We start from the raw sequence: 71,397 nt of genomic DNA on the forward strand, positions 1-71,397 counted from the left end.
AAAGAGAAAGGGTTTAAATATTGATGTTAACGATTAAAAAAACATATATTTTGTTTGCTTACTTTTCTGTACAATGTGATGCATTTTAATATTTACTGAAATATTATTTATGCCCTTTTTCCATGTGGAAACAAAGCTGACTTGATTTATCTTTCCGTATCGACATGGATGTACACGCAGCTGTGTGAGTGTCTGTATACATTCCCTCCTAATAATGTTTGAACTCATTGCCTAAATTCAACTGAATTTGACAGAGGTCTCAAAGATAACTAAATTGCTATGGTATTATTTTGTGTGTGTGTGAAAACGGACAGCCAAGTAGAGAAGAGAAAAAAAAAAAAAATCTTTAAATTCTGCAACTAAAGGAAAGGTTTTAACATGAACTCAACCGCTGTCAGGTACAAGAGCAACCACAACAGAGAGGCAACTGTAAGAGTCGAGTCCTGCTTCCATAATCCAACAGAAGTGCACAGATGATCAGACAGTACTGCTTATGCACCCATGTGTTTTAAGATAAGAATTGTTTAAAAATAGTTTAGTCCTGTCTGATTTTTAATACTATTATTTTTTTATTTTATTTTATATATATTTTTTAAGGAAAACTAGTTCCATCCTACATCTTCACACCCATTTTTCAGTTCAGCGAGAAACTAGAAAAATCATTTATTCACACAGCTGCACCCAGAGCTTGGACTCCTGGGCTGGGTGCTCATGTTGTACTGCCCACCAGCACTTTCCACAGTCTACACAGTCTTTAAGAACAAGCATTTTTTCCATCCCTTGCAGAAAATACATTTTATTTTATTTTATTTTTTCAATCCCTTGCAGAAATTTAGGCTTATTTTAGGCTACATTTTAGGCTTATCTGCTCCTCTCACTGTGATAGAAATCTGTCAGTCTAAAACACTGTCATGGTGAGAAAGCCACTCTGCATCCCCTTGTGCTTCACCTTGCTGTCCAGGGAAGGTCAGCAAGGCCACGGTGATGGTTGTGCCCCAAGCTGCAAGGTCCACAGAGAACATATGCTAGAGAGCCGACTCCTCGTGGTGCCTCCTAGGAAGCAGGTCCAAATTCCAAGTACACCTCAGAAGCTAAAAGACATAGAAAATCTGTGTGGTTTCTTCAAGAGAAAAGTTAGTTTTAATCCTGGATTAAAATTTGTATTGGTAATTCCACACCTGCCTGGAAAAATATGCTTCCCTGTAAATGAATCTTTTTTTTTTTCTTTCTTTTTTTTTTTTTTTTTTTTTTTCCCCAAAAGGCAATCTTTCCTGAAACACTATCGTCATTGTTATTCATTACTACATGTATTAAAAATATGCAAAAGACATTAGTTAATTGCAGGTAGTAAGCAGGGTACAGAACAAAACTTACATTTTTCTGGTGTACAAGAGGAAGGTATAATGTGATAAAAAGGAAGGGTATTTCTAATTTCTGTCTGGATATCTGAATGTAGATCATCATGCACAGCCTCCCAAAAGGGACACGTTTTCAAAAGGCATTTCAGAGAAACTGAAATTTGTGCCAGCAAAGAGCAGAACATTCTGTAATTTCTAAATTTCTACATACATACACTCACAGAAAGGTCCACATCCAGTATTTCTCCAAACAACCAGTAATCCAATGTCCCTGTCCACTGCTAGCATGGGTGGCACTGACTATTCTTGTCACTCTGCTGCCCAGTCAAGACCCTCGACAAACATGACTCGATGCTCACTATTTGGCGATGGAATGCTTTGCACTGTACAGCCCAGCCTGCCTTACGGATGGTAAGTGGCACGACCAGTGATACTGGCTTTTATGTACCTCCTGCTGCAAAGTTACTGCTGTGCTATGGCTTAGTGACTTCCTGTAACCATAAGATGTCATAGGTCTGACTCAAAAGTATGCTTCAGAATTGACGGAGGAAAAAAAATTACATTAGTGAGGACTGCTATCAGCAGATGTACTGGGTCTTGCTGGGATGAAGTTAACCTTCGACCACATCAAGGTTCCAGGACAGAAGTTCCCCTGTGGCCTGTGGAGGAGCCCCCGGTGGAGCAGGTGGATGTGGCCTGGAGGAGGCTGCGGCCCATGGAGAGCCCCCGCAGGAGCAGGCCCCGGGCCGGAGCTGCAGCCTGTGGAGAGGAGCCCACACAGGAGCAGGGGTCTGGGGGGAGCTGCCACCCGTGGGGGACCTGTGCTGGAGCAGTTTGCTCCTGGGGGATGGACCCCGTGGTACGGAGCTGTGTGGGAGCAGTGCTTGAAGAGCTGCTGCCTGTGGGCAGCCCCCGTAGGCTCAGTTCAGGAAGGACGGCATCCATGGGAGGGACCCCATGGGGAGCAGGGGCACAGAGTGACCATGAAGGAGTGGTGGAGAAGAGCCTCAGGGATTGACCGCAGCCCCCATTGCCTGTTCCCCTGTGTCGCTCAGGGGGAGAACATAAAAGAGGGTGGTCGGGGCGTGGGGGTGGGTGGTGGTGGAGAGGTGTTTTTAGTTTGCTTTTAATTTCTCACTGCTCTAGTCTGTTAGTAATAGCCAATAAATTATATTAATCTCCCTATGCCGAGTCTGTTTTGTCCATGTCTCCCTGTCCTTATCTCAACCTGTAAGCCCTTTTCCATCGTATTTTCTCTCCCTCTTCCATAGTGGAGGGGGACTAAGAGACCAATTTGTGGTGGAGTTTAGCTGCCTAGCAGGTGAAACCACCACAGCAGACTCCCAAACCAGGAAAGTTCTGCAAGGAACTGCTTTTTCTTCAGTTCACTTTGGACACTGGTGTATCTGATCTTGATATATAAAAACGACTTTGAGTAGGCCTAGGCATGCAGTCATCGCATTTCCCAGCCGTGGCGTGGACATACCCTAGGGTCACAAGAGTCCTGAAATGACGCATTTTCTTGCTTCAGGGTTTTGCCCTTAAACTAAAACTTGTAAACAGACAAAATGCGTTTCCAAGCCTATGCGCATGTGTGTACAAAGCTGCACAGTCCTCACACAGGGAGTGGAGAGATCCAAACCTCCTTGCAAGGAAAACAAATATCGTAACAAAAGCAGGCGAATAAAAAACAATGCAAACCATTCCTTCCCTTTACAGCCTAAGAGGCCATTTTCCTTAAGCAATGAGAAAAAAAAACAACCATTATTTACATCCCCAGCTGCTATGTAAACAGAAAGACCATATCTGACTGTAAATATGGATTATCTGCACACTCAAGTTTTCTCTCAGTTGTTTACACACTGTTTGAGAAACAGGGATCAGGAACACGAGGGAAAGAAAGGGAAGGGCATGGATTGCTGCAGGAGAAACCTCTAATAGCTGTGCGGCCAGTAGATGCGGGGGAAAGGCACAGAATAACCCCTCTTCCTCTGACTGCTGCTCAGTCCTTGGAAGAGGAAGGGCCTGGGAGGGGAGGAACTATCAGCAGCTCCATCACGGCCGGGTGGGGCCGGACCACCGGGGAGATGGAAACAGGGAGTCTGAGAACTGCAGCTGCCTGCCCTGGGAGGAACATCTGCGAAATCCCGCGCTGCAGCAGGCGGGGAGGAGGAGTGGGCACAGGCAATGAGTGTTCCCAGGGATGCATGCACAGATAGCTGTCCCACTGGATGGCTTCCCGGACTGCTGCAGCGGCACAGCCCTCCCCCAGCAGAGATGAGGCAAAGACCATCGTGTGTGACAAGCAACCCAAGTGACAGAGTGGCCTCTTGCTTCAACATCCTGTTTCGTGTGATGCCTTTTGATGGCCAAGCTGACCAGAAAGGGAATAGTTTTTCCTCACTGATAAGATGTCCTTTTCTTCTTACATACGGACTTTTGTACCTCTGGCACATCAGAGTCAATGCAGAAATTAAACAGAAAACGACAGCTACCTCTGAGCATTTGCCACCACCTCATGACGATGTTTGTTTTTTTTTTGGTTGGTTTTTTTTTTTTTTTGGTTGTTTGGTTGTTTAGTTGGTTGTTTTTTGATGTTGTTGTTTTGTTTTGTTTTGTTTTCTGTAGCAGGTCACCATTGTTTTACAGATGGGGGGAAAACGAGGCATGGAGGAGATGAGGCTGGATGAAGGTGACACGTAAGCTTGGTATAGGCTTAGGACCACCTCTTTGGGTGTACAAACTTAAAAGCTATTCTCTTAGGAACTCTGAAGTCACCAGATATCTTTGTTCTTTGAAATCAACATAAAGATAGGATTGGAAAAGGCTTATGGAAGGAGACTTTCTCTTAGGTTATACTATCCATACATACTGGGGATCTATACTAGCAAGTAAAACAGGCTACAAGCCATTCTCCAACACTGAAAACCAGTGGTGTAGCAGCGGTGACATCCACATATACCAATGTTTTGTTCCACTCTCAGCAAAAGGTGAGAACAGTCCCTGTTGGACTAGCACATGCTATTCCCAAACAGTACTTGGACACTTTCTGGGAGTAAGTTAGAAGGCCAAAAGCATGCCGAGGACCATGTCAACAATGAAGCACCTAAAAAAAAAAAAAAAAGCCACATGCCCTGACCCTTATTTATCTATCTCATTGTACCCTTAAAATCTAGAGCAATAAAGGTCCCTGATGCCTTTGTCTCACCCTAGCCCCATACTCTTCTCACTTGTTTTCTAGGTCAACCTTCTATCTTCTTGTATGGGCCAGAAATTCTTAGTGAGGACCCTCCTTGCTATTTATGTCTGGTACCTGATATATTAAGACTAGAGGTTACCAGAAGAAAGAGGCCAAGTTTAAGAAAGGATGAAATGTGAGCTGTAAGCAAAATTATATCCAAAATTATAACATTGAAACCTCTTGTTCATTTGTTGCTCAACTTTACTAAGCTCTCCAGTACCCTTTCCACCTGAGTCGTATGTTCCCTGGCACCAAAATATGATATATGCCCTCAGAGCACCTCTTCTTGCCATTGCCAAACAGCTCCATTTTTACCTCATGTCAGTACCTAGAGCTGAGATATTCCCCTATTTTCAAGACAAAATGCTTAAAACAGTCAGAAGGTGTGCTCTGAGCATGCTTAACATCCTTCTACCGGGGTAGGAAGCAAGTTGGCAGGGCCTGTGGAGACCAGTGCTCCCAGATTGCTTGACTCTAGCTACACATGTTGGGACAGTGAGGCTGCTGAGGAGACAACCTTCCCATCTTCCTTTAAACTTTGCTCCATGCTCTCCCTCACACCCACCAAGAGCTGTAGTGCCTTGTTCATCCCTGAGTTCTGCCTCCGGAGCTTAAGAACGTTTTGGTAAACAACACAGAGAAGGATGCTTTAAGCACTGTCAATACAAAATAATGCTCCAGGTTGAGTCAAAAATGTGTGACAGTCCTTTGCATTTGATCTCCCAGCATTGCCAGCCCTCACAGAGGAGAAATCACATTCTGGGTGAAATATTTGTGTTTTCTGTGAGCCTGACTCCTGGGGGCTGCATGTTGCCATCTGCTTGCAAAGAAAATTAATCGTCATTCCTGATAATCCCAATTAACCAACAGTAGAAACAGATGCTGAGGAATACAAAAAGAAACTTTGTATAACAGCTCAGAGGAGGGTTCACAATCATACAACAGCAGGAAGGAGCACATGCTCTTCCTCCTAAGAGGCGCTCACAGTCTCACAGGACCTAAATATGGGCAACACTGTGCTGTTCTTCTAATTCTACTACTTTCACCATGTCTCTCTATTATTGCTAACAGGGGCTGGTAAGCATACACTGTAAATACCTTTCATCTATGACAGAGATGTATTTTATTGTTGTGAAGTTTACTAAAGAAAAGCTTAATTGTGATCACTTCGCTTTTGTTTTTGACTACTTCACTGCCATTTTCTTCATATTCTGTATTATATAGTATAACTATGTTACACTATATATACAAACATTATATATTTTTCATATAAAATAAATACAATCATGAAAATATTTTATGTGTTTATACATATATATGTAAGCATATGTATTATAAAATTAAAGAGAACATTTGAATATTGTGAAGTTGGTTTCAGTGCCACTTATACCAGGGAAGTACAGTTTAACAGAGTACGCTACTAGCGTGAGCTATCTTATTGTGCATGGGCCACATCACCAGAGAAGTGTGAGAAAGCACACTTGAGTTTATAATTTCATCTGATAAACTAAGCCCTGGAGCAAAGGATTCCCTCTCTGACTGATCTCTTGCCACAGGTTTAAGCCCGTTTCCTGCTGGCCGCCAACTTGGCAGATTTCTCATAATTAACCAGTAATATCACATGCATGTAGATGACAGTCTTTCCATTAAATGTCACTCCTGTGTATGCAAGATACCTGTTGCTCCTAGATTTCTCCTCTTCAAACACAAACACTTGAATACAGTCTTCTGCACAGAGCTCACAGTCCTGAAGGTTCAGCTGTATAGCACTCTCAGTTCACTGTGGGATGCCTCCAGGGGCCATCCAGCTTTCTTCTTCCACCCTACACTTTCCCACAGTCTGCCTTGCACTCTACCTTACCTGACTGAAAACAGATCCTGCAAAATACAAAAATCCAGATAACCAAGTATTTGCTTCATTTTATTTTTTTTTTTTCTGACAGAAACCTGCAGTTAGATCTAACAACAATATGAAATTGCATCTTTGTTCACCCCCAGTGCTGTAATTACAGAACAAAAATATGTGCAGTATTCTAAAGTTTGGTTATCTTTACTTTAACCATATCAGTATCGATACTCCAAACAGCTCACAATTCCACACCACAGAATGTTCAAGCAGAATAAACGGCATCCTTACACCTCCATTTCCTCTCTGCTTTCCAAATAATAGACTGAGAGACCAAGGACATAGAAAAATGAAAAATCGCATAGTAAGGAAGAGGCAGAAATGGCCTCTGTGCTATTCCTTGTGCAATGTCAGTGAGTATGCAGTAGCAAGAGAAAGATAAGGACACAGTTTCTGCTGGTGGGAAGTTCCTAGCATCTCATTCACACTCGTGGAGGATGCTACAAGACAAGAGAGCTACATAGAGCGACGGAGACCAGGAGGGGGAGAACTTCACATGCACAAGGTAACGGTGAAATGGACTGAGATCACACTTACCGAGCGTGGGACAGCTAAAGACAACCAGCTTCACAACTGCATAGGTGTGGAATAAAATTGCAACACAACTGATGAACTTACATGCAAAATTGGGTGGGTGGCCAACCACCTTATTTGCATTCCACGTTGATACGGTCACAACTATTTGCATAAGTTTGCATATTTTCCAAATAAATATTTGGAGATGCAATCTTAGGCATGTCCTTGTCCAAACTGGGAAAGCTCAAGCTGAAAAAGCAACTGAAAGTGTGACATGGTAAGGGTTCGTTACTTCATCAGTAAAAAAAAAAATAATTCCTAATGTCCAGTGGTGACTGCGTTATTTCTGCAGAACACGTGCTAGAAATGTTACATCCTGAAAAGGGCAGCTTGGCAGAGGTATGTAATGGATGTGTGTTTGCTAGGAGACGTTTTGCGTTGAATTTATGCGGACACTTATGCTAAAAAAACAGCAGTTCAGTGAGAATTCGGGAAAAATGCGGTCAGGGGCTCCGAAGCCAGAACCCCTCGTTTTCCCTGCAGCCGGCTGAAACCGTGACCAGCCACGGGGGGGCAGCGCTGCCGCACGGCCCAGCCTGCCAGCTGGGAAGCGAAACCCGCCTGTAGGGAATGTCCTCCCCGCCGGTTCGGGGGGAAAATGAGGAAAATTGGTGACGGGGAACAACTCAGGCGTTGCGAGGCTCAGATTAGGGTGGCAGGGGGAGCACGCGCGTTCCACAAGGGCTGCAAAACTCAGGCTTGGTGCTGTCCCCTCTGTGCTAATTAAGGTTCGCTCCTGTATCCTAATTAACGTCGTTCTGTTACACGGGAAGCCGGCACGGACGGGCGCCGTGTCGCGACAGCGCCGACCCTCAGAGCCCCACGCCCAACCTCCCTCACACAGACACCGACGCCTGCATAGCACCACACAACTTTATTTCGTTATTCACCCCTCGCTGCACCACGGGACCTGGTAGCGGCCCACTCACCCACCCACCCAGCAGGGCTGCTATCGCGACAGCGCCGACAGGCGCCAAAGCGACGCCCCCTCTTCCCCCCCCCCCCCCCCCCCATCAGAGCGTAAAGCGGAAGTGCGGCGCAGCGCGGCCCCCTTCCTCCCCTCCCCTCCCCTCCCGTCCCGCCACTTCCGGCGGCCGCTGTAGCCGGCGGCGCGTCTATGCCCGCGGCGCCGGGGGATGGTGCTGGCGGCGGGGGCTGGGCCCAGCAGCCGGACCGGGAGCGCCGCCGGGCGCCAGCGCCGGCTCTCCCAGCAACCGCGCCTCCGCCACGCCGCCCGCCCGCCGCGCGCACGGTAACGGCCGCGCCGATACAGCCCCCCCCCGCCCCGCCCCGCCGCTGGGGGGGGGGGGGGGGGGCTGCGGCCTTCCTCCTCCTCCTCCTCTTCCTCCTTTTGGGGAGTGAGGGGCCCGAGCGCCCCCCCCCCAAGAGGCCCGGGGTCCCCTCCTGCCGCTGCCGGGCCTGTGCGGGGCCGGGCGGCGGCGGGGCCTTGTGGCCGCGCTTTGTCTGCGCCGGGCCGGGGTCGGGCTGTGAGGCACCGGGCTGTGAGGCACCGGGGGGGGGGGGTCATGGATGGAGGCGGGCGTGGGGCACACCTGCTGCGGAGCAACGCGGCCGGGTTTTAGTGGTTGTTGTCGCTTTTTTTTTTAACGGGTTGGCCGCCCGGCCTCTGTTTTTGGGCTTCCAGCCGAGCTAACGGCGATTTTCTGCCCGTCGTGGGTGGCGAGGGGATTGCTTGCAGCGCGTGGCTTCGGGTTATGGCTCGGGGTCGCCAGGGAGGGGTGGTGGTAAGCTGGGTGCTGCTGGTTCGCGCTTCGGTTGCAAATAGATTGTTTTTGATGAGATCGGTCTGGGGGAAACAGCCTGGTTTTGAATTGCCATCTGAAAACGGGCTTCCTGCTCATGTTCTGAAAGCTCTTTGGCTTTATTCCTGCAGCCGGGTTTGTGCTGGAGGAGTCCAAGTCTACAGGGACTCTCCAGTCTTATCCAAGAGGCTGGACAGCGGGGTTGGGCATTTGTGCCCTACTTACTGCAGGAGGAGCGGATAGATTCGTTATTTTCATTGTTCTGCTTGGGTAACTGTTCTCTGTAACCATTTTTACACATATTTGGAAATTTTCTCCAAACTGTACTTGTTACGGTTCTGTTGGTTGCGGTCATATGACCTCAAGAGGTGAGCATATTGATTTCCAACTAGCCTCTTGCTTTTGGGACTATTGAAGTTGCCAGTGGAGACAATAAAATGAAAGCGTACACCTCTAGTCCAGTGTCCAAAACTTAGAAAGCTTTGTGAGTTGGAGGATTTCCTAGACAAACAACAGTGGTAACATTACCATCGCTTCTTAGGAGTCATCAGCCTACCACTGTGACTGTGTCCTGTCCAGGAATTCAAGTAGAACTCACCTCCAGGGACCTGTTTCCAATGACTTGAATGCTTTTTTTCTTTTTTTTTTTTTTTTTTTTAATGCATTCAGTAGGAGGATGGAATTTACCCTCTCCTGATTCCCAGTGGGTTTTATCTTTTTTGTATTCTCTGTTCTCACCTGCAGGTTTCTGTTAACCTCGTCAGAAATGCTTTGTGGGCGCTTAGTTTGGTGAATGCCGACTGTTGCAGTAGTACAGTCCTCCTGACAGTTGGGCTGTTGGAACAGTTTGTGGCGTCAGTTGGCAACCTGCTTGGGAGCAGGGTTAAAAATAACCAGTACAAGTTGCTTATACTTGTGCTGATGGTGAAAAAGGTGTTTATTAAGCTGTTCCGACATTAACATGACTATTATTAGATACCTGCCATCTACCTTCAGAGCTCTGGGTTTCTCAGCTCAAAAGTAGCCAAAAGCTTAAAATAATTCTTTGTTTCTATACCCCATCCTAGGTGCCTTTTCTCGCTCTTTGATGATGTTGGTGTGGTTGGGTTGGTTTGCAATTTTTTGAGGACAGAGCAAGCTGGCTTTTTTTTAGACTGTAAGATTTCAGTGCAGGGTGTGTTTCTTTGTGCCTGTTTATGTAGTTTTGAAAATAGTATGGCCTTGGTCCTAACTGGGGATGTATGGGTAATGCTTTGTTTAAGAACAGTGCTTGCTCCTTCCATGGGTGTACTTCTTACTCTGAAGTGGGAAGCCTCTCTTGTTTCAGTGGAGAATGTGCTACTTTTCAAAGTCAAATGTCCTTGAGGTTGGCTTTTGGTTTTGTTATTTTTACGTTCGTTACCAGGCTTTACTTCTTTTTTTTTTTTCCTTAGTGTCAATACGTCAGGAGTATCCCTGGCATCTACATATAAAAGAGAGAACAAGCCTTTATAATTTCCTTAGTGAAACAGAATATTAAAAACTTTTACAAAGATGCCTTTTGCCTTTTCCTCTGTTGGGGTTGATTGTGTTCTATTGGTGCAAGAGAACTTGAAATTGAAATTAACAAGTTTCTTGCTCTGGGGAAAGCTGAACAAAATGCACAATGCAAAAGAAGAACTGCGTGTATAGAAAAGTAAATGATTTTAATATTTGTTTTAGTCTGTTAGTGAATCAGCAATAACTGGCAAAACATACTTTCAGAAATGAGATTTAGGCTGCCAAAATTCTAAGGTTCAAATGAGAGAACTTTGGGCAAAATTAATCAACACAAGTTGAGCTCAGTAAAATCAGCTTAGGAATTTGCAAATCCGGAACGGGAAAGAACCAGATGTTTGGTTTCTACTCAGTCCCTCGGTTCTGCAAGTGTAACTGCATAAATATGGAACAGTAACAGGCACGTATGTCATGCTGTTGCTTGGTATCAAAGCGTCTGTGTAAAAGCACAGGAACGTTATTTTCCCCGTTTTGCAGATAGGAAGCAGAGAGTAATTTAGCTTTTCGGAAATAACAGAATGGGTCAGGGCTCCCCATGAGGGAAGCCTTCCAGTAGGGAAGGCTGGGAAGGAGGAGCGTCAAGGTGTCGCATAGGGCTGCTATGTTCCGCCAGGGCATGCTACCGGAGGGAAATAAAGAAAGAATGAAGCTGTTATTTGCAATGAACATTGCTACATTTTTTGTATAAACATGTTCTTTAGATGTTTTTCTTTGTTACAAGTATTACCATTTTTTAATCGATTTTGTGTTGAAGTGGCTTCTATGAATTTCGATTTCTTTGAGACTTCCTGAAGAGAAGTAGCAGCACATCTTTTCAGTAGAAGTTCTTCTTTGTTGTCAGTGCAGCATGAGACATCAAAATGAACACCAAAGGCACAGCTCATAGCAGGTTATGCTCGATGTCGGGCAGAAGCATCCAAGTCTAGAACCATTTTGTTTTGCACAACAGTTCCAAACCATGCCTTGAAATAAGGTAGCATTGTATTTTTGTGCTAAAAGAGAATGGGTACATTGCATCTGAAACTTTAGGTGCTTGGGTTCTCAAAGAATGTGGGTCGTATTTAGCAGCAGTAAATAAGGAGTCTTCTCAATACAAATGAGAAAAACTTAAGAATGGATACTTGAAACGTTCAGTATTTGATTGAAAGGTTTAACAGAGAAGTGTGATCTAATTAGATCAAATGACGTTATAGTAGAATAAAGACAGAATTCTTAATTTTTGCACTGTACTCGGGTACTGCTTCTATGACAAATTATGTCACTTTTTAGCTAAATGTTGTGAACCACAGTCTAGAATATTAGCTATGGCTCGAGTATAAGTATAAGGAGGAGCTCTTTATATTTATCTGTTGTCTTGAACTTTTAGAACATAGATGATAAAAATGGGGATTCATTATTGTAGCGTTGTGTAACTTTTCTCCCATTAAAATCTACACGTGTAAATTGTACTGCTAACCGAGATGCACCATAATTGCTGAAAACATCCAGACAACTCCGCAGCATTTTAACATTCTGGCGTTTTCGTCTATAAATTCCCCTTTGATGATAGATCTTTTCCTTTTAAATTGTAATTTTCATCTCAATGGCTTTTTCTCTTGTCCTGAATGAGCAAGTGACTTTTCTCCCGGGATCTGTTTAAGACGAGCTGTTGATGCTTTGTGGGGATATTCTCAGACAATATTATAGTTTCCTTAGCAGCCAGGAACTTTTCAAGGCTCTTGTACATGACAGCATTACTCTTTCACAATGTCGAGACTGAGTATGCCAGCAGAAACTTGGTGCAGTGAGGGAGAGGCAGCCCGCTGGAGGTGTCCTGTTCTCTTGCATGGCGTTAGTTCCCGGGTTCCAGTAAGTGAACTCGGCGAGAGCCAGGGTGGAAAACAAATGCCTCGCTCCGGATGCCGCGGGTTCCAGCTCTGTGATCCGCGCCGGCCCTGCCTGCGTGCCATTCAGAATCTGCAAATGTGCTATCTTTGGAGCCGGTGCCGTAAATTGCTAACCCAATCTGTAGTAGTCCATCAAAACCAGATGGAACGAGTCATTTGTAGCTTCATAGGATTCATATAATTTTGAATTAAAAAAAGAGAGACATCTGGGAATACTAATTAGTTACTGTTTGTTCTCTTCTCTGCTTGCTCTCCCCCTACACCTCCCCATGTTGCCTTTGGCTTTCCAGTTTTCTCTTGACGTTTCTTCGTCTCTTTTCTCTGTTGTCACCTGCTTTTCCTTTTCTTATATTGGACAAGCCAGCAATTACAGAATAATTCTTTTAGCCGGGAGCCAGCTGCGCGGTAGAATAGGCAGCCGTCACAGCAGTTGATCAAGTACATTATGTACATCTGCACTGTAGTTTATTACTTCCCCTAGTGATAGTCAGTTGTAGTCAAAGACGCACCTTGAGTGCGTTCTTGATGAGAAACTATGGCGTGATGTTTAGGAAGTCGTAGTCAGATGTAAATATTGATAATAACATTGTTAATTTTGTCTTGCAGTTTTCTGATATGTGAGACCAAAATATTTATAACACTGTAAATACGTCATGTGTTCTTGATGCGTAGTCTCCTGCTTCTGCCATGGCATTGACCACGTAGAGCATTTCATATATCTGACTATTTTTCTTCAGTTTTGGTCTTTGCTTTCTGTTGGGATTCATTTGGGATGAAATACTGCTAAAATTTTAGATGAATGGATCAAAAGCAGTCTGAGATATTATTGCCTCTGTCTCTTAGGCTATTCTCTGCTTAAATTAGTTCTCCTGGAAGACAGCTATGATTTTTATGTTCTTCTAGAAAGAAAAACTCCTTAATAAATTGCAGTATTTTGATACAAGTTGTTTTCCCTCTATACCAATGTTTTTGTCCTTTTTTTTTTTTTTTTTTTTTTTTTTCCCTCCTTCCTTTCCACAAATACCTCATTTGGGATTCATTTGCAGTGTCAGGTGTCTTGGCTTTGGTGTGCGTGCAGAATGGCTACCAGCCAGTCACGGGGTGGGTTGCGGGCAGTAGCCCAGCTCCCTGGCTCACTGCCCTGCTCCCCCTGGCGCAGTGTTGGTGGGGACATCACCCGTAGCATGCACAGGCAGGCTTAGTGGTTCCTTAGCTTTGCTGGGTGCGCATGGAGTGGCCATTCTGTGCCTTCGTAGGAAGTCACGCTGTTCCTCAGAAACGTGTGATTTTTGTCTAGTTCATGCTGTGGTGTTCTGGTCGGAGAGTTCAGCCACAAACGCTGGGTGAAGATGGGGTACTCTGTGGTGGCAGGCTGTCTACAGCCTGCAGTTTGCGTAGCCTCCTAGTAGGCTTTTGACTTATTCGGCAGACTCATCCATTTCAACACAAATTATTATATTTTAGAATTGCCTATTTAAAAAGTGAGAGAAATGTGTTTTCCTGAGGTGTCTGATGACATCCTCAAATGAGCTGAGGAACTATGAGCCTTTGGAGCTATGGAAAAAGTCTTAGTAAATTTCACAGCATCCTGATATAGTTGGTAAGAGCTGTAACATATTTAGCCAGCAGGCTTAAAAATAATATGTATATACACATATATATACACTTGATGTCTGTTAAGTCTGGCAACATGGCTTCAAACAAGTAGCCTCCTATTTTATAGCATACAGGATGTAGACACTGCCCCCCCTCCCCACACGCAGTTAACTTAAATGAGTCAGAGTGTAGTCACTTCTGCTTCTTGTCTCATTTAAGGGACGGATGTATACAAGAGCAGTGTTAATAAGCAGCTTTCTACTGGAATGTTTAACTTTATCATTTTTGTTCTCAGGATGTGATCTTCATGGTGAGCTGGTGGGAGAACTGAGTTGTAAATCACCCCAATGGATGCGGACAGTGATGTTGCATTGGACATTTTAATCACAAATGTAGTGTGTGTTTTTAGAACAAGATGTCATTTAAACTTGAGGAAGATTGCATTAGAGGGAGCAAATGTCATATACAAGCGTGATGTTGGGGTAAGAGATTTAACATACCTCAATTATCTGTTTTTACATCTTGATATCCATGTGTGGTGGATAGCAAAGTTTTATTTCTATATTTCTGTCCTGATAGGCATTGAGTCTGTCATACACTAAGCCTACAGTAAGGGGAGGAGGGCTAAATACTGTCTCAAAAGACTTCAGGGATCTAACAGACTAGGGTCTGTTCAACTAGTGAGGTGAATAGTAAGTGTAAGGTATGCAGTGAGACCTCTTACACCTCAGGGTCTGTTCTGCCCCACTAAAACTTCATGTTTTTTTCAGAAAAATATATCAATGAGGAGTCAACAGGGGAGAGAGAATAAAAAATCAGCATGATGCTGTGGCTCTCACCTTTTTATTCAAGGGAAAATACCTTCATTTAATTTGTTATGTGAACACTGAATCACTGGTTAAGATAGTTCACTTCTTAGTTCACTCCTCTTCTCAGGAGCTGATTTTGTAGTTGCTGAAAGAGATGAAGGAACTTTTCAAGACTTACCAAAAGTAAAGAAATAATTGCATAATACTTGATTTTTTTTTCAATTTTGAAATTGGACTAACACCAACTCCCAATTCTTCCACTTTCATTTTCCTTTTTAGAAAGTATTAATGAAGCTTAGGAAACCTAGGATTACGGCCACAATTTGGTCCTCAGGAAAAGTTATTTGCACAGGAGCCACAAGGTAAGTCCATAGAGATCTTTTCTCTGGTTGAAATGCATGTATATTTTAAAACATAATGTTATAAATGAGGAAGGTAGCAAGAGGCAGTGCTTGCTGCTCTTAAGATTCCTCCATGTTATATCACGCTTAGATCCTTGCCAAGCTAAGTATTTGAGTGGAAATTTTCTCTGCAAATTGTCTGCCTTTGACTGAATTGAAATCTTGAGCAACATCATTTCAGCATTCTGGGAGAACAGCAGAAAAAACTAATTTATGAAGAAAATTCAAAGATTTCTTTTCTGAAATAACGAGTACAGAATGGGGGCTGACCTGCTGGAGAGCAGCTCTGAGAAGGAGGACCTGGGAGTCCTGGTGGACAACAGGTTAACCATGGGCCAGCAATGTGCCCTTGTGGCCAAGAAGACCAACGGTATCCTGGGGTGTGGTAGAAATATTGTTGTCAGAATTTTGAGGGAGGTGATCCTACCCCTCTATTCAACCCTGGTGAGGCCTCACCTGGAGTACTGTGTCCAGTTCTGGGCTCCCCAGTACAAGAGGGACATGGAGCTATTGGTGCGAGTCCAGAGGAGGGCTACTGAGGTGATGAGGGGACTGGAGCATCTGTCATATGAGGACAGGCTGAGAGAGTTGGGCTGGAGAAGAAAAGGCTGAGAGGGGAATCTCATCAATGTCTATAAATATCTGAAGGGAGGGCGTCAAAAGGATGGGCCCAGATTTTTCAGTGATGCCTAGTGACAGGACAAGAGGCAATGGGCACAAACTGAGACACAGGTCTCAGCTCAGTTCAGCTGAGTATGAGGAAACACTTCTTTACCGGGAGGGTGACAGAGCACTGTCACAGGTTGCACAGAGAGGCTGTGGAGCTTCCTTCTCTGGAGATATTCAAAACCCACTTGGATGTCATCCTGTGCAATGTGGGCTAGGTGACCCTGCTTGGCAGGGGGGTTGGACTAGATGGTCTCCAGAGGTCCCTTCCAACCACAACCATTCTGTGATTTGAAAACTCTCTGAGAATTAGATTTATTTTTTTTTTTAAGCCAGAATTACAACTTGGGCAGGGATGACCTTTTTTGAGGGATGTCTCTCTTATTACTACATGAAAACTCACCTAAATTTAATCAAGTTAAACACTGTTGAGGGAATAGAAAGAGCAAATTCTTAGTTCATATACACATGAATTTGCGAAATTGCTAATGGCTGAATTCCTGTAAGTTATGTCCACATTGTGGGGTAAGGGTAAGGTACAGTGGTAAATTTGCATACTTTCTGTATATGATACCTGTCTCAAAATAGAAGGTGATTTGTCGGTGCTGGCATTTAAACGATAGATTTATTTTTTCTTCTGTGGCCCTGCACTGTACAGTGAGCTTTTTCCCTAAACTTTTATTTGGTGCTTTATACTGGTATTAATATTCATAAACATCACTTTCTTCTCTAAACCTCCAGGGAAGCTAACAAGCTCGCTGTAAAGGAGAACAGAATGAAAAGTAACCACCAGTTCAGGATGGCCAACTTCAAACTACCATATTTGTCTCTTAAGAGTATTTAATATCATATACAATCAAAATATGGTTCCCACTGCAGCTCTTACTGTCTTAAGCTAGAGCTGAGTGCCAAAATATTCTTCAAATAGGGTATAAAAGACTCTATTTGAATATCTAGACAGTGAAGATAGAATATAATAGGTACAGCTGCGTAAAATTAAGGCTGTCCATGTGGTCACAGTTCATGCGTTACATAGTACTCAGACTACAGAATGAACCATTTACTATAGTATGTGTGCACATGAGCATATGCTATACTTTTGTTAATGCTAGATTCTTGTCTTTGCAGTGAAGAAGAAGCTAAATTTGGTGCCAGACGATTAGCTCGTAGTCTACAGAAACTAGGTTTTCAGGTAATTCTAATGAAAAAGGACTTATGTTGCTTAAGCAATGATGGTACTCATTTTTTTCAAAGTATTACAAAAGTGAGGAAGCATAACCATTTAGCAATCAGCATGTTTTCATTCAGATGCCCCTTTTGTATCAGCATAAGTTTTCCAGATGCTAGTCAAAGAAATGTCTTATTTTGTGGATTTGGGTTTCATTTGGTGGCTCAGAATTGTGCTTTTTCCCTTCCTAATGAACAACAAAACTTTCTAAACAAGCCACCCACAAATATTTCATGGGTAGAAAAATACGTTGAAAGATTTATTTGGAAGAAGTGCTGAAGGGTGTAAACCAAACTGTCATTTAAACACAATTTTCGCTCATTTATGGTGGAATAACAAACACATGTCTCTCTTGTTTAGGGCAAGTTTGAACCTTGTTAATTGAGGGGGGGGAAGTGGTGCTGTGCTGTGAGGTTGCACAGTTGGAAATAGTTTAAAAAAAAAAAATAGGGTATGAAACCCCTCTTTTGTGGGTTTGGGTCAACATTACCAGTCAAAAACACCACTTGATCTTTTTAGTAACAGTTTTGAATGTGAGTACTAAAATGTGTAATTTTTAAACTTTCTGACAGTCAGTTGTGCTGTTTACCCACAATTTAAATTTACCAACAGACAATTACCAACAGGCACAGTTGCTGTCCTTTGGCAGGAAGAATCTAAATTTGATTATACTGCATAAAGGCAGCTGTGACAGGCTATCCCATTAATGTTGCATTAGACCCAAGCAAAAGTTAGGGAATTTTATTGCTAAGAAAGTATACATTAGACCCAGGCTCTTAAAGTTGGAATGAAGCATTGAATCACTGAGAGATGAACAGCGCCTCCAGGGTAGATGCACTATTTTATTATGAAGTGAGCAGTTTAGGTGGAATATGCTTTGAGGATTAAAATAATAATTGACCTTTTATAAGGATTTGTTGCTTCCACTTGCATACTTTTTTTTTTTTAAATGTTTTGGCTGAGAAATTTTCAGTTTTGGCTTCCAGAAAATGAACAAAATTTTCTTCGGTGAGTTTGCTAACACTGACTTCTTAACAGTGCATTTGTTTGTTTTGGAGTTGTCTGTTGACTATTTTACTGTCATGTGGTCTGTGGTCTGTGGTCTGAGAATAACTAAAAGCCAGTATTTTGAGGTAGGATTCAGAAAGCAAAAGACTGGAAAAATAGCTTGCCATACTGGACACTTGAAACAACAGTTTTTATCTTCTATCTTATTCTTAGCTTTGATAAAAATGGTGTATAGCACCAAGGCATTAAAGACACTTTTCCAAATTGCATAGGATTCATGTAAGAATTAAAGTTTTTCTTTGTTAATTTTGATGGCCCATGAACTACTTAATTTAGTTTGTTTTCAATTTGGTTGTGTTTTAGTATAACAATGGGTTATTCCTGTGTCTCAATTTTTAAAGTAAATTGTACGATAAGCACATAGTACAAATGTGAAATAATCTAGTTCAATGGGTACTGTACTGTGGAAGGATAAAATTAGTGACTTGAGTCTATTAAATACCTTTAGACTATTAGAAATGCATCAATCACAAGGTTTTAGTTGTGAAATAACATTAAAATACTCAACTAGTATTCTTCTGAGTTGTTTTTTTTTTCAACCCATATCTCTCTGCTTCTCTGAGCTGAGTTTCTAATGACATTCTTTTCTTCTCTTTTGAAAAGGTAATTTTCACAGATTTTAAAGTTGTGAATGTTTTAGCAGTGTGCAACATGCCCTTTGAGATAAGATTGCCAGAATTTACGAAGAATAACAGACCTCATGCGAGGTATGGTAGATTTTTTTTTTTTTTTAAATGTAGTCTTTGTATATTTCTTAAGCTTTTCTGTTTCAGTTCCAGACCTCTTACCTGTTCTTTTGTCTTCTAGTTACGAACCAGAACTTCATCCTGCCGTGTGCTACAGAATAAAAACTCTCAGAGCTACCTTACAGATTTTTTCAACAGGCAGTATCACAGTTACAGGTATTTTGATGTCATAAATAAATATTTAACTTGTTGGGAATATTTAACTTTAGGGCTAGTCAGTTTAGGAAAAGAAGATATTCAAAACAGTCAAAAGATATGCCAAAGGGATCTTGTTTCCCAGTGCTTGTACTTAGTTTCATTTTGAGTGAAATGGCCAGACAAGTTAGAGAAAGAGTTATTACTGGTAGACTTAAAAATTACATGGACATGGTCCGTTTTTTCCTTTTTTAAAAAAGAAATAAAAAAAAGAGAATTTGAGAATGCAGATATTGTTTATTTAAATGTTTTACTTTTTACCTTTTTTTTGAATCTCTGTAATGATGTAGACTGCACTGCATGTAGCATCAACAGCACTTTCATAAATGCATATTTCCAAGCTTGAGATCTGTGGAAACATGTGAGAAGGCATAGTATTTTGTCGTAACTGAAGTTGACCAATATTTGCAATTCTTCAGACCTGTGCTCGCTTCTGTTAAAGCTCATCTGGGGGAGAACCACTACTTGGGTTATAGGATTTAGTGACTTTTCTCAAGTAATCAGAAACATGATAGTTTTGGGTCTTAGAGATGCTACTGCCATTTTTTTCTTCCTTCTTTCTCTAATTTTCATTTTCCATTCTTTGCTATATTTACTTGTGCAGTGTCTACCACAGATGTGAAAAGTCAGATGTGAGGAATACCTGTTATAATAGTACAGAACCAGGAAATATCATTTGTTATCACTTCAGCTGGTCTTATCATTGGTAGAGTTCAACTACTGGTATTATATATTCATACACTGGTCACATGTAGGGGTATTTATTTTTACTTTTTTTTATTTTTTTTTAAACAAATACCTATCATAATATATCAGGATATTTTTTATTTTTTTTTTTTTAAGAAGACAAACTCTCTTAGACTTAGTAATCTGAAAATTTAGGGCTAGACATCAAGGTGCTGGAGCGTCTCCAGGGAAGGGCAGCAAAGCTGTTGCAGGGTCTAGAAAACAAGTTTTATGAGGAGCGGCTGAAGAACTTGTGTTGTTTCCCCTAAAGAAAAGGAGGTTCAGGGGAGACCTTATCACACTCTATGAAGTGAAGCTATAGCGAGATGGGGATTGGGCTCTTCTCCCAAGCACCAAGTGATAAGACGAGGGGAAATAGCCTCAAATTGTGCCGGGGGAAGTTTTGGTTGCATATTAGAAGAAATTTCTTTACTGCAAGAGTTGTGAGGAATTAGAATAGGCTGCCCAGGGAAGTGGTTGAGCCACCATCCGTGGAGGGCTTAAAGAAATGTGTAGATGTAGAACTTGCTAGCGTGGTTTAGTGGTGGATTTTAGTACTAGGTTAAAGGTTGGACTAGATGATCTTAGAGGTCTTTTCCAACCTGGATGATTCTATGATTTTATGACTGATAAGAGAACTGATAGTTAATAGGGAAAAAAGTTCTATTAGTTTTTCTTCCTCCAAAATGAGCAGTGAGGAGGATTATTATTATTAGTTTTTATTTTATACTCCCTGCAGTGATGTTCCAGTTTTTACATATCTTCAACACTACTCTTCAATGTTACTTGTTACAAGTTTTGTCTACTCATACTCCTGCTTTCTGAAGGCTTTCTCTTGAACTTGCATTTCTACCATAGTAGACAAATTGAAGGAAAGCAAAGAAATTGCCTGTAAGGCAAAGGATGTTCTAGGCAGAGTATCTTCCATCAGGCTTGCTTGCGTGAGTGATTAACTCAGCTAAGTTGGAAAATGCAAGAATAATCCTAATCCATTTTCATTCTGACTGAGCTCGTAAATTAATATGTCTGGAATTACATGCATAGATAAGACATAGGTTATTTATAAGTAGAGGGAGACAAATGGGGAGCCATTTTGAACAGTTCTCTGTACTTGAAAGGAATCTTTGAAGTCCAAAGTGAGTTTAAAAAAAAAAAAAGAAGTTTGTATCATCAAATAACATGAGAAATTGTTGGCTTCATTTATCTACATCACCAAACTTGTATCCAGGATAGTTTCTTCTGGCATAGTATTGCTCATTCATTTGCAGCCTCAGTTGTTCATTGCAGGAAATGGTCTAGAACCATTAGAAAGCACTGCTAGCTCATTCTTCCTCTTCCCAAATGTTCATAAATTATGTTAGATAACCTTCAGCTGCCTCATTCTGAGACAATAACCATTCCCTAGCTTGCAGGTGCTGTCCTGAGATCAATGGCTGGAGGGAGCTATTTGCAAAATCTAGACTGAAAAGTAGTAGTCTATAATTTTCAAATATAAAATTTGCTTGGAACATACTTAGGTTAAATCCAGCATTATTTAGCAATATTTTATGTGGTGGCTATTTAAAAGAGATAAATGTGGCCAGGTAGTACAGATTTGGGTAGTACAAATTCCTAGAAGAGAATGATAAGTAAAAATACTTCTTTTACCTCTGCCTCTTAGCTTCTGCGATCTTCTCTGGGCTGACTGTTTAAACCAGTAAATTGCGAAGTATGCAAATTGTTAGGAAATGATAGTATTTATTTGCAATTTAGGCATTAATCAGCGTAGAATATCTTGCAGATTCCATGCTAGAGTTTTTTTTTCTTGTAAGTTACAGTGGGAAGAGGAACACTTTCTTCAGTTGGGAGAAATGGGGAGAAGTTATTCTTGTCTACAGAATAAAGTTACAGCAGCCATAAATATTAAGGTTGTTTTGAAGATACTGTTGTTGTTTTAATTTCTGATGGCCTGATTTTTCTCTTCCTGTTGTTTTTTCCTGTTTTTCCTTTTTTTTTTTTCCTTTTTTTTTTTTTTTTTTTTAATACTTCACAGGGCCAAACGTAAAGGCTGTTGCCAGTGCTGTGGAGCAGATTTACCCATTCGTGTTTGAAAGCAGGAAATAAATTTTATAATTCACCACTTGATGGTTAGGTTTCCTAACCAAGCACCTTTAAAAGACTGCTGCACATTGGACTAAAAGCAAAAAGGAAAACTGGACCAACTACAGCAGAGGAATACAGACTCTTTTACTTGTTCATGGCCACAGTATAAACTCCAGTCCTTTTGGATTTTACTCTTAACAGTGCTGTATTGTAAAAACAGAAGTTTACAAGATATGAAATTGCTGCTTTTAAAAAGACATTCTATTTATTTTTGCAGTAATTTCTGTGTATTCATAAGCAAAGCTGTCACGATGTGCACTACCTTTAAAACATTTTTTTTAGTTTGAGCTTGTGTTTTATTTGTGAATAGTCTTTTACATTTTTGTATGCTGAATATTGGGCACCAAAGAAGCTGTAAAAGTTATCTTTTTCACCTGATGAATGTGCACAAATAAAAGTTTGGAAAATATTTCTCTTCATACCTGTTCTGTTATATTCCTTTCCCTTTTTCTATTACATTAAAATTGTATAGTTGCAAATTAATTTGAAACGATGTAGGAATAGTCTTTTGCTGATTACCTTCTGTTTCTATTTGTAGTATGTGTAAAATTTTGTGTGTGGGTTAGATTGAAATCTATAGTAGTTACGTATGTTTATCCGAGGATGAAATTTGGTTTGTTCCCAGTTCTCTTAACTACATGCCAGATTTCAAGTATTTTCTTGCTGTTTAAAGAAGACATTTCTAAATATAAAGGTCTACAACAACTATTTTCCTGTAGATGATGAGGAAATCTTACCAACTAAAGAAGCTACTATAGAAAAATTAACTGCCTTGTCCACCTGCTGGATGCAAAAGGAAACAAATTACTATGTGAGCTTCGGTATTTGGGAAAGTGTTGTTACGCTTCAACTCCGGAAGATGGTATGGTCACGCTAATCCAGTCCCAGCCTCTTGCTGAATGATTAATGCAGGCCTTTTCTACACTCTCGTTACTGTATAATGTTTTCATGACAGGAGCTGCCGACAAGCAATGAAGCTTGATTCTGGCATGTATTATTATTGGTATTAATCTTGGACTTGAAAGCCAGTAGATGTTTCTCTCAGTAAGTGCACATTTGAAGCAGAAGAGAGGTGAATGCTTAAAAGTAACTGCAAATGCTACTTTTAAAAAGTTACAATAAATATATGTATAAATGTATGTATGTCTTTTTTCCCTGACTGAAGACAAATGTGACACTATTGTGTGCTGTAAGTAATATACAGTCTTGGTGGGTACTGAAAACTGAACCGTGAGCTGTTTCTATACTTAAAGTCACCAGTTGTGGAAGAAAAGTGGAAGAATATCCTGAAAAAGCAAATGCCTAGCATAATGTATACGAGCTGTCTGAGGGATGGTGTAGAAGTTGGGGCCATCTGCAGCATCTCCATGCAGAAATTATGGAAAGGAAGGAATAGTTTAGGAAATGCCCTTCAGAACAAAAGGAAAGAGCAACCTGCTGCAAGCAGTGATACATTAATAAAACCCTCTCTTAGATGCGTGAAGGTAGGAAAAGAGTACTTGTAACTATGAAATAAGTAGAGTCTGGCAGTCATTAAACTTATGATAAAGAGCACATAAAGGCACCATAGCACTCCTGACACTAATGAAGATTTTGTGAAACATCACACCAATGGGCAAATCCCCATTAAATGGACAAATCCCCATTAGGGAATGTTAATGTATTATTACAGTTTGAGAAAAGAAGAAGGTATTTGAAAAATTAGCAAAATTGTAATGGGTTTTCCAGTGATGAAGTGTAGTCCTAAACTGATGAGAATTTGGCCATTATAATTGTAGGTATATTAGGTAAGGCTTTACTCTTCCTCTTTTGGATCAAATCACAAAATGTTTGAATGCTACCATTGAGATTTTATGAAGCATGTGTATCTCCTAAATTTATATGAAGAAAGAGGAACATTTTGTTCTCTTATTAGCACAATCATGGGGTGTTAAATCTGTCTCATTTAAAAAAGAAAAAGTAATAAACCAATGTATTAACATTCAAGAAGGCTGGTTAGCTCAGTTGGTTAGGGCATGGTGCTAATACTGCCACAGTTGTAGTTCAAACCCTGTATAGCCCATGCGTGATGTTCTGGTCCAGGTGCAGGATAATACTACACACATGCACAGACTGGGAGTGGCTGGGCAGCAGCTCAGCAGAAAGGGACCTGGGGGTGCTGGTTGACAGCAGGTTCAATGTGAGGCAGCCAAATGGCATTTTGGGGTGAATTAAGCACAGCCAGCCAGTCAAAAGAGGTCATTGTCCCGCTACATTCAGCGGTTGTGTGGCCTCACGTGCACTATAGTGAGCAGTTCTGGGCTCCACAATATCAAGAAGGACCTTCAGGCCCTTGAAAGCATTCAGGGGAGGGCAACAAAGCTGGTTACAGGACTGGGAGGCATGTCCTGTGAGGAGAGCCTGAGGGCACTGGATTTGCCTGCTCTGGAGAAGAGGAGGCCAGGAGGCGACCTCGTGGCTTTGCAGCTTCCCAAGGAGGGGAGGCACAGGGCAGGTGCTGGTCTCTGCTCCATGGTCACCGGTGTCAGGGTGTGTGGGGACAGCACAGAGCTGTGCCAGGGGAGGGTCAGACTGGGCCTGAGGGAAAATGTCTTTACCGTGAGGTGGTCACACACTGGAACAGGCTTCCTAGGGAGGTGGTTGATGTCCTATGCCTGTCAGTGTTCAAGAGGCATTTGGAATTACGGCCTCGATAATATGCTTTAGCTTCTGGTTAGCCCTGAAGTAGTCAGGCAGTTGAACATGAAAGTCTTTTTAGGTGGTCTTCCAGCTGAACTATTCTATTCTGAACTGTTTCTTTTGAAGTGTTTCTTTTTAGTTCTGTTTGAGACCTTTGTAACAATCAATAAGGGAGCAAACAAGCATACTACCGAACTTGCAGACAGGTAGTAGTGAGAAAAATAATAATATCAAATAAAAGATTTCTCAAAATGTATGTTCCTAGCTCCAAGGGATCCTCAAACTATATTTGACAAACACGCTTTAAAACCTCTGATGATGAGGTTGGTGGTGTATGCTTTGCACTTATACTCAGGGATGTGGCTGTATTCCCATCACTGCTGTAAAACAGTAGGTCCCAGGCTCGAGCTGCAATAAGCCTTGCTGCTGCTGGTTTCTGTACACACGCACCCCCAGTGCCTCTCTTCACACTTGGATTAAACATACCTGTCAATCAAACAGCTCTTCCTCACTGGCCTCGTTTTCCAGAGCTCTGCCCCATTTGCTCCTGGGTTCCCCACTTGGATCACACGCAGACCTCGGCACGGTGCTCAGCTGTGGCACCAGCAGTGCCATAAGAAGCTGATTTCACATTCCTTCGAGAGAACAGCCCGTTCTATTTATACAACCTACTGAGGACTCGTTTTTGCAGTAGAATGAGAACTGACTCATTGCTGGCTTGTGAGTTGTCATAGCCACTAGATCTTTTTTTTCCTGCAGTTTCTAGGTCCCTTTTATCATCCTCTGACTTGCAATTAGGCAGCATAACCAGAGAAATTTGCATTTACCCTTCCAGAATTATATTCTACTTTTTTCAGACCCTTCTCAGTAATTTTCTAAGCTCTGAATTCTAACTCAGTCTCTCTCCCTTTAATATTGCCTGCAAATTTAATAAGCATGTTCTGTTCTCTAATCCAGCCCGTTATTGAAGATAGTGATTAATTTTAGATCTGGGACAAATTTGGGGGTAATGCTTCAGAGATCCAAGGGTGTGATTTGTGAGATCTCTTTTTCCCTTGTATTTTAAGAGCCAATGGGATTGTGACTGCTAGCTCTGTGCCATCGGATGGGCAGGCTCTGTTATAAAAGAGCAGTACAATTAGGGCCACGTTGTCTATAGAACTATAATTAAGACTAGAACCATAACGAATTAAAAAGCCCTTGACTTCAGCATCATTGCTTTTTGGAGATACCTGAAGGTGTTAGGGTCTCTGCAGTTAAACCAGTCTTGGAAATATGCCTTCTTCAGAAAGATGAGATTTTTTACTTATTTACTTCTGCACTAAGTAGTTGGGCATGGGGAAAGCTCAGAAAAGCTCACTATGAACCCAAAGAGACAATTTCTGAGTTATTTTCGTGAGAACACTTACAGAATTTATTACAGCAGAGATTTATTTTGGGTGCTGTGGTGCTGAGCAGCATTTAACAGAAGCCCATTTCCCTCAGCGTGATGTAATAGAAATTATAAACCAGTATGGGCTTGGATTACATATGCAAAAGTATGCTATCTAGAGACAGCTGGCAGAAAACAGCACCAACCAGAGCAAATGAGGTGCTGTTGGACATGTTGGCAATCACGGTAAATCCACAGACCAGGAAATGAAAATTTCCTGCAATATGCAATCACTAAAAATACATTTTATTCCTTTATTTGATCTTGGGCACTTGTTAGTACGGGAATGATGTTGATAAATGAGCAGCTTATTTGAAAGACCTGCAGTCACTTGAAGGTTTCTTGTGATGCTGATTTAGTGCTTGATACTGAAAAGCATCCACCAGCAGGTGGAGAGGTTTCCGTAGACAGCAGTGCTGAAGAACTGAGGAAGGTGCTAACACACAGAACTCAGAAAATTGTGGGTTCATACGTTGTTTTTTGACAAGATGACTAAGTGTTTAGGGCCGATAGTGGAACTTGTAGAATTTATAAAAAGAAAATGTCGGTTGATCCAAGAAAAAAGCTTTACAGCATTAGCAGGCCCAACCTGCAGCTGCCCTTTGCTGGTGCTTGAGAACATCTTTAAGATCTTCTGTTTTTTTTTTTCTAGTGCTTACTAGGCTTGACACACATACATTTGGCACTGCATAGCACCAACAGCGTATCCCATATTTTATTATTCTTTCTGTTTCAATAATTAAAATAGCATGCATTGGTTTGGTTGGTTTTTTGTTTTGTTTTGTTTTGTTTTGTAGCAATAAGGCATTGATATTTTTCAAAACTATTCTTCACTTAGGCCTAAAAAAGAAATTCAGGTTGAATATCACATTGTGAGCTGCTCCCCAAAGTGCGAGCATTCCAAAAACAATGACAAAAAAAACTGTGTACGTTTTGTCTACTTTCTGATTCTTGAATTCATCATGCCTCCAAGACGTGTGAAAATTTAATGTTAAAAATAATAATCAGCCTTCCGTGCATAACGCATCTAAACTTAAATTCTTCAGCTGCCCCATTCCCTCCACTGCCAGAGTCCATTTTTGACTTCACCTCCTCTTGCATTTCCAAAACCCTCCCATCTTCTGGGAGCTATGCCTTCCTCATCCATGGCTCCAAACCCAGCTCTCCCTGCACTGCTATAACATTTTTCCGTGAGGTCTAGAAAAAAGGTTCTCTGATGGGGTCTTCAGTCTGAGTCACCTGCAGCTCAGGTGCACAGCCCCACTGTTCAAGTGGCCTGCGTGCGCTTGGGCTCTCTTTGCTTCTTACAGGCTGTATCAACAGGACTTACATGTACCTTATCAGAAGATCTTACTTAATGTTTGATATGTTGTATATGCCCTGATCTGTATCTTGCTGAGCCTTATGTGCTATTGTACACATTCCTGAAAGCAGCCTGGTCTTGTGGCACCCATGAGGATGTTGTGAGGACTGGTAGCTCTTGGATCATGATAGAAAAAATAAGGCAGCCATAATCCAACCAGTCACCTAGCAATTAGGCAGAGGATCTTCTTCCAGAGTTTTTCTTCCTTTAGATGGCATGGGGTCTGCTTAGTTTAAAATCCTGCCTTGTGATGACCATTTGCCTGATCTTTATACCAAAAGTACTGAACATTTGATACTGGTTCCCTAAAAGCTTATGATGTTGGAAAGTTGTGGCACAAATTCAGCCAGGAGGTAGCTGAAGGTGTCTGCCGTGCCAAGGTTGCTAAATTTCCCATGATTTCTAGTAAATCTTGTCCTTGACTTCAATAGTTTCTTTCCAGATTTTGAACACAAGCTCGTTGTACAAATAAATGTGCTCCTCTAAATTTACAGTCAGTGTCTAGAAGGGTGACAATGTTAGGAGATAATCCAATCTGGTCAGTAGTAAAACTTTACTTAGATCAGTAAGTTCCTTTGGTGCAGGACTCAGTCAGGTGGTTTTAATGCTATGAGACAGCAAATAAAGTGGGATCATGTGCTCAGTCCAAAGTAGTATCCGCACTCCAGCTGACTGTGTCAGTCTGGATTCCTCAATTAAACACTGGAAGAAATGCTGCTGTGTGGCTACAGAGACAGCATGCTTTCAAAGTTTCTGCAGGTTCTTGGGCCATTTATTTATCTGCTAATAAATATTTATATACTGGTCATTCTCCCACAATTTATTAACCTTTTAGGAAAAAAAAAAAAAACAAAAACATACAAGTTTTTGATGGTTGTGTAATTCAGGGTATATTTGCTGAGCAATAACCGAGAAATAAAGTGATGTAAGTTATGTTTCTCAGCAATGACAGTTTCAGAAATCCCTTTGCGCTGCTCTGAACCACACAATTCTCACTTTATGAACTGAAAGTCAAAGTCTAGTGTGCCCTGTGTTGATAAATAAAAAACTTTTGGCATCAACCCTGGCCTCTCCAGCTTCCAACTTTCGTGGGGCTGGAAGCCAAAGAAATCCCATCTCAGCTTCTGTAGGGCCAACCTCAACCTAGAATAGCTGATGATTCACATTCCCTCACATTTAAACAGTTTGACTGTTTGGTTTCTGAGGAGTATTCCTGAGGTCACTAAGTCCTGGCCGTAAACATCCCAGGAAACTCAAATTCCTCTTATACGCTATATTGTCACTGGGTTCTGATGATTAAGATTCTTTTTCAAGTCCTGCTAAGCTCAAGCCCAAATTCATTCATAAACTGTCCATACCCAGTTGTTCTGCACTGCCATCACCCTTTACACTCCACAGCTGTCCATTTCTGCTCCATGGTGTTGACTTCCTTCATGTATGCACAGAGCTGTCAACCTTTTTCAGCCCCTTTTTCTTTAGGCTAAACTGACCAGTCTTTGGCAGCCTCCTCCTGAAAGACAGACAGGCTCTTCCTTCTCCGTGGCATCTCAGCAGCTCTTTGCACCTCCGAGCTCTTGCTGAGTACAGACAACAAGAATTGTGCAGAGCATTCTGGTTTCTGTTCACCTGCTGTGTGCCAGGGGTGAGGAACCTCGAGGGAGGGATTCTTGTTCAAAACAGACAGAGCCCGACATTCTGCTGTGTTATAAACTACAACAATCTTTAATGTTGGCTGTAAACTGCCACCGACAGAAGCTTTACTAAGAAATGAAAAAGAGATTATCCTGCGTATAGCGAAGATACCATGTACCCCATCATAGTGTCAGCATTTATTATTATTTTTTTTTTGTCTGGGATCAGTCTTTTGTTGAGGGCCGCCCTGGCTGCCCCAGCCTAGTAGAACTGCTCTTTCTCTCCCTTGGCAACTTCCACCGGCACCAGCTTCTCCCTGCGCTGGCCCACCCAGCACAGCGGGGTCTTTGCGTATTTCCTGGAAAAGACAAGGAAAAATCAAGACAAATTACAAATTAACACTTAGTGCAGGGGGCAGAGCGTTCGCCCACCGCCTCGGGCTCGGCTGTCGGTCAGGACAGCAGCCCTCCAAAGCCCACAAAACCCCACAACAAAACCCCACAGCAGCCACGACCCCCAGGCCCTGGCTCCGGGCCGCCCGCCCGCCAGGCGGCGCTGCCGCCTTCGCTCCGGCCCCGGGGCGACGCCGCCGGGAGGCCCGGCCAGGAAAGGCCCCGGCTCCGGGCCTGCTCCGGGGGGGCGGCCCTGGGGTATGGGGGGGTTCCCTGAGGAGCCGGGCCGGCCCCCCCATCAATGTTTTTAACTTGTAGTTTCTCTAGCTTTTTGTGCTGGAGACTTCTGAGGCTAGTCCAAAAAAGCAGGGCGTATAGGAGAGTGCTGCGTTTTAAACAGCAGGGATGTGTCATCTTGTCTTAATGTATTTTAATGGTTAAAAGCAACTGGAAAGGATGAGGGCAGCACCACACAGATAATAAAAATTGCTGGTTAATTTAGGGTTGGTGACACCTGCATTTGGAGGTGGTGAGTGCTGCTGCTGTTGAACATAAACGAGTGGAGTCAGGTCACACAAAAATAGCCAGAGTGGGTTGTGCGGAGAGGCACCCGGCACCCATCGCCACCACCCTCTCACTGCTGGTACCCTTTTCATTTGGAGAGGTGGGGACACAAAACACGCAGGAAGGACTCTTACTGTCCAGAGCCACAGGGCTCAGTAAACACATAAAAATCTCCCCATCTAAAACAGCTGTCAAAACTCACATGGTGTCTTGAAGTACTGGACATAGGGTCTCTCTCCTTCCCTTTTCCTGCCCACAAGCTGAGACACACAGCCCAAAGAGGAGAGCAGCATCCCCTTCCCTCTAGGAATGCCAGTCAGCAAACGTGCTGTGGAGTCAAGCACTCAGTAGTGATGCTGGAAACCACCATCACTTTGGGGCTGGTCCTTCAGTAACAGTAAAATGTTTGGCCACAGAGACCAGTGTGTGTAAGCTTGAGCCTTGGGAGAACGTGATTTTACCCAAAATACCAACTTGTTTTCCTGTTAGTGCACAGCACTGAGATGCTTTGTCTCCCTGACACCACAAGGACACAGACATGCTTGGTACTTACTCTTTAGCCAGTTCCATGGATATTTGCTCCAAAGAGCATCCTTTTGTCTCTGGTATAAACACAATAACAAAAGCCAGGGATGCTAGGCTCATTACTGTGTAAATGAAACACACCCAGGACAAGCCAATAAGCTCTATAAAGGAAGAAAAAAAAGTTATTTAATTTTCAATTATTTTTTTTTTCCTGCTGCCATAATTGTTTAGGACACAGCCCCTAAATCACAGGGGAAGTTAGAAAGAAGTTGGGCCCTCTCTTGTCCCTTTTATTTGTGCCAGGGTATAATTTGAAAAAGAAAAAATCTTTTTCTTTTTCTAACAGTCCTTATGAAAGAAAACTGAGGAGCCCACACTGACCCATTTAGCATAAACCCATTGATTTATTTTGTTTGCTGTCACTTTGGATGAAAACTGAGCAGCCATTGTTGCTGTTTCATGTGAGGGCACCAGGGGTCACAAGCGCCTTGAAATTCCACCCGTGTCTGGTTTTGTTGCAAATTCTTTCATGGAGCAAAAAGAGCATTTTTTTAACACTGCAGCAGTTGTCTCCAGTTAATCCTCCCGGCCTGTCAGTTCCCAGGATTTCCACTGCAAGCAGTGGGTTCTGTATCAGAAAGTGGCCGAAGACTTAACACCTAATGGGGCCAGCCAAGGACTCGTGGGTTTTTGGGTCTATGGGGGCAAACAGGTCCTCAGCCTGAAGGGATGGACTCGGCTGCCACTGTCATGTACTTGGACAGTCCAGTGTGTGTAGGCTGCTTCAGCTCCCTTAGTTTTCTCCCCTGCTAAAACCAAGCCAAAAAATTGAGACATTCTCCAGTTGTGCCATGCGCTAAAAAATGCAGCTGAAGCTGCTCTTCTAGTCAGTGTCTTCCACATCTTGTACCTGCTGACCACAATAACTACCACCTAAATTTGCTTGAAGACAGAATTTCCAATTCTGCCTTTCTGCTACAGACTAGGAACTTATATTAGCTTGAAGTTACACTTTCATAAATCCAGATTAGATCCAGCTAAGCCAATGGAGTTACTGTGGATTTGCATTCATTGTAACTGAGACCAGAGCAACAGCTAGGTGTACATTAACAAGCAATGCTGCATGACAGGAGGGGACCTTCAGGTCAAACAGCTGATGCTAAGGACACCAGGTGTGCACTGTCTTTTTCTGGAGATGTTTCCTTAGTTCTGGTGTGACCCAAGGACTGAACAAGTGTTGGCAACTGGAGAGCATTCATGGTTCATTTTCCAGCTTGATTTTGTCCAAAAGCAGTTCAGGGCTGCTCTGCGATGCAAACCAAAGTGTGGTGAGTGGGGACAGCTGAAAGATTTGCTTCTGAGGGGGACCATGGATCTAGCTAAATTACTAGAGTAGACGGTGAATTTGACCTGGCATATTTTGTCCTAATTTTTATCAAGAAAGAAATTATCTTTCTCTCAAAAAATGCCAATATGAAGCCTATTTTAGTCATAGATCACAGTATTAAATAATCCATTGCAAAATATACATACCAGGGTGAAATCACCTTGTGGGTCTGATAACAATTGCTTGACTGCCTCTGCCTCTGTTGCTGAGTAACACAGAGCTAAAGAAAACCTGGAAATTCAGTGCCCTTATCTATTTTGACTTTCATCACATTTTCTTCAGAGTTACATTGAAAACCGAAATTTGCAAAACTAGAAAACACTATTTGCCAATCAATGAATTTCAAAGCTGGCATTTAACCTTTTTCCCTGTTTATCTTTAGTTTATAAATTATTCCATGGTAGTCTGCTTTCTCAAATTAAAACACAAAACATTTTTACCTTTCCCCCGGGGGGGGGGGGGGAAACAAAACTCTGATCCAAAAAGCTGTGATGGATCTGAACCGGCAGAACTTCCACTGACTTCAGAAGGAGCAGGACTAAATCCTAAATATTGTGTATTTTCAACTTAGTAATGAAATGTTGTTTTTAAATGTTGGGGTTCCCAGCCCACAGGGCTGATCCTCCAGGTGCTCTGACAGCATTAGTCCCTGTCATGATCCCTTCCTCTCCCTGCACCCTTAGAAGCCCTGGCACAGATGCATGGCAAGCACACAAGGTATAAGGAAGCCAAGCAGTCCAGAGCTGCTTGCCAGTCTAGCCACACACACCACAGGGGGGTGAAGGGGAGAAGGGGCTTCCACTAATCACGACTGCACTGCTGTAGGGTCCACGGGAGAGGCAGAATTGGTAGCACAGACTCGGTAAGGTGTAGAGGAGGCAGTAAAGTGATACCAACAAATGGCACCTGAGCGGGTCTCTGCATGTAGCCCCTGGGACACCGTGGCTGCAATTTTAGCAGTGCTGTTTGCATAGGGGAGATTTGTCATGGACATGAAGAGAATGTCAGCTCAGGAGGACACAGAGAAATCTTACCAGTGACAGTCAAAAACGTCAAGGAAATGAGGAGGTTTATTCCCCAGTTCATGCTGGATGTCAAAGCCATGGCCCGTCCTCTGATCCCGCCAGGGAAAATTTCACTCAGGACCAGCCAAGACACTGAAATGGAAGAAAAAGTATAAAATATCTTGAAAAGGATGGCTTTCCTTGCTGTACATTCAGGTGGGTTCAGATGGAGCTGCCTGGCAGGATAAGGCGGTTTTGGGGAAGTGTGAGTGGGCCCAGCCCCCTGAGGCCCACCCTGAGCAGTGCCAGCACCAGGACATCGATCGTCCCCTTCCAGCACGGACCTAACCCGGGAAATGTGAAAGGCCTGCGGGAGGTGAGCCTTGACAGCACATCTGCAGATGAAAGGGAGTGCCAGCTGAATAACTCTCCAGTGACATAATGCTGATGGGGCTGGGGCAGCAAACCAAAGTACTCCTGGGCCTCTGAGCAGTGCTGGCTGTTTATGCCACCTTATAAATCAACCCACCGTGCCAAGGCATGTCTGCTGTTCCAGCTCTCTGCTACATATTAATGGGATCACTGAGGGATAAATGAAGACAGAGGTCCTGAGTTTTGGCTCCTTCATGTCACACCACACCACAGGTGACCTCAGTGCTGGTGTTTCTAGTCCACAAAAGCAAATTTAGTCACGTAGAGCTGGCTGGGTAGATACCTTGATAACAAGAGCAAGAAAGAAAAAAAAAAAGACCCCACATTTCTACGCTATTCCTGGTTATTAGGACAAAGAAACCAACCAACACATCTCCTCTAATTCATAAACACAATTAATTAGCAAGAAGTTGCTCTGTGGAGAGGTCGTGGGCTAGCAGACAACCAGCACATTAGCAAAGAAGTGCATGTGGATGAACTGCGTCTTCAGGCCCTTGGGCATTATAGATCAGTCCTGTGTGATACTGTTTCAGCAAGATAAGTGTTCATGCAAGATAACAGATGGGAGGTTCCTCAGGACGCATGCACTGGGCAGTGAAGTTACACTGTAAAACTGGACCCTGTATGGCCATCTGTCATGTTGCATTATCCCTTCGGGGGCATATAGGGTTCCTGTGTGACTGTACTGGTGAGGGTAAGAAAGAAAAAATCCTATGGAAGGAGACTATAAAGGACTGACTGAAATGGGAGAAAAAAAAAAAATCCACTTGACTGCTCTTGAGTCAACAGAGCAGATTCAAGCAATCTCAGCTCTAGATCTCTTTGCACCACAGACTCAAATTCAACAATAGTTTTTGGAGCTGACCCAGGGTTTTTGTTTCTTTGTTTCTTTCTTTGTTGTTTTTGTTTCCTCTTTTTTTCTTTATAATGAGGTTCCCTCCCACACTGGGAGACCTGGCAATGTGGTGATGTTAGTCCAGAAGTAGGAGTGAGAGTCAAGACCGCAGTGCGTGCCAGCCTGATGCTGTTGCACATAGCCCAGTGGCACGCAGTCATCACACACAAATAGCTGTAGAGAGGTCTCTTTTTATCTGACTTGGATCACAGCAAATTTAATACACTTGCTGCTAACAAGGCAGACTTTCCACTAAATAAATGCTTTAGACATATTCTGTGTTGTCTCTACACAGGATGGAAAAAGGAAAGTAAAAGAAAAAGAAAAGAAGAAGTAAAACTGGCTTCAGAAGGAGGTATTCTTCAGTGTCAGGCCAGCTAGTCCTGTTCCTGGGGACAGCATGTGGCTGAAATATATGACGCTGCAACATCTCCAATACCACACACTTTTGCAAGGACAGACTGTCCCTTTCAGGATAAATCTGATTTGTCTAGGGGGTTGAAACACAGTGTTTTCCTGTTAACAAACCCAAATACTTGAGCATCTGCATCAGCCAGAGTAGTGTTTAGCTGCTATTATTTCAACCAGCTATGTAGTCCAGACAGACCTCGCCAACGTACCAGGTCTGTTCTTCATGTCTGCTAATGGAATCTGCTTCCTCTGGCATGCCCCTGACCTCTGCTTGCCTGGCTAAGGGTGGAAAGGATTTTTCCCCCCAAAGAAATAGCAGTTGTAGAAATCTGACACTTATTACATTATGTTTATCCCTTTTCCCAAGCTGAGGCAGCGATAACGATCGATTCTTTGCTTTTAGCACCTCTCTGGGATTGTTTTTATTATCTGTACCATTGCCAAAAAGCAGCAGCTGCTGTAGGTACAGAAGGGATGTGGCTTTCTCTTGGGAAGCCAGGAACTAGGCTCAGGCTCCCATTCACAATGACTGCTGCTACCCTGTGCACGTGGTCCTGCGGAAATTTAACCTGCATGCTCCCAAAGTCACTGCAAGGAGAACTAGGTGCTCTGCCTCCACCAACCTAAGCAGCTACATTTTACAGGGGAAATCAGCCCAACCTTGAAAACAGGGTCCAAATAATGTCCTGCCACCACTGCAACCGCCTCTCTGTCTGCTGTGTAATCTAATATTATTGCAGAAGGACTGCAGGAGCAGCCACACTGCACACACGCGATAGTTTACGGTGTCTGCTTTGGCAGCCCTTGGCTGCTGTTCATGGAATGCATGGGGGAAGAGCTGGTGCCTTCCAGTTCAGGTGGGGGTAAGAAATGAGCCTAAGGGCTCAGCATCAGACCCTGTGCTAATTTCAATACCCACTGGATCTGTTCGGGCAGTGGCTGCAGGTAGCACTCACCCTTACTGATGTGTAGGGAATTGTATGTTGACAGCACTTAAGAGAAATTGTACAGCTGAACCATCTTTTATTATGGCAAAATCTGGAGAAGAAAAGCCACCCACTGCATACACAGATGTAGTTAATTGAAAGAAAATTTTGCTCTGGATCAGAAAGTGGTCAACTGTTTGAGTAAGTATTACAGAAACTCGATGCACTGAAATACCTTGCCCAGATAAGGAAGAGCAGAGGATTCAGGTATACCAACAAACACTTGGCCAGGAGAGTGACATTCACCTCTAAACAAAGTCAAGGGGACACTAAAGGAATAAGAAGCAGAAGTAGTTCAAGATGTAACTCTCCCAAAGATGCTCTGTAATATTGCTCTCCAATACTTAAGGGGGGCCTACAGGAAAGCTGGGGAGGGACTCTGTTTCAGGGAATATAGTGATAGGACAACCAGCAATGGCTTTAAACTGAAAGAGGGTAGATTTAGATTAGATATGAAGAAGAAATTCTTTACTCTGAGGGTGGTGAGTCACTGGCACAGGCTGCTCAGAGAAGCTGTGGATGCCCTGTCCCTGGAGGTGTTCAAGGCCAGGCTGGATGGGGCTTTGGGCAACCTGGTCTGGTGGGAGGTGTCCCTGGAACTAGATAGTCTTTAAGGTCCCTTCCAGCCCAAACCATTCCGTGATTCTATAATTCTATGAATATTGACTATACCATTTCAAATCCAGTGTTGTTGTAGGAATGGAAGATCAAAGACTCTACCATAATATTTTTTTTCAAAAAGGGAACGGTATTAGAATCAGCATGATTTCTGTAAGTAAATTAACAGGACAGTCAGGGTAACTGCTGTAGTGACAGTATGGAGAATGCTTAAGTTACCTGATTAGAAGCTTAATAGATACATACAACCAAATAAAAGAAATAGCACAGCACAGTTAAAAAAATTAGTGAATCAGCAACTGGGTGATTCATTGCATTAAACAAGACACAAACCAAGAGAAGCTAAGTGGTTTGAGCAGGGACATTTGTTAGATGGGAGGATGTACTTCTTCAGACAATGCATATTTCAACTCTAGAGCTCACCTTCACAGGATGCTTCAGATATGAAAAGCAGTAATGAGATAAAATCACACAGAATTTCTAGGTTGGAAGAGACCTCAAGATCATCGAGTCCAACCTCTGACCTAACGCTAACAGTCCCCACTAAACCATTTCCCTAAGCTCTACATCTAAACGTCTTTTAAAGACTTCCAGGGATGATGACTCCACCACTTCCCTGGGCAGCCTGTTCCAATGCCTCACAACCCTTTCAGTAAAGAAGTTCTTCCTAACATCTAACCTAAAACTCCCCTGACTCAACTTAAGCCCATTCCCCCTCGTCCTGTCACCAGGCACGTGGGAGAACAGACCAACCCCCACCTCGCTACAGCCTCCCTTGAGGTACCTATAGAGAGCGATAAGGTCGCCCCTGAGCCTCCTCTTCTCCAGGCTGAACAAGCCCAGCTCCCTCAGCCGCTCCTCGTAGGACTTGTTCTCCAGGCCCCTCACCAGCTTCGTCGCCCTTCTCTGCACCCGCTCAAGCACCTCGATGTCCTTCTTGTAGCGAGGGGCCCAAAACTGAACACAGTACTTGAGGTGCGGCCTCACCAGAGCTGAGTACAATGATGAAAAATGATGAAACGTTGGATGTTAAAACATTATTTCTCTGTATGTGTGGAAAAGGATCCATCAAGGACTATTAAACAACAATAGAAAAAAAACTCAACATTTTTCTTGAAGTCCGTTAACTAGCCAGAAGGACACGCTGTGCATGCAACATGTGCTTTCCCTCATGTCTTTTCTCTCAACATCTGCTACTGGCTACCGTTGGAGACAGGGTAACAGATTGGGTGGCCTTTTTCTTTGAGCCAAAATGGGCAATTTAATGAGCTTTATATTTGGGTCTTAAGGAAAGAGGTACCTCAAACCCTCATGTGATCTCTTCTTTATTCTATCTATGCAGTAAATAAAATAATAATAATAATAATAATAATAATAATAATAATAATAATAATAATAATAATAATAATAATAATAATAATAATAATAACAACAACAACAATAACAATAATAACAATAAATCACAGACATATCACAGAAGCAGAAACATCTGAGAACATCTGAGAAATACTGTGAGCTTGAGGGTACTCAACATTCAAGTAAGGTACATGAACGAAAAATGTCCTTGTTTTGACCTCATTCCTGCCAGGAGGCAGAAGCAAATTGGAAGCTGCTCAGCAGCTCTCATTAATGAAATATTAGATTCTCTTGCTATTCATTTGCTGCTTAGCATTTTTTTCCTTTCCTGTACCTGTATTGTGTGAGAGCAAGTTCCTTGTGGTGAGATTTAGAAGCTGCTGTTAGAATAGTTGAAAGAATTCAAGTTGCTGAGGTACAAACTCTGGGAAGAGATTAAGTGGGTTTATGGCTTAGGAAAGAAGTAGGTAAAAGTACGTAGTATGTAAGTCTTTGAAAGGAGAGGACTGGGTTGTTAGCAACAAGAGGTCCAAGGGAAGACGAGGAAGGGATTATCCCACCAGCAATGCAGGCAGACCCTCTAAGAACACATAACAAATTAATAAACCTGAGAAAGGATGCAAGCAAGCAACTGCAAAGCTGCCACAAGAAGAAGGAATGCAAAGGACATGGCTTCACCGAGGCCACGTTTTTTTTTCCAGGCTTATCGCACACACACACACCGGATTTTTCAAGTACCTGGTTTCTGGACTGAAATTCTGCCCACAGTTTTTTTGCCAGAGGCCAAAGCAAACAATCCCAACCGGCCATAAAAATCAATGCCTCCATTTAATAAAAGCCATTTGTCTCCCTGGCACTGCCAGAGAGATGTGAGAGTGAAGTGGCTGCTCAAAGTTAGTAACTGATGGATATGGAGAGAATGCAAGCCTGCATTACTTCGGAGAGCCGGTGAGTGGCCAGCAGAGGGTTTGCTTGCTTGCAGAGGGTTAAGTCAGATCTCAGGTCGTGTGTGTGCACATGAAAAGGAGCTCAAGGCTTCTACTGCTGAGAGATAAGGGACTCAGCAGAAGCCTCAGCTGACCTCATGCCTCTGGCTCTATCTGACAACAAGTACCTCACCCTATGGCTTTTGAGGTGCTTGAAAGTTTGATTATTGCTCCTCTCTGAGCAGCTTTACAACTCTGGTTGCAAGATGCCTGACACCACGGATGATCCAAAAGGAGCTGATGTGGTGTGGCAATGCTTATGTTTTTTTTTTTTCTGGTATACTACATTTTTGTTTCTAATGGTTAACCCTTTAGGCTGACTCCCTGAAGTAACACATGTTAAGACAAGTGGGATTTCATCCTTTTATCTCCAAGGATGCAGTAAAGTACATAAAAATAGTTATCCACAGTTCAAACTATTTGCATCACTAACAGACAGGCCGAACGCTTGCATGTGCCTCTTCTAAGAAGCCTCATGGCAGGACAGGGAATTCACCCTTCACTTATGACTCCTCCAGTTCATGTTCAAGCCACAGGAAGGTTTTGGGGGAAGAGGCCTCATTTGTGAGACCAATGCACTGCCTCCTTCCACTCTTGTCTGGGCCATTTGAAGAGGAGGGCAGTGAGATGTGCATCATTTCTGATTTTCCCCAGGCATCCTTCCCCCAAAACCTCTTTTTCAATAGTTCAATATATTCTTAAGTCTATTTGCAGTGACCTTCAATTACTGTCCACCTACTTTCATGTTGAAAGAATGGACACGAACAAGAAGTTTTCTTGTATCGGTGATTCCCACATGAATGATTGCTGGGCAAGAACTGAGAGAAGTATAAAGATGTAGGAGTAACAGAATTGTCTCAGTGAAGGTTATTTGGGGTCCATCTTGCCCAACAACAGCACTCAGCAGCAAATGTATCAGAAGCAATATCAGAAGCATGCATCATTAGTGTAGATAATAATATATATATCATATATATATGAAGATAATATATTAATCTTCATCTCTTTTCAGGTCCCCTAACAGAAGCTGATTTAAACTGATACACAAGATGACAATTCTGTTTGCAAATGGATTTCACAGCCACTGTCTCTGTCTCTCATCCGCTGTTGTGTAGGCACTCATACTTACCCATCAGGACAGAACAACTTTCAGGGCAAGCAGAAGGGAAAGAAGAGAGAGAAAAAGGGAAAAATGAAAACAGGCCTTCAAGGGAGAACATGCTTGACTGCATAAATCACATATTGTCATTCAAAATGGCCTTTTAATTAAAACCTGCAGTGTGTATTGCTGTTTGTAGGTGTTTATTTGTTCAGAATATTGAATCTAGGATAATCCTCTCAGGCATTTGCCGAGGAATGACTGCGGAAGCCAGAGACTAATCCACGAGGAAATTGTGCATGAATTAGTTCTGATTATAACATATTTCACTTCTAAAAACGTATGGAGATGAGAAACTACTCATTTGGGGTGGGGTAAATGAACCTGTTTTTCCAGTATCAAGGGCCCATGTGGGGCCTTGAGGGGGTGCACAACAGAAAAGAGCTGTTGGGACACTGCAACTAGGGGCAATGTAAGCCTTTACTCTTGCAAAATAGAGATTTGTACACATACTCCAGAAAGTTCCAACTGGAAAGGGTAAATAGCCTTGTAAAACAACAATTTATTTAGTGAGAGGACTGCTGTGATCCATTTTTTTTAGATCCATTTAAGTCCCTCACTGTTCACTGCTGCTCAGGCTTTGCTTTGGTTTGTGCTGGCAGGAGGTGGCAAGGAGGGGGTTTCACCCACCCACCACAAGGTGTCTTTCAGTTCAACTTCATTCATAAGAGCACAATTTTCTATGCTTGGAGTTGATTTTTGAAGGCAACAGAAAGTGGGTGCCTCTTTGTGTCCCCCTTCTCTTTAAGAAAACCTTCCTGGTTTTCCCTTCCAACCTAGAAATTCTGTGATTCTGTGATTCCTCCCAGAGCTCAGTGTGACACGGGAACTCAAGTGCCTAAGCAAAAAAACATCACCTAACTTCATGCAATGACTTTCCTACCTGGTCAACCCCTCTGCACTTTGGCTGCCAATCTCCACCTTCCCCAGCAGTGCCAGTAAGCTACATGATTGCATGTTTTTAACTTTCCAATATATATATATATATATTGATACTTTAAAAGGCTTGTTTTAGTTTGATGATCTCTACAAGTGAAATGAAATGCTGTCTTGGCACTTGAAGTCCTCTAACAGTTCTAGTTTTTGCATGAAGCTGGTCAAAAATCAGGTTTCCTCTAAAAAAAATTCCTCCAAGCCCTCTCTCCAAAAGTAAGCTGGTGTTATGAAACTCGACATATGCCCTATAAACTTTTTCACAGATCTCGTTGTCACAGTGCTCTTCCCTGCAAGAACATGCTCAAGGAAAATTACTATAAAATCCTTCATTATCTTTGATATGATTATCAAAGGCCACTATTATTTACCGAATGCTTAAATGTAACACTTGACCTACAACATGAGAAGGGCAAATTCGGCTCATGATAGGCAGCCTCGATTAGCATATGAAAGCAAATACAAGATGGTATGCGAGATCCACTTGACAATGAACCACTTTGCTGAAGAAAATGCCCCTGTGGAACAAACAGGGATTGTTAGGTTCAATTACTGGTTAGTATCACAACAATACTCATTATGTGATTTTTTAAAGTGGGTCTTCTTGAAGTAGAGCACTTCATTTTAGCCAGAAGCTACTAACTAATCTGAATTGAAAAGGTATTTCATAAGTACAGCTAATTTTAAGCACTGAAGCCACTCCTCTTAAGTCAAGTAGTTCCTTTGTGTCAATAGGCTTATTAGCATACAGCCATTAGCAGAGATGTATCTGTATAATCAGAGCACCAAGATCAGAATATTGGCTCCAATCACTGTTTAAGTCCGGCAGAGTATGCCAAAAGCCAGGGAGCCATCCACCTTTCCATATAGTCCTCCCAGGGCCAGATTTTGTGCTCAGCACGGGCAGGTTGGAGCCCTGTCATTACGGAGGCATAGGAAGTCTCGGTGTTGAACAAGGCTACTCTGCTTCTTGCAAAATGGAGCTCTGAAATAATTAGGGAGAAAACTCTTGCTGGCATTTCCATGTCTCATCACTGCAAAAACATCTTTGTCTTATTTTTTACACTTAAAAAAGCCTCCCAAATCTGTAGATCCTATCAAGTTAGATAAGAGTAACCTATTTGGCTGATACTTTAGAGGACATCTCCTACAAGTTGAAATCCTACCACTCAGCATCCAACTATCCAAAAATATCTTAAACTGGGTCGCGTTTCACTTCTACTAATCATACCATGAAAACACAAACTGATTCCTGAGTGAAGTGACTTGCTAACAAGTGGCTCCAGATAAACCTTGTCCAGGACAAGGCGATAGGACGAGTGGGCAATTCACAATCCTTTCTTTATTCTTCATTTTGTTGTGCCTTGTCTTTCTGCTGCAGCTTAGTGCAGACGGTGTGTGAAATAAAGGCCACACAAGGCACCATTTGAATAGCCCGGGAATAATGAGCCAGATAAATGCCAGAAGTGTCATATTCAAACCACATGTATGCATGCATCCAGTGATGATTCAGCACAAATGCAAAGTACTAGGAGTCTTGTCTTAAAATAAAGAATCCAAGATCATTTTTAATTAGCAAAAATAAGACTTTCTGTAGTGATTTGCAGTGAAACATGCCCATTTCCCAGGCTTATTTTTCTGGTTCAGATCCAAGAAAGCATTTAAGCACTTGTGTATTTTGAGCACTTAATTTAATCCCCACCACTATCTCCTTTTCCAGAGTAAACCACAGAACAGTGTAAAATTGATGCTGCTCATTTATACGAAATTTAAGGCCAGGCCAGAGCTGCTCTGCAAACTGTAGAAGCTCGAAAATAAAGCATTGCAAACAACTGTCATGCAAGGCATTGCCGAGCATGAATGCCTGTTAACATCAAATTTATGTGCACTATAAACTAATACAATAACCACATGTTTTGTAGAAGCCTGAAATATTGTTCTAATGACAGAAATATTGATGTGAATTCTAGTCGTCCCTATCTTTTACCAGTGCTTTCCATGTTAGTGTAAGGCCATATGGCTTAGAAAGCAGAAGGACAAAAAACTAAATCCACTGACAGAATTTCCATACTGACAGTTCTCTTTCCCATAAGGTTTTCCAGTTTCTGGTAGGGCATTTGATGACCAACAGTAGGTCCAGGAGCATTTTGTTGCAGAGAAAAAACAGTCCTATGTGGTCTGGCTCAAATGGGTGACAGGAGATATGACCTCTGTGATCAAGTACCTGGGCTGTTCAGTGTCATATGTGAAACCAGCTTTTTCTAGGTTTCTTACAGATGCATTTAGTGACTGAAGAGAAAGACATAGAAAATGTTCTGCATTTAACCATGCTAATGAATCATTCTTTACCTCAGGTAGCCAATTAATCTATGAATCACAGTGGCAAAGTCCAGTGGACTATGTTTGCTTTCAGCATGATTCTCTGGGCTTTCAGAAAATGTTCCAGGTCTGTGTTTTGGCTTGCTTAATCTGATAAAATGCCTAAAGAAAGACTGCCACGTAAGATTGCATTAGGAGAGTGATAGGTTGAAAAAGGGACTTGGTTCCTTCATCACCTCCACAGATTTCACTTTTCTTGCAAACCCTTGAATTTTCATCATTCTTCCACCTTCCCTACTGTCCCCAACACAGGTACAAAATTTTGCATTTGGATGACGTCAACAACTCACAACAAAATATAGACACAACAGGCAGTTTTCACATGGGAAAGCCATCGCAAATTCTAATTTAGCTTCCTGATCGCCCTAAGCCCCCTCAGTAGCCACTGAGGAAAGGAGGGCTGCTCCAAATGGCAGGTCAGATAGCAGGGCTCTGAAAGCCCCCATAAGTGGGGAGAATATTTCCTTCTGTTGATTTTCTGAGGAGCCTGTCTCTCACATTGGTTAAATGTGTAAGTCTAAGCGTGTTGAAACATATGTTCCATTTTAGGTAAAAATTAGCTCAGTTTTAAAGCATCCATTCAAGCTGATATAAATTTAACTCTGATATACTCAGTACGTCAAATCTGCCCAGATTTAAACTAGGAACAGGCATCTGTCGATCCGAATTAGGATTTAATCAGTAAATATTTGCTTCTATGATTTGTCCTCAACAGGGGCTTGTTTTCACTGCTGTCCCCATGTGAATTTTGTTCCTCATGGGGCTGACAGCCCCACACAGAGAGCTGCCACTGCAATGAGATGGTGCATCTCAGCAGGGCTTGCCAGAAAGCATGGTCACTGCTCCTTCTTAGCGAGGGGCACACGCCAGGGGACATGAAATCACAGTCCCTCCTATGGGAGGAATTTCATTAGTGTTAAACTAGGAACCCAAGGGCATCTTGGTGGCTTGCCATCTTTCCCCGCCCTAGGATCACATGGGTGCTCAAACTCTGGTCCCACACATCTCAGATTTAACTTATTCCACTCTTTAACAGGTCTTAATCAATACCTACTACCACGTACTTACAGGAGCTATGCTTTGATGGGACTATAAGAGAGATGCAGAAAAGCAAGGTTTCCTTAAGTTCTAAATCCTCCCCCATGAGCCCATTATGCATTTATATGTCCATCACAAAACTATATATATATATTTAGATTTTATATCTATCTAGATGGATATATGTGTCATGTTTTTTTAATGCCAAGCCCCATTCCTCCAGATGCAGGCACTGATCCCTGCTGGGAGTGTGGCATCCACAGCTATGTGTGTGCTGGGTGGTCTTTCAGTGTTCAGGGTCTGGGCATCCCAGCAGCTCTGAGAAGTCTCCCAGAGGAGGATCCTGTGATGGCCTCCAAGAGAACTGCTCTGAGAGTTCAGCCTCTGGTTACAGAGAACTGCACAAAGCTGCCTGCTGCTTAGGGACATGCAGTAGCACATCATTTTCTGCCATGGGTCCGCAAAGAGATAAATACCTATGGACTTTATGCATCTAAACGGTTTTGAGGATGGCTTCTGTCAAAAAAAAATGCCCCTCAGTCCTACGTGTAAAGTACTTTCACTGATTTCCACACTCTCAGCATGAACGTCAGGGATGTCAGCGGAGCTGATGCAATTTGCACCAGCAGATTATCCTGACATTTGTTGGCCAGCTGCCTAAATAACTTTGCAGTTGTACAGAAATGTGTTCTAAGGACTGACAGAGGAGGAAGAAAAAGCTCTTTTGAACAAGGCACCAATGCCATAGACTCAATCCAAATGCATGAATTCAACATCCCTCTCTCAATAAAAGTGTTCCCCATTCCATGGTAAAAAAAAAAAATCCCTGTGATCTGCATGGATCTCTTCCCTTGAACTGCATGCAGGACTCCTGTGTTATATGTGAAGAGATACCTGAGATTTGTAAAGAAACCACTGGGAGGTCCTGTTTTGCTCTTATATTTTTTTCTGCTAGAACAAATTCAAGCCTGAGAAACAAATGCCCTTTGGGTCCAGTCTGTGTTAGTGCTGAGTGAGTTCCTTCCAGGCCTTGGACTTGTTGGAGCCCCTCTGATATTTGTTGGATGGAGAGGATTAGTTCCAGAGCACACTGCATTCCTGTATTAATGCGCTACATCTCTCTTTCACCAGCTTATTGGTGAGGTCACCCAGTGCCAAAACCCTGGGCTTATGCTTGCAAAGACCTCCATGGATATATAGGAAAACATGGAAGCAAGTTGTCCATGCATGAGTGATATTTAGCTTTTGATCCTAATGATGCAAAAGGAGCAGATCATCTGACACCCAAATCTGAATTTTCATTGAGTCACTGAGGGAAGCATCAGGGTTCTGGCCACCTGCTCTGTTTCAGAAAGGCTGAAGGTGCCCTACTCTCTTGCATATGCTCTATCTGACTCCAAGAGTCCCACATTTACAGCCTTATTTTGGAAAATAAGTCTGATACTCCAGGAGTTTGGCTCTCCTGGTTTCTGCATTTTGGTATGTTCCACCATACAGTGGTGATCCATGAAGGAGGTGACACTTCTTTATAAGAAAGGACCCCTATTTTTGCCCTCCCCCCAAGTGTTTTGAACAGAGAACCTGCAAATGAGATGCTCTGCAACTATTTCAGTTAATTCTGTGCCATTTAGTGAATGGTTATATGTGGGCCCGGCCCTGACTAGAAGAATTTCTCTGTGTTTTCTTTATGTTAAACAAATTTTCAGGGCCACACCTAGCTTCAGTGACGCATTGGTGATCTACTTCCACACTGCACTCATGCCATTTGCCTGCACTCACTGCTCCCTGTGCAAGGCATGGCAAGGCTGTTTCTGTGAGGCTGAGACTTCTTGTGGCCCCAGCAAGCCTCTTTGCAAACACTCACTGGATGCAGCACAGAGCCCTCATTGTGTTCCTCGCCCTTCACGTAGCAGCCAGATTGAGATTTCTCATGGGCTCCACAGATACCTTTCCCTACTGAGAAAAATTCATCCTCGTGTCACTTTTCTGATATAAAGCAAAGGTAACTCAAGACAAAGATGTGTGTCAAATCAGGGCTCGGTGCTGGGGCCAGTCCTCTTTAATATCTTCATCGATGATCTGGACGAGGGCATCGAGTGCACCCTCAGTAAGTTCGCAGATGACACCAAGTTAGGTGCGTGTGTCGATCTGCTCGAGGGTAGGAAAGCTCTGCAGGAGGATCTGGATAGGCTGCACCGATGGGCTGAGGTCAACTGCATGAAGTTCAACAAGGCCAAGTGCCGGGTCCTGCACCTGGGGCGCAATAACCCCAAGCAGAGCTACAGACTGGGAGAGGAATGGTTGGAGAGCTGCCAGGCAGAGAAGGACCTGGGAGTGATGGTGGATAGTCAGCTGAATATGAGCCAGCAGTGTGCTCAGGTAGCCAAGAAGGCCAACGGCATCCTGGCTTGTATCAGGAACAGCGTGACCAGCAGGGCTAGGGAGGTGATCGTCCCCCTGTACTTGGCTCTGGTGAGGCCGCACCTCAAGTGCTGTGTTCAGTTTTGGGCCCCTCGCTACAAGAAGGACATCGAGGTGATTGAGCGGGTGCAGAGAAGGGCGACGAAGCTGGTGAGGGGCCTGGAGAACAAGTCCTACGAGGAGCGGCTGAGGGAGCTGGGCTTGTTCAGCCTGGAGAAGAGGAGGCTCAGGGGTGACCTTATCGCTCTTTTTAGGTACCTCAAGGGAGGCTGTAGCGAGGTGGGGGTTGGCCTGTTCTCCCACGTGCCTGGTGACAGGACGAGGGGGAATGGGCTTAAGTTGAGCCAGGGGAGTTTTAGGTTAGATGTTAGGAAGAACTTCTTCACTGAAAGGGTTGTTAGACATTGGAACAGGCTGCCCAGGGAAGTGGTGGAGTCACCATCCCTGGAAGTCTTCAAAAGACGTTTAGATGTAAAGCTTAGGGATATGGTTTAGTGGAGGGCTGTTAGCGTTAGGTTGGAGGTTGGACTCGATGACCTTGAGGTCTCTTCCAACCTAGAAATTCTGTGTGATTCTGTGTGTGTGAAATGAGTCCCCTGTGCTAGTAGCTGCCTGGAGGTGCTCCTGCAAACACCACTGGAGAAACAGCATGTGCTGTTCTGGAGCATGATGCAATACTCATTTGTTGCACCTACAAAACGTCCTTATGATGGCGTGAAATTGAATGTGAACAAGCAGTTGGATCACATTTCATCAAACATAATTAATCCATAACAGAGCAACAGAAATGCTCCTTTTATCTTGCCTAGGGGTTGATGATATAAACACAGAGCACCCCTGAATCAAAAAAGTAACTAAACAGATGCTCACCTGCCTGTGAATTCTTTTGTAATGCAGAAATGGCTTTTATTGCTCACGGCCTGTTTTTGAGCACTCATCAGCGTGCTGCATGAGTGCTTTGATAAATGGCAATAAATATATTTAGCATATCTTTGGTTCATTAAAAAATCTATCTACTTAATGTAATTTGGAAGCAAAGGAGGAATCATGGAAAAATGCAACATTTACGAATGCCAGCTGTGCAAATGTGGATTGCAACTAGCTCTTTGACTAGAATCCCCCCCCAAAAAAGGAAAGAAAATAAAAGGAAAAAAATAATTTATAAAAAGAGCTCAGATTGCAAGCTCTGCCCTATGAAGAGTGTGCCATTTACCTAATGGTGCTGCACAGGCTCTCCTTTATCCCTGCAAAACATCAGACAGGAAGGACTCAAAATAAAGTGGCTGAATTTGTTCCAGAAGTGGCCCAGTGGAAAGGAGGGGAAGAACAAGAACCTCTCTGCAGTTTGTCCAGAAGAGCCTGATGGGACCTTTAGATCACAAACAGACACATCCCCAACACTGCTGCCACCTGAGCCAGCAGAACAGGCAGATGTAGCGCAGAGCAGGAGACATGAGCACTGAAAATACAACTGTGCTTGGTTTCAGTGCTTCTGTCCCCAGGCACTGCCTGGCTGTGGTGGGCGGTGAGCGCTGGAAGCATCGCTGTAACCCCGATGCCTCCTCTCTCTGCAGAGCAGACAATGGCAACTGGTCTGGTCCAGACCACAGACCAGATTTAGAGATGAATAACATAAACATGTTAAAACTGTTTACTTTATATAGGCGAAGGGGCCCACTTATTCTTTACACTATGAAAGGCACACTGAGGATAAGAAATCTTGGCTTTTAAAATACATTCAAGGATTTGGACTCCAAGCAACAGATGTTGAAGGCTGAATATGAGAAACAAACCAAAACCTCCTTCCCAACCCAGACTGTCCAACCACAAGAGATCCTTTGCAGATTCCAACAACTTCTTGATTTTCTTAACCTCGCGTTTTCTATGCATTGCCAGTTTTAAATGAATACTGTATTTTTAAATTCAGGGAATTGTCTTGCAAGTGTGTGTTTGTGTTTTGAAATACCTGTATTTCTCCTGGCCTCGGCCTTCACTTGCTATGCAGATGCACCATGGCTTAATAGCACATGATTTTAACAAGCTGCAGCCAAGATGGTGCCTGTTTTTCCCCATTTGCTGTTTGAGACTTTCTTGACTTGCGCTCTCAGTCAAGAAAGAGGTCAGAGAACAAACACGGGCCTCAAAGACTTCTCAGATTAGCATGGCACACACCTTGGTTTCCATAGCTCACAAGGAAGCAGGCATTGTTATCACTAGCGTCACATCGGACCTGCCCAAATGACCAGGAGCACATTTACGGCCAGGTCAACAGGAAAGCTGATTTCAGCAAGAGCCCAAAACTTCAGTCCAAACCTGAAGCAGTGCTCCTGCCCTGAGGGTCATTAACTGTGCTTTTGAAACACCCAAGGAAAAGCTAATGTAACATTTTCTTTTCAGGGCTGCACCCCTAGTTTTGGACTTGTGTCACTGAAAGCAGAATCTAGCCCCAAGATGGTCTGCAAGGGAGGAAACAATGCTGCAATAACACAGCCGAGCTTGCTGCCCTGGCAATGGATGTTTATCTCACGCAGCTCTCCCAGTGAGCAATGTTTAAAATAAATACTGCAGGGGAGAGTTGCTGTTAGTGCAATTGTTGGGCTTTATTCTTGTGGAAGCTTTTTATCATAATAGTGCAGCAGGAGTACAGTGTGTTTGCAAGTCAAGTTTGAGCCAGGGCACAAGAGCACATGAAGTCAGTTAATAAATAATGGACTCTGTGCAGGTGCTTTTTGCAATGTGGCTTAAAAAATCAACCCCTTCAAATTAAATTAATATGCAAGTCCTATTAAAGCAAAACAAGACAAAACAAAATGAAGGGATTTAGTTCCTAGTGCCTGGGAACGGCAGAAATGTTCTCCTCAGGAGAAGTGTCTCCTCGACAAGTGTGACAGCAGCTGCCACAGTGCCTCCATTGCACAGCGACTCTCCTTCATGTTCTTCCATTTCATAGAAGCACAGGTAGTGATGATGATGACGATACTTAAGTTTGCTCATGAACTATGATGCTTTATATTCCCTAACTGTATCTGAAGGCTGTTATACAGTCAGGGGGCCAGATCCTCAACAGGACTCAGGCACGCTGCCATTCTGTGGATTTAATGGTGTTTTATCATGCAGAGGTCAAGAGCTCATCATAATCTTGGATTTATGGGTTAGCAGCAGCAAATGCCTACATCTTCACCTTCCCTGTGTAACAACACTACAGAACATGAAGAGGAAAAATATGCAGGAGCCCTGTAACTTTGCTGGACAAAGCTCACACCAGTTTCTGACTTCACTGGAGGTGAACAGTTAATTTCACTGAACTGAAGGGAGATAAGACCATTGACCTTAAATGGGCAGGACCTCTTCCCAAAAAGTACACCTTGGGCCCACCAGGACAGTCTGTGATAATGCTGACGCGTATTAGCAGAAAACACTGTCATCCCAGCACTTAATTCACTGTTAAGTAAATCATTACAAAGAATTAGAAAAAAAAAAAAGAAATACTTACTTGGTCCAAGACCTATGGAAAAGGCAGCAACATAAACAAGCAGGCTGGCCAGTGAGAGCCATTTCAGGACAACGGGAACCTCCCCACTTTCTGTGTGAGATCCCATCGTGCCTTTGCCTTCTGCCAGGGTAGTCCTGTTCAGTTCTCCTGTCCGGGCAACATCAGGGTTTCTCTGTGTGTCGAAGGAGAGTCTTTCTGGTGAAGCCATACTAGAGAAGAGGTCCTTGAGACTCCCATTGGTGACACCAGTGAGGTTTCCTGGTCTCTGGAGGTAGGAATCCTCTGGAGACTGGCTTCTACAGACATTGGTGAAGTTCACGTGTATGTTATGGTTCACTAAGCCCATTGTGACCAATGATACTGCCATAACAGAAGAGCCAATACACAGAAAAGTTTTACTTCCAACTTGATCCACAAAAAACGTGGCTGGGACTGTGCTGACCACTTTAACCACTCCAACTCCAGTAGAAGCCAAACTGGCGGCCTCATTGCTCTGGAACCCAACTGACTTCAAAACAGTTGATGCATAGAATAAAATGTTGGGTTGCCCGGTTGTTTGCACAAAAAAGACTAGTGTGAGCCCCACCAACATTCGCGCCCTCATGTTGTTCTTTGAACGAAACAGGTCCAAGAAACTATACTGATGTTCGTCTTTCAGGGAAGACTTGATCAAAGTGAGTTCTTTAGTAGCATCTGAAGTTTCCCGTAGTCTCTCCAGTATTTTTCTTGCGGCTTCATCATTATTTTTCATGACAAGAAACCGAGGACTTGGAGGAAGAAAATACATCGCAATAGCCTGCAAGGCACCTAATGGAATCACAAGGCCAAACATATACTTCCAGCCGTGAGATACGCTGGCAAATGCATAGTTTGAAATATAGGCAAAGAGAATGCCTATCACAATCATGAGTTCATTCAATGATACAAGAAGGCCTCTTCTGTGCTGTGGGGCAATCTCAGCAATATATACACATGTCGCGATTGATGATAATGATATGGAAATACCTATGGCAATCCGTCCCACAATAAGTATCCCATACGATTCATAGGGTAGTAAAATCAGACTTCCCAACACAAGTAAAGAAGATGCAATAATTATTGCAAACCTCCTTCCAAATCTGTCTATCAGGAATCCACCCGTAAGGGATGCAAATAAGGCGCCAAAAAGAAGGGAACTTACAACAATTTCCTGCTCTTTGCAAGAGAGTGCTAATATGCTGCTCATCTGAAGAAGTGCTCCAGAGATAAGGCCTAACTCATAACCCATCAGAAGTCCACTTACAGCAGCAATGGCAGAAGATAGAAATGTAAATGTTCCACAGCCTGAAATAAGAGAGAAAAATAAATTGATAGCGTGATTTCTGCAACATTCTGACAACCAGTAATAAGTTTTTTTGGTATACCAGCCCTAACAATGTTTCATTGCTTTTAGGCAGAAGTTAGGTACATACAAACCCAGCAGCAGTGGCTATATACAATGCTGTTTTTTAAAAGAGTATATATATATATATATACATATATATATATATATATTAGTATTAGTAATATTAATAATTATTATAATTATTAGTATTTATATATAAAAAATACATTTATATAATGTTTAGTTCATGTGATTGCATATCATAATAATTAATGTTTTTAGTTTCCTCATCTTCCTAAACAAAAGTCAATAGGATTTTGGTTGGGCCCTAAATAATTAGATCTTTTACTGCAGAATATTATTGCAAAAGGCAGTATTGACAGTGTAACCTTCTGGTAAGAAAGCAATTTTTACCTTGAGGCATTCTCAGGGTTTTTCATGTAATGAGTTGCGGGACTCTTGTCCACCCAACCAGTCTACTATGGGCAATGAAAGCAATAATTTTCCAGCCAAATTGCTTCAACCTTGATTTCAATCAGTAGTATAATAACCCCTCACCACTTACTTTGCTTCATCTGAAGATGCCATGATGGCTGCTGGTACCAGTGATTTCTTTTTCTTTGCCGTATTAAAACATATGCACTGACAAACAGGCTGATCCAGACAGCCAAGATATTTGAGGGAAACAAATCTTTGAGGTACAAATTTCAGAACTATCTGGGCTTTGCTCATCACTAATCTCAGATTTTTTGGAATATCAGGATCAGATATTTTGCATAGTTTAGGTCAGCCACAATGTCAGGAATAAAAAACAGATGGTGAAAACCTAAACCAAATGGAGATTATATGCCTTTGAACGTCCACTTTAAAATAAATTCATTTTATGCAACTATGATACATTGTTTATTGTTACAAGATAGATTTAACTGATCCTGTTCTACTAACTGTGAAGCCTTTTGCACCCTAAACTTTGAGGAATATTTAGTTTGTTATTGTTGGTCTTGTTCATTCTCCCAGTGTGATTTTCCTCTCACCATGATGTTGGCTGCAACACAGCTAGGAGAAGAGTAAACTGACTTCTGATTTCCTGCTTAGCTGGAGAGATAGCATGTGTCTGAAGAGAGGTAGCTTTTGCAGCATAACAGAGTCCATACTTCAGTCAATTCTCCTGCAGCAAGTATTTTCCAGCTTGGCTGGAAAGTGGTATACAGCCCAACAGAAAATTAAGCATAGACTGTTTATTTTTAGTTTATTTTTCTAAGGCATTAAGGCTCTCTGATCATGCTGACTGCCTGAAAGCACCTTGCCAGTAACTTTTGAGCACATTGGCGAGTATCAGTCCCATTTAAGAGAGGATATTGCATTTCTGAAGAAAACCAGTCAAGGGGAGGCAGAGAGCGGCCTAGCAGGATATCTGTACTACTAAAACAAACAATGCCAGAGCCCAGGCCCCGACCCTGGAAGGGAGCCATGTATCCAACTACATTGTTGGCATGGTGTCTGGCATGATTTTGCCCCGTGCCACCTCGCGCTCTGCTGACAATTCCTGGACACGGCCTGGCTGGTGGCACAAGGCCACCATCACACCCTGCAGCCAGCCCACAGGAGGCCAGGTTACTTCGGAAGGCAGCAGAGCTTAGCTGTGTGGGCATAAGCCATCCCTCCAGGGCCAGAGGATATGTGTAAGCCCATTAAAGACGGGTATTGCCTATCAGCTCTCCTGCTTGGCCCTCGGTTTGCTCTCTTTGAGCTAGGCAGCAGCCCCATGTTATTGAGCACCCCCAGTACGCCTCAGCCCACACTGCCCCTTGCCCTAGGCTGGCAGGCAGGCCACAGATGGCAAGAGACCTGTGAAAGACACATGGTTGTGTATGTGCCTGAGCATGGCACTTGTTTTAAACAGAGGTTAGTACATGGGTTATGGCAAGATACACATGCAATATTTGTTTTATCATTGCAAAAACTAATTCTCCCTCCCCTTTCTATTTTTGACTTGCCTGGTTGCTGTGCATTACTAGCTCTGGAAAATGTACACTTCCAATAAACCCTGACCAAAAATCAGAGATGATGATACAACACTGTTGTATTACTTTTATCACAGTGTTCTGCCCAGACTTCTGCTCAGTGTTGATACCAGTGCTTGCTTGGATAGCCCTGCATTTTCATCATTGACACATTTAACCTAAGATTTTGGATTAATCTGTATATTATGAAGCCAAAAGAGACCATTGTAGTCATCTGGTCTGGTACTCATGAACAGCACAACATAACCCTTTGGACACATTTAAATGTATTTTTATTTGAAATAGGTCATTAAAAATATTAAGCTTTGATTTAGAAAATGCTAGTGGTTGAAAACCAATGACTTTAAATCGTACATTGTGACAATGGTTAATTGCTTTTATTTCAAATTATCTATAATTTATTTCTGCATAACCTGATTTCTGCAGCCTTGACTTCCAGTCATCAGATCTCACTCTCCATTTGCCTGCATGTAGCTTTGTTCACTGAGTACAAAATTATATCCTGTCATCAAGTCATCGCACAGATGTCTCCTGGATAAACTACTTAGCCTGTGAGTCTTTACAAGTTTACCAGTCCCTTAAGTATTCAAAGCTCTGTTCTCTGAACTCTCTCCAGATTATCAATTTTAATAAATTGGGAACTGGATCCAGTGCTGCTGTAGTGGTTGCACAGTGCCAAATGGGAGTTTTCAATTCTTGTCCTGCTCCTGGTGGAGATTTCGCTCAGTACCGATCAAATGATTGTCAGAGCAGTGTACAGGGGCTCACTTTCAGCTAGTTACTCTCCAGGACAACCCATTTCTTCTATGACCAAGTTCTTTCCAAGGATCTCAGTGTGTTTTCTTTGGATATGGCCTAACCGTTTACATCCTAACCAGGAATTAAAGTTACTTTGTGTTTGGCTGTGTTAAAACACATAGGGCGTGTTCAAGTTTCCTAACTGAGAGAAAGGCAGCATCTCTAGATTTTTTCTGTAACCATTTGCAGAAAATAGGTACTTCTAGATATTTGAAATGGATCAGATGCCTATTTCTCTTCATTGACTATAAAAGGAATCTGTGTTGCTTGCTCAGATGCAGATGTCTAAAGTTAGCTGAGAGGAACCCCAGACATGATATTTGCTTGCAGGACAAGCCATCCTAAGTTAATTCAACCAGTAATATATCTCATTTATTAATCACCTATTACCTTTATCACCCTCAAATCCTCTAGGTAACTAAGAAAAATGTTAAATAACAATGGGACAAAAACTTTAAGGACACAGCCTGGGCTGTGTCTCCTATTTTTGCTCTGAGCTCTGTGTCCTGCACAGCTTTTAATTTTTTAAATGTGCAACTGCCAGTTTGGTATGGTTCCAGTTTCTTACTCAAAATGACAGTGGCAATTCAAATATCTTAAAGGAGTCTGCCACCAGCACTGTTCATTATAACCCAGACTCTCCTCTCCCCAGCCCATGGTCCTCAGAGCAATGCAATGGAGGAGATTATTTATTTTTAATCAGAGAGACTCTACAAGCTGGGGGTGGAGCTTGGATACCTGGAATTTGCTAGGGAAGCACTCAAGGACATATATACTTTTTGCATCTCCAAGTGCAGCACCTTGACAGATGTCTTCATGTTTGTATTTTACTGGATCAGCTGGTACCCTTGTTGGTCTGCTGGTGACACATGCCCACAGTGGTATAGAAGTAGCTGTGGGCTGTATTTAAAGAGGACCCCTGAGTGGAAAGCAGGTTCTGCTGTAATACAGAGGGAGACAGATTTTCTTCCTGCAATGATAGAAACAGACTCAGCAGCCAACTTGTCATTCCCAGGCATTATTCTGCTGAGAAACAGTCTTATATCACTAGGAGGTTTTGCTGTAACTGGTGTACCTAAGACCTGCCTGCTCAAAACTGCCTGCTAAGTTAAGCCCTGAAAACTCTGCTCAGTTTTACTTTGTGGTCTTCCTCCAGACAAAGTTCTCTTTGACTTCAGCATGTTTTGCTTTAACAATTCAAGATAAAGCATACTGCAGTAGTTGTACTCACAGTCCTTTTAAGTGTCGTTTTTAATGAAGTTGCTGGCAGTTCATATGCATTTAAAAAAAAAAAAAAAGTTTCTTAAAATGTATATTCCTCTTATTTTTATGAGATGCCTGCAAAATACATGGCAGTGTGCAACCCAAGGGAATAAACTATTTTAATGATGGCTTCCAGAGAAATTTCTCCTTCTGCCTGCAACAAACCCCATGGCTGACGAGTGCATGGCTGGTATGTGACAAGTGATTGGAAAGTCTATTATTTAGTTTCTCCATGTAAACAAAATGGTTTTTCATAACTGTTACTCAGGTCAAAAGCAGCACGACTTGGCAAACAAACTTATCTTCAAGAACGTTTGCTGGAAATGTTTATTCTTTGTTCCTGAAAAGGAGAGCAAGAGCAGTTGCAGTATAGCAGTGTACTGCTGATGGGACTGGATGGGGCCAAGCTAGTAAGGGTGTGCTCTTTTCTATTTATTTTCAAGAACATATTTGGGAAAATGCAGCTTTTCTGAAGGTGAAATACTTGGTCTGCACATGCGCTTCATGAGCATTACGGATAAATGATCTGTGCAAGCAGTTCAAGCTGGGAAACAATGCTCTTTCCCCCTTTCATGTGCAGAAGAGCTGTGAGAGATGTCTGCTCTTTTCAAATCCTCATGACAGCATGATGTTCCACATCAGTCCAGATACTAAGGTTTCTTTGGTGCAGTTTTCCCTTTCCTTCTTTCAAGAGAACATGATGTATATAGAAAAACGTACTGAGTTGGAGCAGGGGGAGATTACTTCTTTATGTAATCTGTGCAAATGCATCTATTTTACTAGGAGGGGAATTCACAATCTCTTCCTACATGGTGCCTTCTTCTGTTGACTTCAGAGTAATTTGAGGTGAGAAATGTCTCAAGTTGGAATGGAAAGACATTGTCTTTCAGGAAGAGAGAATATGTTTTTTAAATCCTTAGGGATTCTTTGATATGTTTAGACATTTGGAAGGTGAAATCAAGCTCTGTCAATCCTTGGTTAATAAGCACAGGTGAGAAAATAATGATAAGTTGGGTTCACTGCATAGATTTGAATCTGCAACACAGATGATTATCCCATTTTCAGAATAGCTCTTTGACAAACGTGACTCCTGCCATCCAAGTGTGAAAGGCCAACCCAAAGCAAACATTTTGTAAACGGAGCTAGAAAAAAAGGCAGAAGGAAACTAATGTATCACACATTCTCCTGCATCTAAATTCCTGCAATGGTGGGAGGTATTGTGTACTTTATGTACCATAAGTCTGATTAATGCATCATGTAATATTGAGACTTCATGAACAAAAATGTCCTGGAATTGATGGAAAGATAGGGCAATGCAGAGCCTGGGCAGAGCCAGCCAGGCCATCTCTCCACCTCTCAGCGCTCTGCCATGCATTTTCATTATGTCAACAGGCAGCCTGGCCCTTCATTAAATTAAATGGTTTCTAGGCTTTGTTTTGTTATTTTGCAGTAAGAATCAACAACTTCTCTTAATTCCTAGCAATGTGACTGCATTTCTCAGGTTACGCTTTAATTTCTGAGGGTAAGGCCAAGTGTGTAACTTGCACATACTCTTCTAATCGTAGCCGTCGCTTTGCTGCCTGTTTATTGTAACTGCCGTGTTTCCCTTTGATAACGCCATCCTGTAGCAATCTGCACTGCTCCCCCATACCCTTAGGTAATGTTAAATATGTCTGCACACCAACTGCCTTTCTGTTCTTCATTAACCTCTGCTTCCTCTGCTCCCAGGTGTCAGCAGATGTTTCTGGACTGATCGTTACTGCACTCTGACAAAGGATTTGTGCCTGTGCTATCTAAGCATGCACTGGTTAGTCAGTTCATTCATTTTTACGTGAACAAAACTTGCTCAGGACATCACAGTAATTTCTGGCTTGCAACAACGCTTTCCTGTTTGGGCACAGCTATCTTGTGGGTGAGAAATGTCACATTTGTGTGTCGTTTTCATTTGATCTTATTGCCAGTAGAAAGGACCCGAGATGCAAAACCGCACTGTAACTTAAAAACGCTGGCTGGGGGTGACAGCAAAAGTGAAGAGATATGAAATCTATCTTTAGCACTCAAAAATCATTTCAGAAGAAATTCTGCCATTGATCTCTCCATGTGTCAGCACAGAAACCCTGCTCCCTCATGAAGTGCTAGAGTAGAAGAGACAGCAGGGAGTCCCTGTGCCCCCACCCCAAAAATTTCCCCAGCATGAGCAGGTGCCCTGCTCACATGGCCTCCTTGGACTTCAGTCCCTAGGGCTGAATCGAGCACACAAGGGTTGGAGCACTGCTCTTATCCCAGGTGCGGCGGGTTCTCTGTTCAGGTGGCTGATCTGCGTGAAGGAAAGGATTTACACCACAGACAACCCATGCACGAAAGATGGGCCTTGAGGGAAAAGTATCACATCTGCATGCAAGACTAAAGCCGTCGTTCCCCTATTTGCCCTCTCACTCTGTGGGAAACCGAGGCAGTGTGTATGCCCGCAGTCCCCGCGTCGTGCTGTGTGGTTTTCCCACATCCACACCAGCTGCACGCTGCTGTTCGGTAGCACCCAGCCCCCGGCCCCACCACCTTACCTGCTGCAGCCGGCAGCTGGCGGAGGCGCCTGCTGCCTCTGCCGCCCTCCTCATCCTCCCCTGCTCCCATCTTCTGGCACTGCTGGCCCAGGTCCTCTGCACTCTGCCCGGGTACCATCGCCGCTCCAGCACCCTGCTTCGCACCTTGGCCACGGGTCCCTCAGAGCACAGCCTTCCTGCCCCGGCCAGCCAGGGCAGCCCGGCTTATTTTCCTCATGGCAACAAGTTGCTGAAGCTGGCTGAAACCAAATGCGAACCGCAAAGTGGTTTGTGAACAACTTTGTTGCTATTTCAGAAGGCTTTGCCCTTTCCAGTGACACAGGCTGTTGCTATTCTTGGGAGCCTATTGCAGGCGAGGGGAGGGCCGTCTGTCGGAAGTATTGCCCTTGCCTTTAACAAATAGTTGGAGACATCAGACGTTCAGGCACAGCTCGGTGCACATTCCTTACCCACGAGCTTCAGGGATCTCCCTCTTGTTGCTCTCCCTAATGCTCACACATGCTTTTTTAGTAGGGAAGGTACACGGGGTGGGAGGCTTTGGAGTGTCAGCTAAAGTTTGGGCACTGAACGCACACACGCAGCGTCACTTCATTCTCGTGAGTCACAAGCAAGTTGTGCTGAGAAATAGCAGAGAAATATGAAAGCTGTCTCGGTCCTCTGCACTCCAAGTAGGTAGGAGCCAGGAGTTTTTCATGGCATAGATGCGCACACTATTTTACAAGCAAACACAAGGGCAAGCCACCCTCTCTTCTGTAACAACTATCTGCAGGAAAAAATGAGATTGTCTCAGTTATATAAAGTTGAAGGCTTGGTTTTGAGAGCTGCTGGAGGCTGCTCCATCCCTAACAGCTGCAGTGGAAGCAGTGGCCAGCGGTGGACCACACCAGCAGGGAAGGCTACAGAAGGGGCAAGAGAGCTGCCTACAGGGGCTGCCTGCCCCATCCTGCTCCTACCCCTGCTCCTGCTCCTGCAGCCGATGCAGGAGCCTTTGAGTGCTCTCAGCAGACCCACTGGCCTCAGTGAGGTGAATTGTCCAAGTTAATCCCAGTGGGAATCACTGTTGTATAATTTGGCAGCACTGCAGGCTCCTTATTTGTTCTCTTTCTTTCACGATTTGCTGTTTGGTTTGGTTGCTTTGTTTTAATACACTCATGCCTGCTGATAGCATGGGAGGTGGGAAGTTGGTAGCTTTTGCAATATTTCCAGGAAGTCCTAAACATTTTTTCCTGAAGTAGAGCAGACATGATATGCATTTTATCAGTGTTTGCTTAACAAGAAAATGTGACAAAAGACGCTGCTACTTCCCCATCTGACAGCTACGTTCCTGTCAGCTTCAGACACTGGAGCAGTGGGGATGCTGCAGGAATACCAGTCCCAGCGGGTTTGGGTTTGGCAGCACCTTTTGTGTAGGGGTAAGTGAGTCAGGCTAGCTCTGCTCTCATGTGTGACATATTTTCCATGTAAAATACATACCCGTCAGATGGCACGGGATGCTTGCTGGGCTGGTAACCATTTCTTGCCGCTTCCGGAGAGATGTTGCTTCATCATCTGCTACATGCAAACAAACGCTGTCAACTTTAAAGAAAGCATTATGATGTTTGGGAGTAAATGAAAGGCTGTCTAGGCTGCAGAAGGAGAGGAAGTATTTCCAAAGATTAAACCCAGCTGTGACAGGATTCCTGTGTTACAACGCGATGTGTAACCAGCCTCCTCATATAACCCACAGTTCTGCTTAAGCACCCCCTCTCTGGAAACTCAGTTAACTCCAGATCTACACAGTTGTTCCCACTTCCCAAGTATCTTTATGTGCAATGGTCCTGTAGAGGTGAGAGAACTGCCATGTCCAGGTGCTTGCCCTCGGAGGATGCTCTCCAAGGTGGATACTTACCGGTCCTGTGCGTGATTCTCACTGCCTACTGCGGACCCAGGAGAAGAAGAGAGGTCAGCTGAGTGTTGAGCTTAATGGCAGGTTCAGCTTCACAGAGCAGGGGTGAGAAGCTCGCTGGCTCTCCTAGAGGTCTGGCAGGATGAAGGGAGGAATGCCTGGTGGGATGCGAGGCATCCTGAACAGCCTGAACTGATGACAGACGTTCCCAACCTCATGGTGTCTTAACACAGGGGTTATTCAGGTACTCTCAAATGTTGAGTTTGTGCTTGTGGAGTTAGTTTCCATGTAGACAGTATGTCCCATCTAATCAGATATCTGAGAACTGACTCCTTAGTTTTGCTATTATTTTTTTTTTGCCATCCACTTAATGGGTGGCTGCTTTGCTGAAAATTGAGACTACTGTGTGAAATTATTAAGATGAGTTTGCAGCATGGCATCTGTAGGACTAGAAGTATCTACCACTCCTTCTCGCATTTGTGAAGGACTACAGCCTCTCTGTCCTCTCACTTCCCCCTCATTCCACCCAGAAATGGTCCTGCAAACCTGTATCAAGACTGCCTGTGCATGTGTCTCCACTCCCTTCACAGTTGTAGAGTGTCCTTCAGCTGTGAGCTGAATCAGTTTCAACAGCTAGAGGCTATTACTAATTTTGACAGAAGTGAGAGGTGTAATGTGACTGCAGCCCTCTAAATGTTCAAAACCTCTCCTCTAAATGTAGCCCTCCAGATAAATATACTGGTTATGTACGGCTGCTAGCACCTATATACTTTGGAAGAACTTAAAAGCTTATCAAGTGCTTTTAAAAGCATCAAGTGCTGCATCCTTCCTGTCACCAAGAAGCATACTTGTCATCCTGAGCTGAGGAAACTTTAAATAGTGAACATTAAGTAAATACACCAGTGAATTCCTTTTAGACAAACAGTGGGATTTCTTTCAACTGTGTTTCAGCCTGGAGTTTGGTGCTATCTTCATCCCCCTCAGAAGCTGAGCCTTGCCCATTTCCCCTGCCTAGCTTCCCCTTTATTTCACGGTGCTTGTGCCAGCTGCTGCACAGCAGTGGTAGAGCTTCGCTCCAGTGGTGACTTCAGGAGGCAGCCAGCTCCCATTTGTGGTCAAGAAGCCAGTACAGGGCACAGGCCATAATCCGTAATGACCAGACAAAAAAGAAGGAAGGCATTGAGGGTGTTGGCAGCACTGAAAAGGTGGACGACTCTGCAAGCAGCTTAAGCCTGACTGCCCATGGCAGTGCTGCACTGTCCCTACACCAAGGAGCCTCCTGGGCTTTGCTCTGCTCCCTCAGCTGCACCCAGTGCCAAACACACTGTGTTAGGATGATAAATGCTTCCCCATGTAAGGGAAAAAACATACCCAGAGAGTTGAAATGTGAAGTATTTTATGCTAAGGTCTGCTGGATGGCGTGGAATTGTCAGGAGGGATTTTTTGCGGTGTTCTTGGTAGCCAGCTGATAGTGAGGAGTCACAGCCCAGCAGGTGCAGGCATCTGGTTTCACAGTTGTGGCTGGAAAGCTGAGGCGTTAATGTTTTTGATGTTTACTGGCGTTCCAGAAAAAGGACTGCAAAAAGGATGGTTGTGGCTAGTGAAAACAGACAGAAGGAAAGCAAATAGCTTGTGCTAGTCTGGAAGGCAAGGCAACTGCACAGGGATTTCGTTAGATACAGCAACGGTGAAACACTCACAGGTAGTCCCCAGTGTCCTCATCCTGAAGCCCTGTGCCCCTCTGTTTTCTAGCAGAAATGAACAAGCCAACAACCAAACAGAAGTCCAGTACAACAGCCACAAACAGAGTAAGGCAGCATGGCCACTGCCAGGGGATTTGCAAAGTGGGAAAGCAATGACACCGCTCTGTCCCTCTCCCTGCTGTGTGGGCAATGAGACCTGCTGATATCAGGAGTGGGGAACGCTCCAGAAAAAAATACCAGACACCAGCAGAGGCGAACAACAACACTCTAAGCAGTATAAGCAGCTGTTCCACAACTGTGCAATTTGAGGCTAGGCAGAGGGTCATGCCGTTCAGAGAAAGAAGGTTGGAAAGGATAAAACAGCCAAAAACAGGAGAGGGTCAGGTGACGAGCCATTAGTGTAACAGTGATATGAGATTCCTCTGTTTTGTCCAATTGCAGTTGGCAAGAAATCATCTTTTCCGACATTTTCTCAGTTCTTTGCTTTCAAAACTGACTAAAGAGTTTATAAGTAGAAGCACGATAAGGCTGGAAAAAAAAAAAAGATAACATTCCCGTTTAAATTGCTGGATAATCTGCCTGGAAAATCTGTGAGGCTGGGGTGCACATTTTTTTCTAAATTCTTTGGTACTGATTCGTATATGTCTGTGTTTCCAGTGATTTAATATCTCAAATTTGGGATGGTGGAGAGACAGGAAAGTCAGCATTACACCAATAGGAATGTATCAGGATCTGAAGGGCTTTCTGAATCCATTTTCTCAGGCCATTTTTATGCAAGGCTGAATAAAGAAATCTTATTTCCCTGTAGATTTTATGGCTCGTTGAAAGAGGATAATGAAATTCTCCCAATTAATTTATTCTAAAATGTGGAAATAAAGATTTGGTGTGAAACTATGGGCAGCATTGCTTGACACATCAGCTGAAGTTAAGCTTCCTGAATCTGTTTGCAAATGAGTTTCATAAGGTAGCCAGCATGGGACAACATGAGGGAGGCTGAGAGGAAGACAGGAGAAAAAAGGCATGGACAGAAAAGAAGGAAACAGAGAAATATATATATATATAATTTATTCCAGAAAAATAGTGCCAAACTAAAAAAGCACTAGTGGCCTTTCCCATTAGCGTTGACGCATTGACACCCACACGCAAGGGGGAAAATGTGCCAAAATTCCAGTCACAGCAAAATGGAAAATTGATTAAAAAGACAGAGAAAGCTATCTCCAGAAAATGAAAGGATCCATCCTTAAGGAGCTGTGAATATAGAAACTGTTGTTACTGTTATACAGTAAATGAATTGCAATTCAGAGTTGGCTGTGCAAAAACCTTTTGATAAATATGAATTTCATAAATGCAGTACTTAGGTTATGTAATTTGCCTCATTTTGCAGATGAATAACTCTAAATATATCAATATATAGATAGTACCAAGTAAATAAATGAAATAAATAATCTGATGATGTGAATCAAATTCATTTCAGAACTGAGAACACAAGTTTTCTTCATTTTGAGTCCTGTTTTACTTACCAAGTCATTCTCTTTGTGTTTAGTTCTTACTCTTCGAGAGGTGGTGATTTATACCAATGTATTTTTATCTGACTTCAGAAGTCTTTCAGAAAAGTTCTTGACCCTTTTTGATAGCACAAATAATAGAGTCCAGAGCTTATTGCACTTCACAACTCCCTCCAGTGCCTGAAGAACACCTGACTCACTGCACAACTATTTATTCCTGCTGCTCTTCTGTTAGCATTGTCTTTAAAAAGGCTCTTTAGAAGTGCAACATGGCCAGGGCCAGCAACTTTTAGAATTATGTTTTGGCAAAAACTTAAACTGAAATTATGACTGGGAGGTTGGAAAGGACAATACAAAAAGAAATGAGCTGAGAAAATGAAATAAAAACTGTGTTTTACTTCATATTTTTACTTTCATGTCAGTGTAGCCTGACATGCAAGGAAAAAGGAAAGGTCTGGTAACTTCTGGGTAACCTAAAGAGCCACATGTAGCAGTTGCTGAATAACATCTGCAGTTTGCCATCACACCCTGTTCTTTCCTGTGTGCTTCAAATATTTCACGTGTACCAATTTTTAATAAAGCATAAAAATAAAGCTCTACACATTTGAAAGAAAGTGGCCCATCTGAAATAAAGTCATGATAAATGAATGTCAGAAAGTTTTGAAAAAAATGTTATCCAGTTCATTGCCTTGCGGGAAATGGCAAAGCAGTTTCTCTATCTAAACTGAAAATTTTAACGTCTAGATTCCTTTCTTGTCTACTTTTGATATAATCTTCTGGAATCAGCATAGGAGAAAAAAATAGGCAGGATGAAACAGCAAGAGATGAAGAGATATATCAGAGTTACCTTTCAAATGTCTTTATGAGCACCCAGCACAATGCTTCACGTGCTCAGGGTGATTTCAGCCGGCTGCCTGTTTGGCAGAGGCTGAACTCCAGACGGGCCTCAGGGGATGCATTTCAGAAATAGCACAGGGGAAGACCAGGGCCAGGACCAGGACGAGGGCCAGGACCAGGACCAGGGCCAGGACCAGAACCAGGACCAGGACCAGGGCCTGGACCAGGGCCAGGACGCACCTTGTGCAGTGCCTGCCTGTCTGCAGCCCCATTGCAAGGATTGGGCCTGTGTTGGAAAGATAACATCTCCTCCTGACTGAAGTCAGGCACTTTTTAGGAATTTCAAAGCAAAGTACCCCAAAATGGAAGCCCTTTACATCACTGCTCTGTGGGAAAAGGGTGTTGCTGCTTCCTTATGTGATGAATTGTTAAAAATGTGTAACATGTTGTTCCCTTTGCCTGTTGTTCTGGTTAAGGAAAGGGATGCGGAGTGCTAAGAAAAATGTGAGCCACTACAATGTATTTTTTGTTGCTGGGAAACATTTTCTCCCGCATGGAATATGTCAGTCACACAGGAAATGCAGTCATTTTCATGGTTTTAATTATTTCCACTAAGAAAGTGTTGTATTTTCTCCTGAAAATCTTGTTGTTACAAAAATAAACAACTAAATGTTATTAACGCTGTGCTTCAATGTCTTGCTGGTTTTTAACCACAATTGGCAACCTGGAAGGAGTTTTACAGGCGCTCATTAATACCAAATGTCAGGGTAAAGCTTTCCAAAGCCCATCGAAATGCTCAGACCATCGTAGGCAGATGGGGAATAAGACCAGCCTCCAACACACTTTGCCAGGACATTGCCAGAAGGTGTCAGTGCTTTGGAGGATGCAAGTTCCCAGGGTATCTCCCTTACCACACAATAATAAAAAATAGTTTTGCCAGCTCTTACGGACATGTCGCTGCTGAAGGAGGTTGCTGTGGGGTCTGCTCTCAGCATCCCCACCCACAGCAGGAGAAACTGAGAGCTCCACAGATGGGGCAACAGCTCTGGTATCTGCCCAGACAACAAAACAGAGGCCGCTGAGAAGGACCTGAAGGTTTCTCTCTCAGGATCCACCTCTGCATTTGCACCCACCAAAATCCAGTATTTTAGTGCCGGTGGGGGAAAACAACCGGCCAGCAGGGCTTTGGCAGGTGGCACCAGGAAGGTTTCCTGCCCTAGCTGTCCAGCTCCTGTGCCTGGTATGCACTTGGCTGGTGGAGGGGCTGGGGAGGAGTGGAGATACTGTGTGCTGGCTTCCCACTTTGAAGAAGAAACAGAAGATTCCTCTCAGTCGTTGTGAGGAGGATTGAGGGCCAGCTGCCCAGCCCCATAACCTGCTCGGACACCCACAGGCCCAGTGAGCAGCTGCCTGCCGCCCGCCCTCCCGCAGCACTGGGCTGGTTGTGGCCTGCTGTGGCTGGGAGCCAGCGGCAGCTGCTCAGGAGCTTGTGCTTTATTTGCTTTTCTAAAAACCCCAGATACGTATCGCCTCTGGGGCAGATGATTTAGTGTTCTCCAGAGTGGGTGCAAGATCTCTTCAGAGAATATCGCAGTAATTTGTCCCTTTGCTTTACCAGCGTGACTTTTACAAATGGTGTCCCTTCACCCCAGGCGCTGGGGCTGGCTCCCTCCCCGCCACGAGCCTGGCAGCAGGCACCACAGCTGCTGGTCCAAAGGACTTGTGTGAAAGGAGACATCAGCACCACAACCTCTCCACACTCCACAGGCTGAAGAAGTCTTGTTGCAACCATTTGGCTTCCCCTTGTCTCGGGCTGCTGGCCTGTGAGGAACCTCATCCAAAAGACACCCCTCTCCCTTCCTTCTCATTCAGATTCAGACTCTGTGCTGCTAAATTTGGCTTAAAGCTCCCTGTTTCAGATCAGTCACTGAGTTCCATTGTTTAAAATCTCATGGAAGAAATACACATTGGCAACGGCCAGCATGCTGTCAGCGGTACAGCATGTGCCCTGCACAAGATGCACAGTGCCTTCAGCAGCCACGCAAGGCACAAGAAAGCTTTTGTGCGTGTGGAGTCAATAGGTGGGGTTACCTGACTCAGCTGAAGGTTACTTCTCATCACAAAAAGCAAATAGAAAACAGCACAGCACTAGGGTGACTGTTAACTTGTAGCTGCCTCTATGAAAGCAAGGGAACCTGAAAGGTTCTTCCTGACCTTCCTGACCAGAGACCCCTTTTCCAGCTTCATCACAGGCAGATCACACCAATCTCACTGATTTTTGTGGAAGCTGGTGAGGAGTTTGGGCATTCTTTTCTTCACATTCTCCCCTGCTATGCAAAGAGCTTTGAGCATTTCCCTCATGCTCTACTTCTTTCTCCAAATCTTTTTCTTTCTTAGGTAAAGGCACACGTGCACTCCACTGTCTGAAATAAAAGTTTCTTCTTCAACATCTGTGATTCTCCTGAATTGCACCTGATCTTTCTGCATAAGGTGTCTGTCCTCTCCTGATGAACAGCTCTGAAATTTCTGTTGTGCTTCAGTGAACACCCCTTCACGCCCCTCACATTCACACACTCAAGCTTTCTGTCTCTCAGTTCTCTGCCTTCTCTCTCAGCCCACTCAAGAGGCAGAGCAGCTACAGAAGGGAAGAGGTAAACTTAGACCTTCATTTTGCTCCTTAAGAAAGTCCCCACTTAGCTGCAGGACATCTGACTTTTAAACATCTCTCTCTGTGGTTTAGGGTTTTTGGTGACTAACAACATATTGAGAGATGTATATCTGTAGTTGTAATTGTAGGTTTTGGCCCCCTTGCAAGCTCTAAAAGAGGCCTGGTCTAAAACTGTTGGACACATGCCACTGAAATCAGAAGCAACATGTTAAAGCACCTAATTCCTGGAGTCTTATGATTATCACATCTATGCAACCCCTCCTTTCAGTGGTAAAATCTCGAGAGCCTGTGTTTGTTCAGCTTCATTGTTAGAAACTCAAAAAAATGAGAATATGAACATAAAGAAATCAGCATTTTTATTTTTATTTTCATTTTTATAAGCCATGTTCTCTAGGTCAGCCTTTCGATTTTGACTTTCAAAAAGGCATAAGAAGTATTTAACACTTCATCTTCAGGTTGAATATACATGACATTAAAATTGAGGATAAGCAAATTTATAGCTAGAAGAGATTTAATTCTTCAGGATTATGGCTGTAGGGTACTCAGAACTGTTCAGACCTTGCACCATTGATGTGGACGGGACACAGCTGGGCATGTACCCCAGGGACAGTGCTCAGCTGCTCAGGCATCATACCTTCGTAGCACTCTCATGACAGTCCACTTATCAATTTGCCACTAAGAAGGGAGGGCCTAAGATCAGCCTGAAACCACTTCACTCAGTCAAAATCCTCCCTACCAAGTGACACGCATGCCAGTGTTACAGCTGTAGCAACGCACACAGCTTCAGCAGTGTCACTCTGAGCTGATCTTCCACCTGTGTCTCTCTTAAGCTGCTAAGAGGCATTGGGAGCTCAGGACAAGAGCTACCTTCACCATTAAAGTCTTTGTCAGATCTGGCTTTGTCTCAGATAACTGGTGAGATAAAGTGAGTCGTATTCAGAGGCAGTTTCTTGGAGAAAAAACAGTTGAGCTACACTGTACTGTTTTGCACTGCATGGTAACTGCAGCTGGCCAGGTGCAATGCATGAGCTTGTAGGTATCAACCATCTACCAGGGTTTACTTTAGCTGAAGAGACTGCACAGGCTCTTATGTTTTCCATGGCTGCTTTCAGAGACCTCCTGCATCATTCCATCCCTCTGCTTCATCCCTGAGCAACTGTGGGTCAGAGGTTTGATAGCTGTAGGTTGCTGTGAGGTTCTGAAAGGAGAGATCTCGGTGTGGCCCCAGACATGGACATGGCTCCTGCCCAGGCTGCACAGCCCTGTGCACCCTGTCTCCTGCCTTGGGAGATGAGGAACATGGGAAGCAACCTTACAGCTGCCTCAGCAACAGTTGTGTTGTGCCCCTCTTTGGCCCCCTTCAGCTGTGCAGGAGAAGGAAGCAAATATCTGTTTAGGCTGAGTCTCCTGATGTCAAGACAGGTCCCTCTCAATGGATCTTATATTTATGTTCTTTACATTTGAGTACTGCGTAGGTTTATTTCATGCACAAGGACACCTAGAAAGACTATTATACATGTAAAAGGCAGTTATGCAGAAGTGGGGAAAACCCAAGGACAGAGAGTATTCATGCCTCTGTAACTCAGCTCTTTTGTGTATATGTACAATGCATTGTTTAATATCATTATTGCATACAGTTTCTTTCACACGCCCTCACCTTTTTCAGTACATAGAGCAGATAACATTTAGCTAATAATCGTTTGGTGGTCTGTGTTACATCAGAGCTCAGACTGCAAAACCACTGAGCCTGCTGCTGCTCTTATAATCTACAGTGTTATTCAGTATTTTGATTTTATTTGTTTTGTTCCAGTATGTGGTTCAAAGCTTGTAAATTAAGATAAGCCATCACGATGATATGGTTAACTTCTTTCCTATAAAACCCTAGATGATACAGTAATATATGTAAAAAATTCAAAAGCCTGAATTAACCAATCTTCAAAGCATGCTAATAAGATGTGTTGATAGCATTATCTCTGTGTTACAGTTGGGGAACTGAGATGTATTATTTAGAGTTCAAAAATATCCCTTAAATTCAAGTGCCCAGTCTGAGAAACCTAAGGTCTACCCTTGTCATTTAGCATTAAACAAGTCTTAATACACGCAAACGCAGTTTCCACTGACTTTGTTTGCACTTGGGAGTCTTGAACAAAGCTGAAAATAAGTTTCAGGATCTCAGCTTGTGAAAAGTGAAGAGAATAGTCTGACAGCATCCTCTGTAGGCCATCTAGTCCATCCTCCTGCCTTAAGAAAAGGTCAGCTATATCAGCCTTCCCTGGATATCCCTCTAGTTAAATCATTCCTGTCTAACCTGTTCTTAAAAATAGAGATTTCACAGTCTACTGAGGCAGGTCATTTCCAGTGCCTAATTATGCTCCTTGTTAGAGTGATATTTAGACTAAACCCTCTGTACTATGGCTAGTCCATCTTTTATCTCTCTGTCCCCAGGGGACACGAAGAACTGCCTGTTCCTCTGCTCTTCGAAGACACTGACTATCTGCTGCTGGCCCCTGGAGTCCTCGCTGGCTCACACTTCTCTTTGGGGAACGTTGCCCAGAGCTGGACACAAAACACCAGCTGGGGCCTCAGGGGTGCTGAGTAAGGCAGAAATATTTCTTCATGCCTCTTCTGTGTTGCTTTTCTGTTTATATGTCCCAGATGTGCTACTCACAACAGTGCCAGCATTAGTGTTCATGAATAACTTAGGGTACACTACTGCCCCTTGTTCCTTATCTGCAGAACTATTATCCAGCCCATCAGGTCCCATTTTGTAAATTTGTAATCAATTATTCTTACTTAAATGTAAACCTTTGCAGTCTTCCTAACTGAATTATTTCCCACTTTCTTTTCAACTCACAACATTAACTTTTCTCCTGCCCTTCCACATGCCTGCAGCTACCCTCCCAGCCGTGTTGTTTGTCGTCTCCCACACAAATGTAATATGCACATCCCTAATAACATAAGTGGTGGAACAGAAAGCAGAAAAGAGAAGCAGACCCAGGACAGACATTTTGGAAGCAACAGCAGATTTTTGTCCATTTTGACAATGATTTGTTGGTATTTCCTCAAGTAGAGTTCCTACTGTAATTATTATCTGTGCATTTAAGAAACCAGACATCTACAAACCTACAAACTCCCACAGAAAGCCTGGCATAAGTGACTTCCCCAGCATCTCATTGCAACTCTGTGCTGCAGGGTGGGGCTGGAGCTTGACTTTCATCTATCTCCAGGCTGTGACATTTCTTTGGCCCTGTCTGTGGGGCTGCAGGACAGGGGCAGCTCTCCCCTCCTAAGAGGGACAAGGGCAAGGTCCAGCCTCCAAACACCAGGAGCTGGGAAAGGAGGACGTATACATTCGCTGAGGACAGCACCTTGAAAGACTTCAGCTTTTAAGCTCTAGCATGCCTGTGCATGTCTGAAGTCCTTATTTAACCAAACCTAGGCAGGTTTTGGCAGGAACAGGAAAACATACATTCTTGATACAAAGGTTACCCTTGCTAAATTTCAAGCCATTGGTAGGAAGCAGAATGGGGGAGGAGGAGGTGTCAGTAATACTTTTGCAAGTAAATGTATTTTCTATCAGTGGCAAAATCAGATTTTTTCCTAGCAGTGTTTATGGAGAGAACGGTATTTACACTGGGGTTTGCTGCCAGTAGATCTTAAATGCAGTGGACCTACTGCTCTCAAGGACTGTGACTGAGCAGGGTTTTCAAAGCCATGACAAAGAGAGGCCAGGGGCTGCAGAGGTCGGGTGCTGCACCAGGCTGTCACTCGGTCTGGGAAACATCAAAAAGACCTGGGCAGGCTACCAGGGAGCTTAGGACAGGATGCTCAGCCAGAAGGAAAGAGAGCAGGGACTGAAGGTCAGTGCTCAAAAGGCCTCAAAAAAAACAAGGCATAGCTGTACAGTTACAGCCCAATTACATTTGCTATAGCCATGGGCAAATTACACTGAGATTGCCTCGTGTACTTATGAATGGAGGGAAAAAGGCAATCCCCAATCCCTGTCTTTCCTGCTAAGTATATTAACCAGGTTGTTATGTATTTAGTCACCAGAAACCCTGCCTACAGCTAACTGCAGGGTGGGTACTCATAGCAGCTGTCCTCATAGGACAGATATTTTTATTTTTTTTTTTTGTTTTTCTTTCCCCAACCAAATCTGTTTAAACTTAGTAAACTGGCAAGATCCAGGAAGCAAAGCACCTAGCACTAAAAACTGGGCAGCTGTATTACTACAAAGTGCCACTTGATGTGCCCCAGCTGAAGGCCTGTCTGAGAGAAACCCCGAGTTCTCCACCCTCTGGCCATAGGGAAGAACAACAACGGCAAACACGGGGATTCAGATGATTTGAAGGGATTAATCCACTACAGATACCTTCTTTTTATCCACACTTCACGGTTATATGTGCTATATAAATGTCACGTACCTCCGTTGTCTTAATAATGATATCATAATCTTCATGCTTACATGCATCCACAGGGACCATGAGCTCCCAGAAGGAGGTTTCACAGTGTTGGTTTGGGTTTCTTGAGTACAGACAAACAAAATAAATTTCCTTTTTATGGGGTTCAGATTAATACAGTTTGAAAGAGAAAAAAAAAAATTCATTGTTTTTAATGGGGATTTTTTTGTCTTTTTGTCTGTCTTACAAAAACAAAAGATGTCCATTTTTATTCCACTAGATGTCACCAGCACAATATTTTTTCCTGTGGGAAAGCAGAACAATTACATTTCAAGTTCACTTAGGATTTACCGGTATGGTAACTTTGGGCAACTAATCATTCTGGAATAACGTCATACCAAACTACTAAAAGCTTTACTTCATGACTTTAAGGCTGAGAAAGTTGGGGTTATTTAGCCTGGT

General features: G+C 43.2%; 2 protein-coding genes across 4 annotated transcripts; one reads left to right on the forward strand and one right to left on the reverse strand.

Moving 5' to 3' along the window:
* Positions 1–8,176: 8,176 nt before the first annotated feature.
* Positions 8,177–22,262, forward strand: TBPL1 (TATA-box binding protein like 1). 3 transcript variants are annotated; one of them, XM_084284203.1, is made up of 7 exons: positions 8,177–8,333; positions 14,158–14,344; positions 14,951–15,033; positions 16,867–16,930; positions 18,638–18,741; positions 18,842–18,936; positions 21,734–22,262. In XM_084284203.1, exons 2-7 carry the CDS (start codon positions 14,210–14,212, stop codon positions 21,802–21,804), a joined length of 552 nt encoding a protein of 183 aa, XP_084140329.1. In that variant the 5' UTR covers positions 8,177–8,333; positions 14,158–14,209; the 3' UTR covers positions 21,805–22,262. The 3 variants fall into 3 exon arrangements, with proteins under 3 accessions (XP_084140329.1, XP_084140330.1, XP_084140331.1); XM_084284204.1 differs by lacking the exon at positions 8,177–8,333 and adding an exon at positions 8,442–9,212; XM_084284205.1 differs by lacking the exon at positions 8,177–8,333 and adding an exon at positions 9,255–13,866.
* Positions 22,263–29,066: 6,804 nt separating this feature from the next.
* On the reverse strand, positions 29,067–58,157 carry SLC2A12 (solute carrier family 2 member 12). The gene is made up of 5 exons (XM_084284761.1): positions 57,938–58,157; positions 49,929–51,251; positions 32,852–32,974; positions 30,459–30,591; positions 29,067–29,307 (listed from the first exon to the last, which is right to left on the reverse strand). The coding sequence occupies exons 1-5, from the start codon at positions 58,053–58,055 to the stop codon at positions 29,211–29,213; spliced, it is 1,794 nt and encodes a 597-aa protein (XP_084140887.1). The 5' UTR covers positions 58,056–58,157; the 3' UTR covers positions 29,067–29,210.
* Between the last annotated feature and the right edge of the window lie 13,240 nt (positions 58,158–71,397).

Source organism: Netta rufina (assembly GCF_964035555.1).
Source record: "Netta rufina genome assembly, chromosome: 3".
Classification (NCBI taxonomy): domain Eukaryota; kingdom Metazoa; phylum Chordata; class Aves; order Anseriformes; family Anatidae; genus Netta; species Netta rufina.

Excerpts from the sequence above, each read along its gene's own strand:
- TBPL1 (XM_084284203.1), top strand. The coding sequence starts at position 14,210 with ATGGATGCGGACAGTGATGTTGCATTGGACATTTTAATCACAAATGTA. Across the intron at positions 18,742-18,841 it reads AATAACAGACCTCATGCGAG|TTACGAACCAGAACTTCATC; the intron begins GTATGGTAGATT and ends TTTGTCTTCTAG. Across the intron at positions 18,937-21,733 it reads AGGCAGTATCACAGTTACAG|GGCCAAACGTAAAGGCTGTT; the intron begins GTATTTTGATGT and ends AATACTTCACAG.
- SLC2A12 (XM_084284761.1), bottom strand. The coding sequence starts at position 58,055 with ATGGTACCCGGGCAGAGTGCAGAGGACCTGGGCCAGCAGTGCCAGAAG. Across the intron at positions 51,252-57,937 it reads CCAGCTGCCGGCTGCAGCAG|GCTGTGGAACATTTACATTT; the intron begins GTAAGGTGGTGG and ends CTCTTATTTCAG. Across the intron at positions 30,592-32,851 it reads GACGTTTTTGACTGTCACTG|AGCTTATTGGCTTGTCCTGG; the intron begins GTAAGATTTCTC and ends CTTCCTTTATAG.